Source organism: Lampris incognitus, chromosome 15 (assembly GCF_029633865.1).
Source record: "Lampris incognitus isolate fLamInc1 chromosome 15, fLamInc1.hap2, whole genome shotgun sequence".
Lineage (NCBI taxonomy): Eukaryota > Metazoa > Chordata > Actinopteri > Lampriformes > Lampridae > Lampris > Lampris incognitus.
In genome coordinates, this window is record NC_079225.1 from 10,828,359 (window position 1) to 10,898,888 (window position 70,530).

General features: G+C 49.9%; 4 protein-coding genes across 4 annotated transcripts; 3 read left to right on the forward strand and 1 right to left on the reverse strand.

Annotated features, from left to right (window-relative positions):
* Window positions 1–3,938: 3,938 nt before the first annotated feature.
* actc1a (actin alpha cardiac muscle 1a) lies at window positions 3,939–8,965 on the forward strand. Its single transcript, XM_056294342.1, has 8 exons — window positions 3,939–4,049; window positions 5,730–5,883; window positions 5,985–6,113; window positions 6,320–6,515; window positions 6,724–6,885; window positions 7,781–7,972; window positions 8,259–8,440; window positions 8,704–8,965. The coding sequence occupies exons 2-8, from the start codon at window positions 5,755–5,757 to the stop codon at window positions 8,845–8,847; spliced, it is 1,134 nt and encodes a 377-aa protein (XP_056150317.1). The 5' UTR covers window positions 3,939–4,049; window positions 5,730–5,754; the 3' UTR covers window positions 8,848–8,965.
* Window positions 8,966–19,826: 10,861 nt separating this feature from the next.
* Window positions 19,827–22,823, forward strand: LOC130125381 (neuroendocrine protein 7B2). Its single transcript, XM_056294940.1, has 5 exons — window positions 19,827–20,069; window positions 20,331–20,480; window positions 20,756–20,868; window positions 21,864–21,917; window positions 22,186–22,823. Exons 1-5 carry the CDS (start codon window positions 19,850–19,852, stop codon window positions 22,324–22,326), a joined length of 678 nt encoding a protein of 225 aa, XP_056150915.1. The 5' UTR covers window positions 19,827–19,849; the 3' UTR covers window positions 22,327–22,823.
* Window positions 22,824–22,918: 95 nt separating this feature from the next.
* On the forward strand, window positions 22,919–24,023 carry grem1a (gremlin 1a, DAN family BMP antagonist). The gene is made up of 2 exons (XM_056294975.1): window positions 22,919–23,076; window positions 23,220–24,023. Exon 2 carries the CDS (start codon window positions 23,221–23,223, stop codon window positions 23,785–23,787), a length of 567 nt encoding a protein of 188 aa, XP_056150950.1. The 5' UTR covers window positions 22,919–23,076; window position 23,220; the 3' UTR covers window positions 23,788–24,023.
* A 513-nt stretch (window positions 24,024–24,536) lies between these two features.
* On the reverse strand, window positions 24,537–51,046 carry LOC130124782 (formin-like). The gene is made up of 17 exons (XM_056294132.1): window positions 49,136–51,046; window positions 48,816–48,924; window positions 45,010–45,071; window positions 43,342–44,099; window positions 41,160–41,301; window positions 40,068–40,155; window positions 38,581–38,642; window positions 38,387–38,475; window positions 37,528–37,657; window positions 36,900–37,046; window positions 34,931–34,990; window positions 34,289–34,409; window positions 28,836–28,928; window positions 26,046–26,097; window positions 25,633–25,782; window positions 25,239–25,320; window positions 24,537–24,716 (listed from the first exon to the last, which is right to left on the reverse strand). Exons 1-17 carry the CDS (start codon window positions 51,044–51,046, stop codon window positions 24,675–24,677), a joined length of 4,098 nt encoding a protein of 1,365 aa, XP_056150107.1. The 3' UTR covers window positions 24,537–24,674.
* Window positions 51,047–70,530: the final 19,484 nt, after the last annotated feature.

Here is a 70,530-nt window from a genome sequence, read left to right on the forward strand (position 1 = left end):
GGGAGAGGCCATGCGGCTTCCTCTGCCATCGTTCTCTGGTCTGTGTCATGACTTGCTATTCCCAAAAAGGCCGTTCATGTGAAAAACGTGTATGATATTACTTTTTGATTCTGCCATCTGCCCCGCTGCCCCAACAGAGGATTTCCCAAGTTGTCTAGAAGAAACCTTTGGTGCCGAGGACAGTGTGGGTACCATGCAAGAGCACGTTTCCCTCAGGGCCCTCTTTCCTCATAATACGCACGACCGTTAAGTATGTAATACTGAGCATATATATATATATATATTTCTCTCATGACCTTGCTTATAAGTCGACAGCATCCATTGCGCGCCTTATCCGATGAGAGGGTCTAAGGACAGGATGTTGTGTTGCTGTTAAGCCCGCTGAGGCACATTTGTCATTTGGGGATATTGGGCCATACAAATAAAATTGATTTGATTTGAACTGTAAGAAAGGTTCCCACTTTGAGACGGCTGCCAGTTTTACATTACAGCGTCCCCTCACTGCGGGAGCCAGCCTGCGATTGTGTGGGCGCGTTCGTGTGTGCAAAGCTGAATCCAAATGTCTTAAAAACTCGGCCGCTGCAACGACGTAACTGGATTAAATCATTCCGTGACCTCTGGGGGGGGGGGTCAACGCATCGCGCCACCGCGTCTCGCTCTCTCTCTCTCTCTCTCTCTCTCCATCTTCATACACGTGTATATCAAACAAACAATTGTCCAAGCAGCAGCGGCTATGAAAGAGCATGTGTCGCGAACAGCTGCGGTGATGGTTACTGCTACTTCGGAGAGGGTGGAGGTGGCGTGTGTGCGCGCGCGCGCGCGCGCGCGCGCGTGTGTGTGTGTGTGATGGGGGCAGCGGTCAGAGAAAGCTCAAGCCAACCCCTATGCCGCTTCCTGCTTGGCCTTATAAGGACAAATGTCCTGTAAAGCCGTGACCCGTTGAAGAGCCGCTCCGCTTATCTTAATGGTGCCCCCGGCGATAAAACACAGGCCGCTGCCAAAAAAAAGCGGCTAATTGAACTGAAGTGTTTTGATGAAACACGGCACCTTCTATTCCCCCCCCCCTCTAACTAACTTGTGACGGGTTTTGGCCCACAGCGAAACGTTTCCTTCGGTAGCTCGCAGTGAGGTCCCTTCTTCACGCCACCTCCTTATAGAGAGAAGGGGGAGGGGGGGTCCGATGTCTCGGATCTCGTTCGCGCGGCCGTTGGGGCCATCGGTTCCGCGCTGTATTCGGTGATGCGGATAAACTTGGGATGTGAAAAATGCCAAGGAGCTCGGGAAATCCCGTATCGAGACGCCGACCGAGGCGTCGGTTCGTCACGGCGACAGGCCACAAAGCGGGGCCTCTCACGTTTGGAAGTCTTTTGTCGGCTTCATCCTCGTTTTGTGTCGTCCACGCGTTCTGCACACTGCCCTGGTCTTGAGGGTCGTGACCCGCCTTCGTTCAGCCTCTAAATCCGGCGTGTCAAACTCCGGGCCTCGAGGGCCGCAGCGCCTGCGGGTGCTCGCTGCAACCGTGCACTGCACCGCCTGATTAAACTAGTTCCTACACCTCCTTGATCCAGGAGGTGAGCTAATTAGTTAAACCGGGCGGTGTAGTGCAGACGCTGCGGCCCTCGAGGCCCGGAGTTTGACACGCCTGCTCTAAATTAAAGCAACTTGGTTTAATTTCAAGCCCCAAATCTATTTCGCACCAGGAAACAACCTGTGCTTCACCACAAACCGTGTGGCTATCTGGGGTTTCCCTCTTCACAGTGCAGAGGGACTGCGTTCGATCAGTGGACACCACTGGTTTATATAGGGTCAAACGTGACCCTAAGACAGACTTTCACTTTTTTTCTATCTAATGTTGGGGTCACTGTAGGAAAAGTCATCAAATGTCAGGGTGAAAAAAAAAATCATTTAGAGTCTTTTCTCTGCTGTTAAACACTTGTCGTGGGTCATTTTGAGCCGTGAGACAGCCCCTCTGTTGTCGTCTTCACCGTGAGCGCCGCAACGTTTCGTTTTCAAGAGGACGTTTGCGCGCTCGCCGCTTTTGCGATTGGTCAGAAATGCGGGATCCCCTATAAACCGCAGGCTGTAACGCCGGCCGCCTTGCACACTCCATCCCGGCAGTGCTACGTGCAACGAGTGTTGCCATCACAAAGCAGAGGAATCCTTAAGGATCGTCCACCTCTCCTGCTGCTGTAAAAACTATGTCTATATATAGAGGCTTTACAGCAGCCAGTAGGATGACACTGGCTTCAGATATGACCACACATAATCCGAGTGTGGTTCACTCAGATGGAACCCAGGATCATCACATGCCTGTAATGTCACTTAGCATGGAGTCACCATCCTAAACGGGACTTCGCCACATAGTTTGTAGCTTTCGCCGAAATGACCGGCGGGTCCGTTTGGGTTGACTCGCCTTACAAAGCGTCCCCCAGACTGGGGAGTCCAGTACCGAGCCGCAGGGAAACGGAAGAAACTGGCGTGTAGGTCGTGATTCACAGAGATAGTCATCGAAAGTTGCATGTTGTAACCTACACAAGCCAAGGTGCATGCGAGACCCCAGAGAACCCAGGCCCGTCAGTCACACTCTTACGTAAAGCCAGGGGTGGAAATAGACAAGTGGGTCACTGGCATTTCTCTCTGAGGTAGACTACAGCACATGGCTGCAAATGGAATGTTTTAAACTGCTGGTGGGGGGTCCTTACAAGCTCTTCAGACCCGCTGGCTTAAACTCCAGTTTGAAGAAAAAAAATAGACGAGAGACTCCCATAGCATGATAGGGCCACAGCACAGAGGTGGAGATACTGGGGGACAGTGGGCGGGGACGAGTAAAGAGCCTGGGCTACAGATTCTACACCCGCAGGCTGCAGCAACGTGTAGCCACTGGCACCTGTCACACACCATGTCCTTAAAAGGAGAGACTGCAGCCAATCGGATCTTAGCGCCGCCGCTGCCGCTGCCAGCAGTGGCCGTACCGGGGATCTGTCGAGTGGCACTGAGTCTGGACGTCGACTCCCGGCTATAGCTCCCACCCCTTCCCCGATCCCATTCCCCGCTTCCGTGCCCCACACAGCCCCACTGTATCCTCCAGCCTCTCAGCTGTTTGGCATGTTTGTGGCCCACCTCCCTCCCCTCTCCTCTCACACGTCGAGCCACGTTGCTGGCAAACTGACACTGGCACTAGGCTACAGACTACACCGAGAGCCCCTTAGACGGTTTCTTGGCCACGCCGCTCAAACAAGGTCTAGGATTACCATCACCCCTCCCCAGACCATCCCCTGTATCCCCTTTAAGCTTAGTCATATTAGCATGGCTTTCAGGGACATAGAGGGCAGCTCTGCAGAATATGAATGAAATAGAGATGCTACCAAGGAGAACTTCGGATAGAACCATACACCTTGTTGATGAGATCGCAACGGGAGGGATTTCTAGGACTTCCAGAATCCTCCATGGCTGTTCATTCTAGGCACATTGTTGAGACATCAGCCAGACTTACATTGTAACATTCCAAATCCAGTCTATGGGGAACCAAAAAATACAGCAATTTAATGACCGCACAGTTTCTCAGCATTTGCTTTAAAACGTGATGACCCATACATTAGTTTGTGGAGAGTTGGTTTTACGGCGCTCCTTTAGCCGTGGAAATAATTTTAAGAGGGTGGAATATGTTTTGCTAGCCACGAAATAGCTCCACTATCGCAACACCCCTCCCCCCTCCCCTTTGTATCACACCCACTCTCTCCTGAATGTATCAACATCCATCATGGCGATGGTCTTGAAAATGGTCCCTTCTTGCTACTCCTCAATCTTTATTTCTGTCCCATGTCATCCGTCTCCCTAGTAACATCAAGCCAGTTTAGTGGCTTCCCTGCGAACCCGACACAGGATCCACTTTGCTCAGTCATTTTACAAAGCAGCTCTTATTTGGGCTTGTGTGAACCCCTGAGCCCGCCCACCAGCCCTCAGCTTCGGGACAGTGCAGCATATTTAAGGACCACTTCTCACCCTCGCACTTCGTCCCAGTGGAAATTCCAGTCTTGCAGTACAACTTGGTGAGTCTCTTTGCAAACCTCATTGCATGTTTAGCAGTTGCTGCTGTAAAAGTGCATCCCCATGTTTTTGGACTGTACCTAATAGGGGGGAACAGAAAGGATGACAAGACATGTTGACTATATGGTCAATACACCATGGGTTCATGGCTACGTAATGACCTCTGTGTTGTCTCTGTACAATGTAGGTTAGACACAAGAAGGCCAGGCCGGAATTGCATGTTTTGTTTGGGGCGGTTGGGTTTTGCCACAAGCATATCACCAGAGAGATATATGCTCAGAGAGAACTGCTATGAATGTGAAAACGCTGGAGGACCTTAGATTCAAAAAGTAGAAATGAGAGGAGAAAATTAAAGGCGAGAGGGCTACTGGATTAGTGTAGAAAACTGCGGAGGTGGTTGGGAGTCAGTGACCGCTCCGAGGGGGGAATACGCTGTAGATTAGGATGTACGTTGAGAAGGAGCATGTTGTAAAGGGATGAGATGCTTGCTGTGACGCAAAAGGCTCGGAGTCCTGACTCGACCCGGCTCCAACATGTCTCTAAATTACATTCTGATTTCTCGTAGAATTCTCCCACATAAGCCTTAAAGACTGCTGCCTGTGCTAAATGATTTGGTCATGGAAATGCTCAGTATAGTGCTGCCTTTGTCATAGTGCTATGGTATATTGGTGTTCCCAGTTTCATGCACTATACCAATGCTTATCTCGGCTAACACAGCACAAGAGACTCGGGAGCCATTTTATTTTTACCATAAGACCACTTAGTATTATTATTATTATTATTATATTTTATTTTTTATTATTATATATTATCATAATGTATTATAATATTCTAATGCACTATTATATATTATTATTATCATTATCATAATAATTACGATAGTTATTATTATTATCAACAGACCAATCACCATAAGACCACTGAGGCAAGCTGAGTCGATCTGGCCAGCCTTTTCTCTTCCATTCCAGTTTTACAGAGGGGGATGCTGGGGCAATTAGGGATGCAGACAGGGGCTAGAGACACCGCAGGGATGGCAGCATGTTGTCGAGCACTGAACACAGGAGATCACTGTGTGGCGACAGCTGAGGAGAGGCTCCACGACTCACCGCCACTTGTCAACAGACGTGTGGCCTCAGCTGTTAACCGGCTCTGGCTTACCAGTGAAATACAAGGGGGGGGGGGTAAGCCAGGGGGGTAGGAAGGAGAGGGTTGTTTTGGAATGACAAGGGTCCAAGGCTTAAAATAGAACCGTAAGTGTGCAGGGGGGCCTCTTCCATGTCCGTTTTTGGCTTTACAAGGACCCCCAGAGATTACGGGGAAAAAAGATTGGCGCCATCACAGCTTCCATCACGGAGAACGTTCGCGCTATCGTATTGTTTCCTCAAACTGTGTTGCTTTTAGCTTGCGTATACTTGGCCCTGAGGACCTAAACAGGGCCAGTGGGACCGTGGTACTCTGTTAAACAGCAAATATTTTTTGACCATCTATCGGTTTCACGACGCACGAGATGACTACTTGGGGAAAAAAGAAGTTTATGCGAATAGCCCACTGCAAATAAATAAGGCCGTCAAACTGGGCCTACCAGTCTAGATGCAACGAACCACCCTACGAGCTTTACAGCAGCACTGAGATACGTTAACTAAGATTTTTCACCCGTGTTTTCCATCCACCGCTCTGTGCAGAAGGCCAACACAGACAAGACCAAACATGTGCGACGACGACGAGACCACCGCCCTGGTGTGCGACAATGGCTCGGGCCTGGTCAAGGCTGGGTTTGCTGGTGATGACGCTCCCCGCGCCGTCTTCCCCTCCATCGTTGGACGTCCCCGCCATCAGGTGAGCCACCTAACCGGAGAAAGGCTTAACATTGTGTGTGTGCGTGTGTGTTTTCTGTGTCAAGTTACACATTCTGACCGCTATTTGCTTTGTTCGCATAGGGTGTGATGGTGGGTATGGGTCAGAAGGACAGCTATGTGGGAGACGAGGCCCAGAGCAAGAGAGGTATCCTCACCCTGAAGTACCCCATCGAGCACGGCATCATCACCAACTGGGACGATATGGAGAAGGTGAGAATCAGGCACATCAACGTACATCGGAGCACTTAAAAGGCATATCTCAGTGGAGGTTTTCCGTGTCAAGACTCTGAGATGTGTAAATATAAAGGAGTTATGTTTATCATTAGACTATGAGATATGAATACAGCCTAGCACAGAGCGGCTGTATGCCTGCTCGGTAACCGACAGCCCTCTAACTTGTTCTCGTTGTTCTTCAGATCTGGCACCACACCTTCTACAATGAGCTGCGTGTGGCACCTGAGGAGCACCCCACCCTGCTGACGGAGGCCCCCCTCAACCCCAAGGCCAACAGGGAGAAGATGACCCAGATCATGTTTGAGACCTTCAACGTCCCCGCCATGTACGTGGCCATCCAGGCCGTGCTGTCCCTGTACGCCTCGGGTCGTACCACTGGTGAGTTTCTGCTCATTTAAAACCTAAGCTTCTTGATCTTCTGCCATGGTGAACCCGTGACAGCAGCAGCTTGACTTGTTCTGTTACAGCGCAACATGTTGGGGATCTGAGTATAAGCTTCTTCTTTTCGTAAAAAAGATCAAATAAAATGATTGCGTTGCGTATCTGTGAACCCGCTCACCCTTGTCGAACCATTTTTACCTGTCAGGTATTGTGCTGGATTCTGGTGATGGTGTGACCCACAATGTGCCCATCTATGAGGGTTATGCCCTGCCCCACGCAATCATGCGTCTGGATCTGGCCGGTCGCGACCTGACTGACTACTTGATGAAGATCCTGACCGAGCGTGGCTACTCATTCGTCACCACTGGTAATGTAGCCTTAACAAGTCTTTACAGTTGACTGAGGGGAATCGGAAAACAAACGACTGTGACTAAAGGGCACATGCAAACGTACCGAGAATATCCACCTCTTTCTCTTGGAGCCTGTCTGTTAGATGAAAACAGCTTCCTTCTTGCACTGGCAGCCTGACTGACAGGCATAAAGAAAACTGAATTATCTGCACAAACAGGCGGCACGGTGGCGCAGTGGTTAGCGCGGTCGCCTCACAGCAAGACGGTCCTGGGTTCGAGCCCCGGGGTAGTACAACCTTGGGGGTCGTCCCGGGTCATCCTCTGTGTGGAGTTTGCATGTTCTCCCCGTGTCTTTGTGGGTTTCCTCCGGGGGCTCCGGTTTCCTCCCACAGTCCAAAGACCTGTAGGTCAGGTGAATCGGCCATACTAAGTTGTCCCTAGGTGTGTGTGTGTGTCTCGGCCCTGTGATGGCCTGGCGGCCTGTCCAGGGTGTCTCCCCGCCTGCTGCCCAATGACTGCTGGGATAGGCTCCAGCATCCCGCGACCCTGAGTAGGCTAAGCAGCTTGGATGATGGATATATGATAGAACAACCCCAGAGAGGTATTAGCCTCTAGGTTAAACTCATTTCTATGCATAATTTACTATGAAGGATGGCGGTCACAAAACATTCAAGCTATGTTATTGTCAGTGATGTTGCATGTTTGTTTCTTTTTTTTTATTGCTTAGATTGAAAGAAGTGAAGCTGTTTGTATGTATTAGCTTGGAGCTTTGCGTACTATTGTGTCTTCAGGTGCTAAATTCCTTGCTCGGGAGATGTATGCAGGGAGGGTGTCCTTGTGTGTTTGAGGGTCCGAGACCTGTGATGGCATGTGAGAGCTGTGAACTCATTCGGTGAACCTGTCTCCCCTCAGCTGAGCGTGAGATCGTGCGTGACATCAAGGAGAAACTGTGCTACGTGGCCCTGGACTTCGAGAACGAGATGGCCACCGCCGCCTCCTCCTCCTCCCTGGAGAAGAGCTACGAGCTGCCCGACGGCCAGGTCATCACCATCGGCAACGAGCGTTTCCGCTGCCCCGAGACCCTGTTCCAGCCCTCCTTCATCGGTGGGTTTAACCCTGCAGGGGTTTTCTGTTAGGGGGATACTCACGTTGAACAACTGGAAGAGTATTGAAGATTCGTGGGCAAGAGAGTGAAGGAATTTAGAGGATAATAAGTATCTTTTGTAAAGATGGTAAAATTTGAACTATACAGACCTGTATATGTGCGTGTTATACTTCAGAGCATTCGGCACATTTACATTCCTGTGATGGCCCACGGCCCCATCAGACAAACGTGCTAATGGTGGGTAGTCTTGGAGCTCAACTGACGGCACTCATCTCGCCTACACAGGTATGGAGTCCGCTGGCATCCATGAGACTGCATACAACAGCATCATGAAGTGCGACATCGACATCCGTAAGGACCTGTACGCCAACAACGTGCTGTCTGGTGGCACCACCATGTACCCTGGTATCGCTGACCGCATGCAGAAGGAGATCACCGCCCTGGCCCCCAGCACCATGAAGATCAAGGTGAGCCTCCCTAACAGCATAGCACAGCAGTAGAGATTATCTCAAGGCAACGTGTTTAAGAAGGTATTTGTTAAAATATACCAGGTGCATTTCTGTCTCTTGGAGTACACTCGAAATATGATCAACCATCAAACTTGCTCATTGACATATGGAAGATTAAGGGCAGATAACACCGCTTTATAAAAAACAACAACAACAAAACGTATTTGGTTCTCTAACTGACCTATACTTATGCTTCTCTTCTCTCCCTTTCTCCTCTCTAGATCATTGCTCCCCCTGAGAGGAAATACTCAGTCTGGATCGGTGGTTCCATCCTGGCTTCTCTGTCCACCTTCCAGCAGATGTGGATCAGCAAGCAGGAGTACGACGAGGCCGGTCCCTCCATTGTCCACAGAAAGTGCTTCTAAGTCTGCCACCCAAACTCCACTTCAACTGCACCAACTTTGCTTCCATCCACATTTGTACTGTGCCTTTTCCTGTATATACATGTACTGTTGTAATAAAAATAGTTGCTTGTAACAGTAAGGAACGAGTGTTATCGCCATTGTTGAATGCTCTCTCTCGTGCACAAGGAAGGAAATTCAAACCCTGGACCATCCGAGGTATCCACAAGGTATCTGTAGGTCTTTTTAAAGGAAGACTGCACTCAAAAACAGCACTAGGCTCAGTAGCTAGAGCACAACACAATCCCAGAGACGATGGGATTTGCTTGATCAAATTGACTCCACGTACATGGACTAAATCGTTCTCTGTTAGCACCGCTTGAGGATAAGGCGTCATATGACCTGGGAAGTAAAAATCCAAGAGACTACAGCGGAGAGAGTGTGTGCAGGTGGATTAGAGGCGCTGCAGCTGGAGCGGCGGGTCAACATACTTGCATCCTTGTGCAACGCTTGCTGGTACAGTAACTGTACAAATAGTAACTGGTACAAGTAGTAACTGGTATCAGAATACTTTATTCATCCCCGAGGGGAAATTGGGTACAAGTAGTAGTTACTGTACAAATAGTAACTAGTACAAGTAGTAACTGGTACAAGTAGTAACTGGTATCAGAATACTTTATTCATCCCCGAGGGGAAATTGGGTACAAGTAGTAGTTACTGTACAAATAGTAACTAGTACAAGTAGTAACTGGTACAAGTAGTAACTGGTATCAGAATACTTTATTCATCCCCGAGGGGAAATTGGGTACAAGTAGTAGTTACTGTACAAATAGTAACTAGTACAAGTAGTAACTGTACAAGTAGTAACTGGTATCAGAATACTTTATTCATCCCCGAGGCGAAATAGGGTACAAGTAGTGACTGTGGGACTGTTTCTCTGAACAGGGGAAGACTGCTGTCTCTGTAAATAGGAGTTGTATCAGAGGGGTTCAAGTTAGGCAATATAGACCATCGGTACTCCCTGAATGTGCACATGACGAACGGTTAAATTTCCCTTTAACCCAACACTTGAAGGCGATTGTGTCATGAAGTGCAGGCCATGCCTAACGCTCTACATCACTTTTAAAAGGGATGATGCGTCAGAACCAGAAGGGGCTATGAATACGTCACCAACATCAGCAGACGGCATGTGTTCAGAACACCAACCGCTCAGAAAGATTACATCAGAAATGTGTTTTTTTTTTCCTTTATGTTTCTTTGGTGACGTGAAACCAAAATAAGAATACTGTAGCAAACTCAGGGGACAACACAACCACAGGAGCTGCCGCGGCCGGGAAGCGAACCCGTATCGCCCGCACCGCAGGAGACATCGCTAACCGCTCGACTAAAGTGTCAAACCCGCCAGCCAGCGGCCAGCGTGTCTACTTAACCACGCACGTTACACTACCCCCTTCCTTCGGGAAGCGCGTCCCCGCGCTCAAGCATATCAGCTCCTTCACGCCTCAGGGTGCCTACGCTTGCGATGGCCTTACGGTCGCCCCTTCCCACTTCTGACACCAATGTAGAGAATTCGGGGGACAACGCAACCACAGGAACTGCCGCGGCCGGGAAGCGAACCCCTATCTCCTGCACCGCAGGAGACATCGCTAACCGCTCGACTAAAGGGTCAGACCCGCCAGCCAGCGGCCAGCGTGTCTACTAATCCATGCACGTTACAATACTTTCAACCTCCATTATAGCGAAAATACACCATTCAAAAGAAGAAACACTTCACCCCCCCCCCCAAAAAATCACAAATAGTTTATCACTTTCATCAGAGTCTCCCGTAGGCTTAAATATTCTGAAGACAGGTGGAGCCCTTTTCCTCCAGCGAACGCCTCCGTTACTTTGGCCACAGGTGACATGGATGAGCATAATTAGGCCAGCCTCCATTCATCATTTACTTCGGCAAAGACACACGACAGAAGTTGCGCCATTGCTTCCCTTTTTCCAAGTTTTGTTCTCGTCTGTCAACGATCTCCACATAATGAAGCCCGCCGATAGCGAGGCGATCCAGCTTTACCTTCGAGTTATCCATGGAATAACCGTGAAGAGCTACCGGAGGAAGAAGGAGAGCATATCGACTCCCACCCCGAAGGTGTTCGGTGTGGCGCTGGAGGATTTGCCCAGGCAGTACGTCCCCGAGTGTGGGCTGGTACCCTGGTGAGTGCGCACAGTTGTACGACTCTCGAATGGCTGGTGGCGGCAGATGTCGGTGTGTTACTCATGTTGTGTATCGCAGCTTTTTGGTTGACGCTTGTTCGTCCCTTCTGGAGCGAGTCGCGACGGTCGGTCTGTTCAGAAAGCCAGGCTCTCTTCATCGCATGAAAGCCCTCAAGGTAAGATTTCGATGGTTCCTCGCGATAAAGTCCGCCGTTCGTAGTGGTGAAACTGTCGCAGCAGAAGCGTGGCGTATCGGTAAACGAGGGTTTACCGCTTTAAGAGCAAGATCTGGGGTCGGACTCTGATTGGTTGGTAGGGAGGGGGGAATGAGGAAGTTGTTGTTGTTGTGTGGCGCGAACGGTATAGACCAGCGGAACACTTCCGGGTACCTTGACAACAGGACGCCAGGAGAGGGGGATAGAAAACCCAAGCCGCACTGTATTAGATACGCAGCCTAGCCGTAGCTACGGTGCCCAAAAGTTGCTGTGTGGTGGACTGTACTGTTAACAAGAACAACAACCCAAATATCCGTTTTTTTGTATTGCCTAAAAGGCAGAAGGAGGGAGAAAAACGATTGAAATGGCTCCAGGCGATCAGAAGGGAAGACAAGGATGGACAACTTTGGGATCCTGACCAGTTTGGTCTGGCGCAGGTTGAGCCGGTGGCTATATGGAATTCCGCAGTTAGCTAAACCTGTCTGAATGGGATCACATTCTTCAAATCCATATGTATTTTTATCCATTAAAAATCATAAAACGGCCCCTCCCCCCCCTGAATATTTGGTCACGTGCTCAATTTTGTTTATCTTTCCTAGAAACAAGCGCAAACATTGTTATCACATTATTATTGTCATCCTTATTGAGTCGTATATCATGCATCATTGTATGCAGTCATGTGTAATCCAGTAAAAAGTAATAATTGAATAAAATGCAAACATTTGCTGAAAATGTAGCCTAGTTCCTATGTAATTGTAGATGTCGCCATAAGACACATCTGGCCATCGAGTGGGGTTATTAACCCATCCCCCTGTTCGATTGAAAGGACACTGGCCACCGATACTGCGAATTTTTCGCAAATATCGGTTCTTGTCCGCAGCAGCCAACGTAGAGACACAGTTAGCCATTTAAACCGTGTTCAAACTTGCCGGCTTCTATCGCCCTCTAGCGCCCCCCCCCCGCTCTAACGTTCGAACGCGGAAGTGCAGTGGTCTATTGGGAGCTCCGCGCAAGTGAAAGGAAATACTATTACTAAGAACTGTGATATATTGGACCTATGTCAACGTTTTGTGCAGCTGTGAAGAAGGATTAAATGTGTTTCCAAAGAGAGAAGACGGTGTCCTCGCCATTTTCAGACGACGTGAACTATTGAACCGTGTTGGGTTGTGCTCCGGAGTTTAGCTAGCTAGCTAGCTAGCACCAGGCGGTGACGGAGAGCGCCAGCGAACTTCGGCCCTGGGTCCGAAATAAATTCGGTTCCCCTGTAACTTCCGGCGAAGGTGGTCAGAGACCGGAAAAGTAACAGGATGCTGCAAATAACCCGACGTCTTAGTGATACAGACGCGCCTTCACGCGTCAGTGAGATCAGGAACATCGAACTACAAAAAACGCACATATCCAACATGTCGAAACGATAATAATTCACCATCCAGGAGGGCGAACGCCAGCCAGGATGACTGTCGGAACTTCCGGTCTGCGTGGGCTAGCAGTTAGCTTAGCCTGCCCCGCTTCCGCGTCCTGTCAGACCGCCCTCGGTGTTTCCTCCTCGGGCGCAGCTCCGGCAGGGGCCGTGGTCCCTGGGCCCACCGGATGCAGCAGACCAGGCTCCCCCAGCCGATCCAACGCCAGCTCTCCCAGCCAGACACCCCCGACACACCTCCCCGCACTCCACACCAAAAACACCGCAGTCAACCCCCAGGCGAGGTCGCCAGACCGCCCTCGGTGTTACCGGAACTGCCGGTCTGCATGGTACAGTGGTCACCAACCCTACTCCTGGAGCGCCACCGTCCTGCCGGTTTTCACTCCAACCCTAATTTAACACACCTGATTCAATTAATCAAGGTCTTGTTAAGTGGGTAATCTGTAGAATCAGGTGTTCAATCAGGGTTGGAGCCCCAGGCGCACAAATGTAGATGGTGCTGTACTTTTGCACCATTTTGCACTTTTGGTGCTCTTAACTATCCTTGTAGTCAAGACCGCCAAGTCCAGACCAAGTCTTTAGGATGAGTTGGAGTCAAATCCAAGACTGCCGGTGTCGCACCAAAATCTGTGACCCTTCCACTAAAAACACTTTCAGCTAGGAAACTGCAGTTTAGATTGGGTTGTGTTTGACATGAAGTTCAAGATTGTTAAATTTAGGTATTGGGTTGGAGACAGCTGATATTGGATGTGGGTTTGGTGTGGTAAAGATTAGGATTAGTATGGGGGGGGCGAAATAGAGCGTTTTAAGGCCAGGGTCACATAATTTTATGGATCACAGATTTTGGTGTAACACCGGCCTTGCACCAAACGACTTTGTCACTATCGCAGACAGATTTTCAATGTCAGAATAAACTCATGAGTTTAGCCAGATTTGGGGCGTGCTCGTTTGGTGTAAAGCGGTCAAAGCTCAGTTCGAGCTGTCTTAAATCGGTCTTATTTTCTCGTCTTGAAGTTGCGATGAACTCAATCCATGTTTATTAGTTTAAATCTTCTTCTTCTTGTATTTAATGGCGCATTACTGCCACCCACTGTGCTGGAGTGTGGGCTAGAGTACTGAAAGATGGAAGGCAAGAAAAATAATTAATTAATTAATTGATTAATAATAATAGCACTAGATGCTCTTCACTATGCCAATTTCTTTTAAGAACACGAACAATGATTTATATCTCTCCACCTCAATACTGAATAAATTCTTATACTCCCACCCCAAACGCCTTGAGTTCCTTCTCCAGCTTCTTTCTGTCTGTTGAGTATTTCTGGCAGTGACGAATAACGTGCTCAACAGTTTCTTCTGATCCACATTCACAAAGTCCTGATGGAGGCTTCCCTAACAGGTGCACTGTTCCATTTAGTCCTGTCCTAACCTCAATCTTGAAATGGCTGCTTGTTCCCTAGAAGTTTTTCCCCTACTGATACCCTCCCTCCCGCTTTTGGTCTTGGCTCACGACAATAGGGAAGTTCAATGACGTCACTTTGTCCACAGCCAATAGCTGCGCTCTTTCCAGCACCAAACAGGGAGCAGCAAACCGGGTAGATAGTGGGCACGACATCTGCTGGACGGTAGAAAAGGAGAAGCGGCAGTGCCTCTTGGACGTGTCCACCTACTTGCACCACGGCAGAGTGGAGAAGAAAAACCCTTGTTTCTGCTCCACCGTTCAAGAGTTCTTCTACCGGTAAATGTCCACCAGGAGCAGGATGGGACATGCACTCAAAAGGAATCTAGTTGTTTTAAATAGTGACCCGTCAAGATCCCCGGTCTTTGCAAAAGCTTAGCCTGTGACTAAAAACTCTGAGACTTATGACACATTGTCTTTAGATGTGAGAGGGTGTCCGATTTTAGTCTTTCTAAGTCTTTTCGACGCGTATGGTAGGCACTATCAAGTCTGAGTTAAATCCAAGCCTTTAAGGTGATGAGTTCAGCTTAAGACCAATGGGGCCAAAATCTCTATAAAGACCGACGCCAGAGCAGTGCAAATCCATTTAAAGACACGACTGTAAGTGTAGTTGTCTCCCATTGTAGTAAATCACAATTTCCCTACGGTGTATTTTACTTGTGTTTTCCTCTGCCACAGAAGACATTTCTCAGATTCTCATGTTCCAGTGTTTTAATATCACAGATGGTGACAAACAAGTTGGATCGCACTTTGTTGTGATATTTCAAATTCAAAAATTCAGTGAGACTGAATTTTTGAATTTTTTTTTTTTCCTAACCGGTCTTCGAAAAATTATCGGTCTGACATCGAGTCAAGTCCGAGTCACTGTGAAGATGAGACCTTCATAGACTTGGTACGAGACAGAGTTCGTACTCGAGCGCTATGTAACCCTAGTCTAAACTCCTTCATATTGTTTATTCAGAAGCGTTTGCTCATGCAGTGCCGTGTCTCCTGCTTCCAGGTGCAGCTGAATCTTGGTCAGGGCTGCCTGTCCACAGCCCCCCCTTGTGACGTGGCCAGTCTCCTCAAACAGTTCTGCAGGGAGCTCCCCGAGCCCCTGTTCCCCTACGAGCTCCACGCCGCCCTGCTCGAGGCCCAGACGCTGCCCAGCCTGCAGGACAGGACCTCAGCCACTCAGCTGCTGTCCTGTCTGCTGCCCGCCAATAACGCGTCCTTCCTCCTTTACCTCTTCACCTTCCTCTCCGAGGTTTCCCAGAGGTTTGACGCAATGCTAAGATCAAATGGCTGGCTTTATTCTGACATGCTGTCGCTTACTACCTTTTTCCTGTTGAACTTCTGCAATTCATTTGTTTCCCCCCCCCCCCCCCGCTATTGCCTCGCCCCCTCTTCATTGCATGCGCTCCGACAAGATGTGCTGAGAATCTGATGACCTGCAGTAACCTTGCTGTGGTCTTTGCTCCGAGTCTCTCGCCCCCTCCCGACAAAGCGGGGATGTCTGAAGAGCAGCTCGAGCTCCGGGTGGCTGTGGTGCGTACCTTCATCGAGGATCCCCGTGCGTTCGGTGAGTACTCGGTTATCGCTCCTTCGGTAGCTGACCCGGTGAACATCTATCGCGTCTTTCTTCTCCATTTGTGGCACGTAACGCTCGTCTCCAACGCAAGATGTTTTTGTTTCCCCCCCCCCCCCCCCCCCCCGCTGTATTTGTCAGGAGAGATTCCCAAGGCTGCCAAGGAGAGTTTAGAGTATCTTTTGGAATCTCGCCTCCTAGAGGAGACCCGATCCAAGAAAAGGAGCCAAAAGAGATGCAGCCTACAAGGTCAGATAAACTTTCGGCGCTGACGAGGGACACTCTCTTGGCTCTTTGTAGAAGTTGCAACATAAGGATTGTACTGTACAAAGTGATGCAAATCCAAACTTTGTCCTTTTTAAATATCAACCAAGGAAACTGTTACTCGGGGGTGGGGTTACAAATATTAAGGAGAGGGGGGATTTTTTGCAACTTGGGTGGGTGGTTGGGGAGCATCCGCCAGTGCAGTTTTAATAGTATGGTCCAAAGTCTCTCAGCTGTTATAGCCTTTATTAGGGATACGTATTAGCATGTATATTGAAATGTGCAGTGGATATTTAGGCTCAATAACACATTTGGATTTTTTTATTCTTACTGCTTGGTGATGCTGCAAGGTTGGAAAACGCAGCATTTTTTTTTGTCACATTTCCAATACTGGATTGTCCATTTACGCTATGACTTCGTTCCCTCAAACACAGTGCCTCCACCCATGGAACCGGTGGCCTGGACTCCCGGTGTCGAGTCTGCGTCAGACCCGTCCCAGAGGTCCGTGAGGAAACAGTCCCTCAGGAGGAGCCCGGGTCTGAAAACCCTCCCCGATGTTGTGTTGTTCAGGACTTTCAAGTCTCGCACAGGTAAACGACGGGCGGGATTAGCGCGTGCTCTGTTGGGGACGATGACGAGGAGCTGTACAGGATGTGACGTTTGGTGATGAATTGATGGAATGATTTTCTAGATCGGAGCAGGTCCAGCCCCGACACTGCTCTCTGTGATCCTTCCGGCGCCACCCACAGAGAGGCATGCAGGACTCCATCTGAGAGACGACAAAGGTAACTGGTTTCAGAGCGAACTTCTGGTGACGTGGCATCGATCTGCGAAAACGAGAGACGTAGCGCTTGAACCTGTGACGTCACCAGGACGTAAAATAAGGAGCTAACCAATATAGAAAACGCACGTGACGGACGTCGGAGGGCGTAACGCATGCTGTGACTCAGAAGTGACGGGCTAATTCACGTAGTAATTATGGTCACCACACTTCCACTAGCATCAGTATGTACTGTGGTACTATGTTAGTACTGTTAGAGGTACTGTTGTCTGGGTACCATGTATCAGTATGTACTGTGGTACTATGTTAGTACTGTTAGAGGTACTGTTGTCTGTGTACCGTGTATCAGTATGTACTGTGGTACTATGTTAGTACTGTTAGAGGTACTGTTGTCTGGGTACCATGTATCAGTATGTACTGTGGTACTATGTTAGTACTGTTAGAGGTACTGTTGTCTGTGTACCATGTATCAGTATGTACCGTGGTACTATGTTAGTACTGTTAGAGGTACTGTTGTCTGTGTACCATGTATCAGTATGTACTGTGGTACTATGTTAGTACTGTTAGAGGTACTGTTGTCTGTGTACCATGTATCAGTATGTACTGTGGTACTATGTTAGTACTGTTAGAGGTACTGTTGTCTGTGTACCGTGTATCAGTATGTACTGTGGTACTATATTAGTACTGTTAGAGGTACTGTTGTCTGCGTACCATGTGTGTATCAGTTATGTTGTTTTCCGGTGTCAGTAAAACTAATCCGTGTACTTGTGTAGTACTTGGTGAATACAGTAACACCTGTTTATCCTGTCAGCCATATTTTACGAATGGGACAACACTGCAGAACCAGAACAAACCCAACGGAACAACATCTTCACTGCTCCAACAGATCACAAACACACGCTGTCAGCGAGGGGGGGAATCCCCGGCTGTGACGTAGTAACAAACACTGTCAGCGACGGGGGGGATCCCTGGCTGTGACGTAGTAATAATAAACGCTGTCAGCGACGGGGGGGATCCCCGGCTGTGACGTAACAAGAGTAAAACATGCGAGAGTCGAAATCAGAAGTCCCATTCATGCCCTGTATGACGCATGTGCAGATTTTGTGCATCATTTACAGGTTTGAATCTATGATTTACAGCTTCGGGACCAAACTTTAATAGGACAAAGGACATGCATGCTAGGGGTAACACTCCTGCCTGAGACGAACCGGAGTTGGTCCCCGTGTGCTGCACTGCGGCTGCCCACTAGTGTGTGTGTGTGTGTGTGTGTGTGTGTGTGTGGAATGGGGTGGGGTGGGGTGGGGGGGGTACAAAGTATCCTCATAAGTAAACACAATGTCAGACATTGAGAATTGCTTTAATTTTGTTAATGAGGGGAGGTGGTGCAGTGGTTAGCGCGGCTGCCTCACAGCAAGAAGGTCCTGGGTTCGAGCCCCGGGGTAGTCCAACCTTGGGGGTCCTCCTGGGTCGTCCTCTGTGTGGAGTTTGCATGTTCTCCCCATGTGTGTGTGTGTGTGTGTGTGTGGGTTTCCTCCGGGGGCTCCAGTTTCTTCCCACAGGCCAAAGACATGTAGATCAGGTGGATCAGTCATACTAAATTGTCCCTAGATGTGTGTGTGTGTGTGTGTGTGTGTGTGTGTGTGTGTGTGTGTGTGTGTGTGTGTGTGTGTGTGTGTGTGTGTGTGTGTGTGTGTGTGGGCCCTGTGATGGACTGGCGGCCTGTCCAGGGTGTCTCCACTGCTGGGATAGGCTCCAGCATACCCACGACCCTGAGAGCAGGATAAGCGGTTTGGAGGATGGATGGATGGATGGCTGGATGGATGGGTGGCTGGCTGGATGGATGAATGGATGGGTGGCTGGCTGGATGGATGGATGGATGGATGGATGGTTGGCTGGATGGATGAATGGATGGGTGGCTGGATGGATGGATGGCTGGATGGATGGATGAATGGATGGGTGGCTGGATGGATGGATGGATGGATGGATGGGTGGCTGGCTGGCTGGATGGATGGATGGGCGGGCCTCATGTTGAAGCGATGTCTACTTTGTGAGTGGTCTCTGTTCTCTTTTCTTGGCAGAGAATCGTGTGGCATAAGCCAGCTTCCCGGCAAGTCCACAAGAGGACGAGACGCAGGAAGCTGTGCTGCACTCACCAGAGTGGCAAAACTGCACCTAACGCCATGGAGGAGACGGACTACCATTTAGTCTCTCAAGACGACAGGATGCATAGTCAGCCCGCGTGCCGAGCTATGACGTGTCCCGGTAGTCCTCTTCTTGGACGCCTTGGTTTCGTTTTAAATCTTTTAAGCGGGGGGGGATCAGTCGCAGACGACAATAAAATGTACAATTCGCAGTATATATATTCTTCAGTGTAAGAACTGTTTTATTGTTTGTTTTTTGTTTGTAACTTTATAACAAATAAATGTTTTATCACTGACTACACGTTGAAGCGCGAGCGTCTTGTTGTTTCCCTGAGGAACATCTCGGAACGTCCCACCTGCTGCGGCGCGAGCGCTCTCATTGAGCCCCGGGCTTCGACGTTGACGCGGCGCGGCAGCCAATCAGAGGAGAGGATGTTTAGTCTCTTAGCAACCGCATCGCCCAAGCGAGGGGGGACTCAGCATCCTCTTCCTCTGCTCCGCCACACACACACGGTAAGAGAAAACACCAGCGAAATATATATACACACATATATCTATCCGTATATATATAAATATATATTCGCTGGCAATCAGATCGTCCGCTGATATGTCGGAGCTTATCTCGTCTTCTCGTTTTATCTGCCGGATGTGGCAAACGGGGTGGTGTCGTGTTTCTGCAGAGGGCCCAACGCCGCTGTTTACCTGTGACGTAGTAGCGCCAATGGCGCACCGAGGCTTTATTTTCGAGTCTTGTTTTTTTTAATATATATTTCGCTTCCTTAACGTCATCTCGTATATCCAGCATTTCATACATACACATATATATATCATATGTGTGCGTCAGCTTAGTTTTGCTGTCATCGCAGTAAAACGCATTTAGGCTGCGCCATGGCTGCGCGCTGTGCGCACCGCGGTGTTGTTGACTCACTAAACCAGCCTCCTTTGTCGACGACAGACGACGACGACGACGACGACGGACGATGGGCTTGGCGGTCAGGTTGTCGCTGCTGGGCGTGCTGGCGTGCGCCCTGCTGGACCGCGGGGCCTGGTGCCGGAGCCCCCGCACGGCCGACCAGGTGTCCGAGGCCGACATCCAGCGCCTCTTGCACGGCGTCATGGAGCAGCTGGGCATCGCCCGGCCGAGGGTGGAGTATCCCGCGCACCAGGCCACCAACATCGTCGGCCCTCAGAGTATCCAAGGTATCGGACAGAGTCTCGCCTCAGTGCAGCCTTGCTTGATCCGCATAGGCCACGCGGGTAGTTTCTGTTCCCGCAGTCGCGCCCACGGTCATTTCCGGATTGTGCCGTGTGGGGTGAACGTGTTGCATTTGAGATCTACTGCAAATGAGTGATGAGTGTATTTCCCTATTAAGATGTGCATAAACTGGAATGTAGTGTAGTGGTTTCGGGCAGAGCCGGCTGTGTTGACCTTGAGGTGCGTTGTCGTTTTCTGTCCACAAGGTGGTGCCCATGAGGGGCTGCAGCATCTGGGCCCGTACGGGAACATCCCCAACATCGTCGCCGTGCTGACGGGTGACAACGTCCCTAAAGACTTCAGTGAGGACCACGGATACCCAGACCCTCCGAACCCGTGTCCCCTGGGAAAGATGGGTAAAGTCCAGCGCAGCGGCTCACTCGGCGAGCGGCGGAGTACACCAAACTCTTTAGTCGGGAAATGTTACATGAGTTAGACGCTTTTCAAACTGAATATATGCTGTGTGGCCCCCGGTGTACAGAGTGCATGTGTTATGGTGGAAGGACGGGTGGGGTTTAAATACTCCGCTCGGGAACCAGTTGTCGGACTGAAACGCTGTCCGTGGCGGCGGACCGCACCGCCCCATGGACCCGGCGAACCAACGTGTTGTCTTGTCATTTGTGTCATGAAGCTGCGGACGGGTGCTTGGAGAACGCTCCGGACACGGCCGAGTTCAGCAGAGAGTTCCAGAAGCATCAGCATCTGTTTGACCCCGAACATGACTACCCAGCCCTCGCTAAGTGGGTAAGTACGAGAGAAAACGTGCACAGAGCTGGGTCACACACACACACACACACACACACACACACACACACACACACTATCACCATTTGCTTTGTCAGTATGTCCCTTTGACATATCCAATAGAAAGGGGGGGGGGGGGGAGGCGTCCGAGTAGCGTGGCGGTCCATTCCGTTGCCTACCGACACGGGGATCGCTGGTTCGAATCCCCGTGTTGCCTCCGGCTTGGTCGGGCGTCCCTACAGACACAACTGGCCGTGTCTAGGGGGTGGGAAGCTGGGCGTGGGTATGTGTCCTGCTCACTGCACTAGCGCCTCCTCTGGTCAGCCTGTTCGGGGGGGGGGGGTAGCGTGATCCTCCCACGCCCTACCTCCCCCTGGTGGTGAAACTCCTCACTGTCAGGTGAAAAGAAGCGGCTGGCGACTCCACATGTATGGGAGGGGGCATGTGGTAGTCCGCAGCCCTCCCCGGATCGGCAGAGGGGGTGGAGCAGAGACCGGGGCAATTAGCCAAGTACAACTGGGGGGGGGGATCCAAAAAGAGAAAACGGTGTTGGCAGTAATTATGCGCAAAACATTGTGTTTTTGGATACGTGAAGTAGATTTATTTTACTGTTCCTGGCACCTTCCTCGTGAAGCGGAGCGCGTCTACACCCTCGTCGTCGTCGGTGTTAACCTTGGGTCGCCGTGTTCGCTGCAGCCAAGCTGAAGTGTGGAAGGGGGGGGGGGTTACTCGTGTGTCACGCTATCTGTTTTCCACACGCGTTGCATCGTTTACGCTCGCAGTAAAACCCAACACATGTACGGCCTCGGTGCCACGGTCGGGGTAACGAGTTGAAAAAAGAAATAATTTAGGAAATAAAAGCCCCCTTTAGAGCATGACTTTTTTGATTCCCCCTCAAATGTTCCCAGGCAATTTGTTGGGTAATGTGTTGAACAAAGGGATTGGCAGTAAAACAATGGCAACGTGGTTTAAGTGTCTTCAACTGTACTTTTCAGAACAAGGAGCTCTTGTACCAAAAACTGAAGGGAGGACCGAAGAGAAGAAAAAGGGTATATTGTTTTGTGGTTCTTTTGCCTTTTCCTTTTTCCTGCAAAGATGTTTGAAAAAAAAAAACAAAAAAAAAACAACCCTCCACCTTAACGACCATCAAGATTTGATCCCCGGAGCAAACGGTACACTGAGTTTTGGATTTGAAACCGGCGTGGTGACGCTAAGGGGCCTCGCCTGTTTATCTTGACTATCAGCATTTCTGGGATACGGCGACAAGTAAGTGTTTCTTGACGTCTATACACGTGTTTCTTTTCCATTTGCTTCCAGAGTGTCAACCCCTTTTTAATGGGCCAGAGACTTGACAACGTGGTTGCCAAGAAATCCGCCCCCCACTACCCCGAGGAAGAGGAGGAGGAGGAGGAAGAGAATGAAGCCCCCACCTCTGTCACGGGCAAACCCGCACTGTAAACTCTGAGCTCATCTACCCATAATGTTGTCTTTATATACATACATATATATATATATATGACAGGAGATCACATGGCCATCACACTGGGTTGTATGCTGCGTGCCAAGAACGCCAACTCAGACACCGTTTTCTGTACAGCGATGGATTTTAATCACCACATAGGGTTCCATGTTTGTATATTCAGATATCACTTCACTCGTCTCACCCTCGGCAAGGATTTGAGGGCAACGCGTTGTCATGAATCAATATAATCTGTGGTTTTTGTGTTCAGTGGTTTAGCCTACTTTACTGCAGCGGGGCAACGTAGACGTGAGCATCTAAACGACACATCTGTATGGAGGGAGCGCTGGAAAGCGGCTGCGGCGCCTCCGCCTCGCCAGAGGGATTTGTGTTCCGGCTCAAGAGTTGCTGTAAAACGAGCTCAAATAAACAGTTAACCTGCATTGAAACACGTTTTGGAGTTGGTCTTTTCCTTCTGCCATGCAGACAAGTTATGGATCTGGTGGTGGTGGGGAGGGGGTGGGGGTGGTGGTGGTGGTGGTGGTGGGGGGGCGTGTTCCACAGAGACGCTGAAACACAAGACCCGTTTAAAGAAAAACCCCTTTCAGTGTCATTCATAAAGACGCCGCCGAGGAGGTTGGGTGCCTGGGATTTTTTCCTCCGCGCTCAAGAGGAAAACTATGAACTGAGGCGTCACCCCTGAGCACACTCTCCAGCAGAATTTGGGCCAGAATTTGGACGGATAACGGGTAAGTTTTCGAGCAACCGTTTTAATCAGTTTTCACAATTACGCCAGTGTATGACGTCGGTGGCGCGTAACGAGCGCGTAAAAGTCGTGCGTAAAAGTGTCCCAACTCTCTCTTCCCTCCCCCCCCCCCCTTTCCGCTTGCAGCATGAGGACATCGTCGGCGTTCGCCTGTGCGGTGGTGCTGGGGCTGCTGCTCGCCCCGGGGGGCAGCACGGACGCCGCCGGGACGTTTCAAGGCGGCGCCTTCCCGCATCCGTACAAATACTACCACAACCCCAACGAGCCGGACAGGACGCAGCAGCACTTCCCCGCCGTGACCGGACTGGCGTCCCGCGGGGCGAGCCCCGCCGCCGCCGCCGCCGTCGCGGACGAGGTGCTGGAGTCGAGCCAGGAGGCGCTGCACGTCACGGAGCGCCGCTACCTGAAGCTGGACTGGTGCAAGACGCAGCCGCTCAAGCAGACCATATACGAGGAGGGCTGCCTGAGCCGGACCATCATCAACCGCTTCTGCTACGGCCAGTGCAACTCCTTCTACATCCCGCGGCACATTTACCAAGAGGACAGCGTCTTCCAGTCCTGCTCCACCTGCAAGCCCAAGGCGTTCACCACCGTCACCTACACCCTCATCTGCCCGGGCCGGACGCCCGCGACCAGGAAGAAACGCGTCCAGCGCGTCAAGCAGTGCCGCTGCACCACCATAGATATGGACTAGGTTATGTAATCATGTTAAAAGCCCCGTCATCAAACAGCGTGCAACAAGGGACGAGGAGAGCGAAGTGAAGGACTTCCGGGTAAACCCTTGTGTGGATTCGTCCCCGATGGCCGCTCGGGCCCTCGGCGCGGTGAGTGCGTAAAAGCGCGCAACGCATCCAGCGTATCTGGCCACGAAGCCACCCGGCTGTAAAAGCTGGCCGGTGTGTAATATCGATTCAGCCAAACTGCCCACAAGAAGAGGGGAGGGGAGGAGAGGGAGAGGGGGAGGGGGGGGGGTATGAGGGAGCGTTTTTTCAGAGGACTGGGATAAAAGGTGTATCGTTTCCACTGTGTGGAATGTAAAAGTGAACGTCCACCGATGTACAGATTTTTCTACACACCCTGCACTGTTTGATGCCACTTCATTGTTATGACATGTTTGTAATGAGCGCTGCATGGCTGCTGAATAAAAAAAAAAGCATTTATCAACCCCCCTTACTTCGTGGTCTTTTAGATGAGTCGGTTGAATTTTTTTTTTTTTTTTTAGCCAAGTAGCCTAATGGGGGGGGGAGGGAGGGAGGGAGGGAGGGGGGGGCATCGTCTGGGATTCAAATCTTTCCTGAAAGGCGAGTCTACGCAGGGTTAAACGTATCGCCGAAGTACCCCACAGCTTCGTAACGTTAAGATTAAATTCTTTTTAATAACACAAAAAACATGTCGATCGATGGCGCCGCCCCCCGTTCAGAGCTCCAGGAGACTGGACGGAAATCGTGTTTTGTGTCCAGTGAAGAACGGCTGGCGGAGCATCGTGGTCTGCTTCGCCGCAATACCAAACAGGGGTCCCAGACAAATGCAGAGACGGCTTCTCTTCTGTTCTTCATTTCTTACGCGGCCCCCGGGGGTTTCCTAATTGCCGGATATAACCTCTTTCTGGCGCAGCCTCTCTTTCTGTTGGGGGACAAAACGGACGGTTAGGAATGGACTCGTCGTCCGTGGAAGCAGGAATACGGCCTTTGTTTGGAGCGAGACATCAGATGTTGTGGGACGCTGTGGGGCCGCTGTTGCTTTCTCTCACTAGTCGCAGGGGGTGTCAAGCTCCGGGCCTCGAGGGCCGCGGCGTCTGCAGGTATTTGTTGCCACCGTGCACTACACCGCCTGATTAAACTAGTTCCTTTCCCCTCCTTGATCCAGGGGGTGAGCTAATTAGTTAAATCAGGCGGTGTAGTGCACGGTTGCAACAAATACCTGCAGACGCTGCGGCCCTCGAGGCCCGGAGCTTGACACCCCCTGCGACTAGTGACTCAAGCTGAGGTCTCGGCACTATAAATGCCCCGTCGTGTTCTTACCTCTCCTGCAGCTTCCGCTCATGCACGGTGTCCTACGGTGAAACATCTGATGTGTTGCGATGGCAACCAGAGCTGCACTAAGGCGAATCTCAATTACTGGCACCGAGTCCCTTAAGTCTCTTACCAGACTGTTCGGGTTGACCTTTCGAGTCTCCACTTTTTTCTCCGCCGTGATCCTCTTCACCGAGAGCTGGGCCTCTTTCAACCTGCAAATCAATTCCACAGACGACCCTCGAGTCAAAATGAGGCTCGTTTCATTAGCGTGCAACAACCTTGGCATTCGTCGCCTCTTTCCAAGTAAAAACGCCTTTTACATCCAAACAACCAAGCATTTGGTGATATGATTTGCGGCCTCCAACAAACAAGAAAGAACCGTGGTCAGGTCCACTTCAGCCAAATCAAACCGAAGCAGAAGGAGGACCCATTTGGTAATGACACACCACTTGTTTCCAGATATTCATTAATAAACTGAATGTGACACACACACACACACACACACACTTGTAGCTGTCAGGTACCTCTCCTTAGAGATGGTTTTGTTCTCCCTCTTCCATCTGGCCTTGAAGTCGGTGCAGAACTCGAACCAGAGCATGAAGAAGTGACCAGCGGACACCTCCTTCTCCCCCGCCTTGGGCCTCAGACCGAAGAACGACACCAGGTCCTGAAAACTGCTCAGCAGCGAGGGTCGGCAGAGAGGAGAAGGAGGAGGAGGACAAAGAAGCGAGCATGAAAACGGGACGCTATTTCTGCCTCCTCAGCCCAGGGACGGAGGCCGGCTGAGGCACAGCGCCGCACGGCGACCTCATCGGACCATCCGAGCAGTGCGCCTCCGGCTGCACCGTGACTCGTCCGTTTAAGCTAGGCTAGAGGCGAGTAAGGGCACATAACAAGGCACAGCACACAAAGGACAAAGGGGGTTTCGCTCTCAAACCTTTTTTGCGCGGTCGTCGACCGATGTGAAGTTTCGATGTGCTCCCTGCGGGCTGAAAAGACACAAAACGAGGAGGTGATTAAAAAGGCCGCCTTCCCCGAAGAAGTCAGATTACATATGGAATAGTCATAATCCTCTTTTGCCGACACAGAGTCGTGTGACATGAAGCTCCGTAGGAACAGACCGGGAAGCTCTTGTACGAGGACGGCCCCGTCAGATGGAGCCAGGCGACCGCTTGGCCTCCTCTTAACGGCAATTTCACGGTCAATTGCTTGACAATGGGGGCATTCTCGCTGCGACTCTCGAGGAGCTTTTGCCGCGATCACAGCACAAGAGGCCCACTGATACCTGCCCTTTCGGTCCAACGCTGCGGGGGTGCCGCCTCCGTCACAGCGTCAATGTGCATCATAACAACTCTCCGACGTACGACGTGAACGCGCTTGCTCGATTTCTCAAGTGTTCCAGTGCAAATCTTCTCAGCTCGAGACCCGTTTGACACCGGGGCTTGGGAAACGCCTCAGCGGCAAGCGAAAACTGCACAGAAGTCACACAGAACGATTCCGACGGCGTATTATTCAGTGCTCTCTTTGTGAGAAGCGAGGGGTTCGCAACATAACCGCGGGATTAAACGACATTTCGGGATGAACATTTTTCTCTTGACAGAGCCGAGGGTGTCTCGGTGCCCGTCTTGTCTAAGCGGGAGCGTCTCCGTCGTCGCCAAATCCCCCGATCCTTATCTGCGCGTCTAGCCTCGGCCCTGCACCGTCCCCCGGCTGTCTGCCTCAGACGATACCAGCCCTGCTGCCCCACACGGCAGACTGGCACACTGACGCCCCCCCCCCCCCCACCCCCACCCACGCCAACAGGATGCAGATCACCTTTATCTGAACACGCCACACAACGGACGAATTACGGAGGGAGTATGTAAATAACCCTGGGAATAAATGGGCCATGTCAAAGGGACGAGTGCGCTACACAGCCCTACTTACTGCATGTGTACACACTGGTGGCGCGGCAATTCACGCAACCACACAGTGGCATTGTGTAGCAATCCCGTGTAAACGAAGAGTAAACGGCTAACTCGGTGCAGGGACAAAGAGGGCCGACTCAGCTGAATCGGGCGAGGATGGGTAGATTTTACCCATACGCTGCATATCAGCACGAGCACAGGCTTGGCTAGTACAAGAAAACGCACCACTCTGTGCAACTCTGTGTGACTTGGTAAGTATCGGCTTTACTGGACTTTCCTGCCACTTCGTAAAGGCGTCAGTTACAACATGCAGCGTGTCGCGATGCGTTTTTGCAACACATACATTAAAAAGTGTGACACAAGCTTGAGCCTCTCTTAAACCATATTGTATAGGGTTAGGGTTAAAGTGGAACGGGGGGTGCGCTCCCATTATCGGGGCACCACACTGCTCAGCCTCCCTGGGAAAGTCTACTCTAGGGTGCTGGAAAGGAGGCTCCGACCGACTGTCGAATCCCGGATCCAGGAGGGAAAACGCGGATTCCGTCCTGGCCGTGGAACAACGGACCAACCCTTTGCCCTTGCGGAAGTGCTGAGGGGGGCAGGGGGGTTTGACCAGCCAGTCTACATGTGTTTTGTGGACTTGGAGAAGGCTTATGACTGTGAACCCCGGGGCACTCTGTGGGGGGGTACTGTTGGGGGTATGGGGTACCGGGCAGTTGCTACAAGCCATCTGGCCCTTGTATGACCAAAGTGAGAGCTGTGTCCGCATTCTCAGCATAAAGTCAAACACGTTTTCGCTGGGTGTCGGACTCGGCCAAGGTTGTCCCTTGTCTCCGATTCTGTTTGTGATACTCATGGACAGGATCTCAAGGCGCAGCCAAGGTGAGGAGTGTGTCCGTTTTGGGAACCTCAGAACTTCATCTCTGCTCTTTGCAGGTGATGTGGTTTTGTTGGCTTCATCAGAGCATGACCTCGTGACCTCCAGCACGCACGGGGGCGGTTTGCAGCTGAGTGTGAAATGGCCACTGGGATGAGAGTCAGCGCCTCCAAGTCTGAGGCCATGATTCTCTACCGGAAAATGGTGGATTGCTCCCTCTGGGTTGTGATGAGTTGCTGCCCCAAGTGAAGGAGTTCAAGTGTCTCGGGGTCTTGTTCACGAGTGAGGGTAGGATGGAGCGGGAGATTGACAGGCGGATTGGTGCAGCATCAGCAGTAATGCGGACGTTGTACCGGACCGTTGTGGTGAAGAGGGAGCTGAGCCGGAAGGCAAAGCTCTCAATTTACCAGTCAGTCTTCGTTCCAACCCTCACCTATGGTCATGAGCTTTGGGTAGTGACCGAATGGATGAGATCGTGGATACAAGCGGCTGAAGTGAGTTTCCTCCGTAGGGTGTCTGGGCTCAGCCTCAGAGATAGGGTGAGGAGCTCAGACATCCAGAAGGAGGCGCCTCCTGGGCGCCTTCCTTTGGAGGTTTTCTGGGCACGTCCAACTGGGGGGAGACCCCGGAGTAGACCCAGAACTCACTGGAGGGACTACATGTCCAATCTAGCCTGGAAATGTGTTGGGATCCCCCAGGAGGAGCTGGAGGGCGTTGCTGGGGAGAGGGACGTCTGGAGTGCCCTACTTAGCTTGCTGCCACCGCGACCCGACCCCGGAGAAGCGGCTGAAGATGAGATGATATGTGTGTGTGTGTGTGTATATATATATATAAACACACACACACACACACACACACACACACACAGATGTGTTGTAAGTTACTGGGTGTCAGCACTTTAATTGTTTTTCCGCCTGGCATCTCTACGTCCGTCACTACTCACCACTGAGGATGAACGCTTCCATCTTGTCTTTAAACGGCTGGAGATGCTCCGCGGGCGACTTCCTGCACACACTCTGCACACCCGTCTCACACACTGGGGAACCAGAGACAACACAAGGCTTCAGAAAACAGAGAACAACGCAGAAACGTGTTTTTGTTTTTTTTCTTATTTTTTTAGATTACATTTTTATATGATGGAAATGGGTGAGGACAGTATAGCTTACAAAACATTGCCACTGGGGGCATTAAGTTCTCAAAAAACCCCATTGTCCATCACACACATGTACACATTCACCAATTAACAAATCCCACACACATATATACTGGACCAAGACGGGGGGGGGGAGTGAGAGAGAGCGAGAGAGAGACAGACAGACAGACAGACAGACAGACAGACAGACAGACAGACAGACAGACAGACAGAAACAGCAAGACGGGGGGAGCGAGAGAGAGACAGACAGACAGACAGACAGAGAGAGTGAGAGAGAGCTAGAGCAAGAGAGAGACAGAGAGACAGAGACAAAGAGAGAGAAAGTGACAGAGGGGGGAGGAGAGAGACAGAGAGCGCGAGAGAGAGAGCAAGAGGGGGAAGAGAGACAGAGACAGACAGATAGAGAGAGCCAGACGAGGAGGGCAGAGAGAGAGGGAGGAGAGAGAGACAGACAGAGAGAGCAAGAGAGTGAGAGAGACAGAGAGAGAGAGAGTGTCGGGGGGAGAGACAGAGAGTGAGAGAGAGCTAGAGCAAGAGGGAGACAGAGAAAGAGAGTGAGACAGAGACAGAGACAGAGAGAGAGAAAGTGACAGAGAAGGGGGGAGGAGAGAGACAGAGAGAGAGCGAGTGTGAGAGAGAGCGCAAGAGAGGGGGAAGAGAGAGAGACAGACAGACAGGGAGAGAGAGAGAGAGAGACAGACAGACAGACAGACAGACAGGGAGAGACGGAGACAGACAGACAGAGAGAGAGAAAGTGACAGAGAAGGGGGAGGAGAGAGACAGAGAGAGAGAGTGTCGGGGGGAGAGACAGAGAGTGAGAGAGAGCTAGAGCAAGAGGGAGACAGAGAAAGAGAGTGAGACAGAGACAGAGACAGAGCCAGAGAGAGAGAAAGTGACAGAGAAGGGAGGAGGAGAGAGACACAGAGAGAGCGAGTGTGAGAGAGAGAGCAAGAGAGGGGGAAGAGAGAGAGACAGACAGACAGGGAGAGAGAGACAGACAGACAGACAGACAGGGAGAGACGGAGACAGACAGACAGAGAGAGAGAAAGTGACAGAGAAGGGGGAGGAGAGAGACAGAGAGAGAGCGAGTGTGAGAGAGAGAGCAAGATAGGGGGAAGAGAGAGAGACAGACAGACAGGGAGGGAGAAAGAGAGACAGACAGACAGACAGACAGGGAGAGACGGAGACAGACAGACAGGGAGAGACGGAGAGATAGACGGAGACAGGAAGAGAGGCAGACGGAGGTGGAGAGAGACAGAGTCGGAAGGCAGCAGGAGGAGTGGCGGGAGTGTACTGGGATGAGCTCCACCTGTGCCGGAGCAGGAGGTTATCACGGTGGTTTCCTCTTTTCGATATCACTTCTTTAGATTCACCTAGAGATGGCGACTGGAGACCCTGTTCTCTCTCTCTCTCCCTCGCCCCCCCCCCCCCGGTCTGCTCTTTCTGCTCGGTCCCTCCGTCCAATCAGTGCATCACAGGAGCCAGTCTCCTAAGCCAGTCATAATAGTGACTGTGGAGGGAGCCAAACCCCGCAGCCCTACCCCTACGCTCCATCAACATCTCCCAGATAAGATTACAAAAGAATACTGTTTTCCTTCAGAATTTGTGTAAACTTTGGGGGGCGGGCACCCCTTGCTCGCATTGTGTGGTGAGCCTTTCTTTCTCTTCTTTGTAGACACAAGAGTTTGCTTATTTCGGAGTGAAGAGGGTCACAGGCGCTCGCGTAAACATGCTCTTGCGAGGGAGAGGCGAGAGCTTTGAGGCCGAAACCGAAATCCAACCTGTCGCCCTGCAGCGGAGGCTTCGGCGTAGCGGCATTTTTGTAAGGCTCGCTCCTTGCAGGCGTCGAACAGCTTGGATGTTCTTCGATGTGTTGCGCTGTAAATCTCTCCCGCGCGGCCAATGAGCGCCGTGACAGGGCTGCCACCCTGAGATCCGCCGGCTGATATCGGGATCTGTTTGGAAAACTGGGAAGACCGCTCTGACCGCTGGGAAAATGGCAAAATCAAACAGGCATCCAGCACCGCTCTCTGTGTGCCGAAGAGGCTTTGTTGCATAATCAGTCCCAACATCTTTGGTTCCCACTGGTGTACTGTATTCTGCAAGGTCGTCACCCATTGAACCATGGGAGTTTTTAGACACACGGTGAAGGATCGTGAGCACACCTGGCACAACAGAAAACCAGCAGGACCCAGGGTCCTACGGACCAGCGTTGGAAGCCACTACCTTAAAATAACCTAGACCTATCTGAATGAGGGACACTTTTACTAGAACGACCATGGGCAGTCAAAATGACCGCCCACGGTCGTTCCAGTAGTTTTTAAGTCCCGGCTGTGTTTGGGACGGCTCCAATGGTTATTTTCAGATCTTTTTTTTTGTTGTATATTTCATGTTTTATAGGCCTCGTTACGTTTGTTATGCCCCTTTCCCGCTACATGGTACCGGCTCGACTCGGCCCGACTTGCAGAGTGTCGTTTTCCATTACCGTAACAGCAGTGGCGCCCCCAGAAATCTTTCATAGGGGGTGGCCAAATGGGGCCACTGAAAATCTTGGGGTGGCACACCAAAACCAAAAGCCATGACTGAATTTCAGGAATTCTATCAGTGTACTGTATAGGCTAGTTGAAAACTGTCAGTATGAGAGTTAAGGAATCGCACTGAAATACTTTGGTTTCTTAGTTTTTTGACAGTTAATGTTACTAAATATCTGATGTGCATAGACTAATACTAGTACAGTTAACATTTTGAGTTCCACAGCAATTCTGTTTCAATGTGTTATGTATCTGTATATATTGTAACGTGTTAAACAATTCATTGTCATATTGTAAATGTCCAGAAATGAAAAATGAAAATATCAGATCACAAGCATATTCTGCATATGCGACTCGTGGCTGGGGGGGGCCAGCGGGGGGGCTAGGGATAGTATCAGGGTGGCCACCCCTGGCCACCCCTTGGGGGCGCCACTGCGTAACAGCACCCCCTCAGTACCGGTACCCCCTTAGTAACAGTACCCCCTCAGTACCGGTACCCCCTTAGTAACAGTACCCCCTCAGTACCAGTGCCCCCTCAGTGTAGCTGGCCTGCATTGATTTTGGTACCCGCTCAGGTTTTTTTTTTTTAATCTCGACAGAGGTGGTACCGGAAAAGTGGTAACCGTTACCAGAATGCCGGTACTCTCCAGTAATGGGAAACAAAAAAGTCGAGTTGGGCCGAGCCGGTACCGTGTGGCAGAAAGGGGGCATTAGATTACAGTATGGGTTTTCCGTTTTGTTTCTCGGGTAATATTTTCACTTCTTCAATGTTCGGCCATGTCTCTCTGACGTTTAAATTGTTTAAAATAGCATGATACTTGTTAAAATGTTCATTCTGGGGGCGTCCGGGCAGCGTAGCGGTCTATTCTGTTGCCCACCAACACGGGGATCACTGGTTCGAATCCCCGTGTTACCTCCGGCTTGGCCGGGCGTCCCTACAGACACAATTGGCTGTGGCTGTGGCTGTGGCTGAGCTGGATGTGGGTATGTGTCCTGGTCACTGCACTAGCGCCTCCTTTGGTCAGTTGGGGCGATTGGCCGGATACAATTGGGGAGGGAAAAAAATGTTAATTTTGGTGTCAGTCGTTTCCTCACAGACACACTAACGTGTGCAACGCCTTAACATCTCAGTTGGGGGGATTTAGCTTGACAGAATGTAGAGTTGAAAAACCGGCGGCCATTTTGACCGCCCGTGGTCGTTTCAGGGAGGAGTGAAATCCCGGTCGTCTAGCAAACACTGCTGAAACCGATTCTGGACACAGACCCAAGCGTGTACTCGAGTCACTGAAGAGAAATGAGGAGCGCCCCTCCCCCCCCCAACCCCAACCCCAACCCCAACCCCAACGCCTCGGTGAACTTGAGGAGGAGGCGCTGCAAGCGAAGCTGCGGCAGAAACCCGGAGAGAGTGAAGGATGACAAAGGCAGCGCCTCCGGACCGGCATGAGGGTGGTTCAAACAGGCAGAACAAAGGAAACGTGCGACGGGCCGTTCAGATTTGCACGGTGGTTTGGGCAAGACCGGCCGATAAGACAAAGCCGCGCTGAAAGGTAAAGAAAAGACGCCTGTGGGGGCCACGCCGGGGCCCGGGCCGGTACAGCCGAGCAGGCCGGGGTATCTGCCCATCTCCGACATGGGCCCAAGCAGAGATAGGAGAGGTCTGTGTGGCGATAAGAGGAGCAGCGGCAGAGATTACGTAAGAGCGGGGCAGCGATGGTCTCCCTGCGCCGGCGACAGGAGCACAAAGGCACAATGAGGAGAGATCTGATGGGCAGGATTAGAGGTCGGATCTGAAAGGCGCCAGGCCAGTATCAGCACAGAGACTCCTACTAGTCTCTGTGTGCACACACGCATACGAACGCTGGGGGCCGGCGGTGGGAAAGCGGGGTGCCGAGCGGGGGGGGGGGGGGGGGGGCCGAGGGAAAACGATGCCAGACTGAGCCGGGACTGCTTCTGTGGGAACTCTCGAGAGCAACACAAAATCACAGTGATAGAGTTTCATGGGCCGGCTGAGGTTTTCAAACAAAAACACACAACAAAATGACCACAAGGCGGGCCGACTCCGGTCACCCAGTCACATGGGCGCTACAGCACGCTGTCTGACTCGCTCAAAGGGGGGGGGGGGTGTCGGATCGTCTCGTGTCCTCCACGAAGTCAGGGGCAGGGCGTGTGTGTGCAAACAACTGACGCTAGACTGGTGAAGGGGGCCATTGTTCAAGGCTTTATCGTCAAACGAAGACGATAGATGACCCCACGCGAAGCCTAGAAAGGAGTCTAGGCCGCTGCCTACCAACACGGGCATCGTCGGTTCGAATCCCCGTCCGGCGTCCCCTACGGACACAATCGGCCGTGTCTGCGGGTGGGAGGCTGGATGCGGGTTGTGTGTCCTGGTCGCCGCACTAGCGCCTCCTCTGGTCGGTTGGGGGGGGGGCGCCTGCTCGGGGAGGAGGGGGAATAGCGTGATCCTCCCCCGCGCTACGTCCCCCCTGGCGAAACTCCTCGCTGTCAGGTGAAAAGAAGCGGCTGGTGACTCCACATGTACGGGAGGAGGCGTGCGGTAGTCTGCAGCACCTCCCCGGACCGGCAGAGGGGGTGGAGCAGAGACCGGGACGGCACGGAAGGGTTGGGGTAATCGGCCGGATACAATTGGGGGAAAATTGGGGTGGGGGTGGGGGGGTCCAAAAAAAAATGAGATGTGACCGTAAATGCCTGTACCTGTCAGATCTCGTCCGAGCCGTCGCAGGTCTCTGCCGACGTCCTCAAACTTGACTTGCGCTGCCAGGAAGACGTCTTGCGGTTCGGGGAGAGGAAACACACTCTTGTCCGTGCCGCCATTCTGGTGGGAGCCAAGGAAAAACAGCGGCAAAATATCAACCCTTTAAAGAGGGGATTCTCTCATTTCATCCGGCCTGGGACCCAAACGAGTCCTCGCCCTGGAGCCCTTTTACCGTGGGAGTGCTTTTACCACGTAGGGGCCATTAAAGACCGGCTGAAGACATGCAGCTTTAAACCAGCAGGTGGCCTATTTAACAGCCTCTCAATCACACTTATCTCATTTCATCTCCTCCCACCTAATGTGGGGATATCTGTCTCAGTATGTGCAGGAATGTGGATAAAACTGAAGTGTCTCGTTGGACAGCAACCAGCTTCAGCTCCGAACGGCCTTCAGCCAGAATCCGCCCTCGGAGGCCCTTGTGTCGCCGTAGACCCGCTATTCATTTCGCTGGGGCGTCACAGAGAAAATCCCCTTTAATTTAATGGATTCTGAAGTACCACAACGTGGAAAGATAAGGCAGCGAGGGGAGCACAAGCAACACCAAGGTCTTTATGTGAGGAGGCACGCATGATCGTCATTACCTCATCCAAGTTGCGCAAGTAGTATGAAACCACATAGTCCACCAGACTGATACGACTGTCCTGGGGGGGAGAGAGGGGAGAGTGAATACAAAACTGTCCTTGTAAAAAAATGAAATAAAAAAACTGGCAATTGTCCACCTAGAGTTATTCGGTGTGAGGACGTTACCACGGTACACAGCAAAATGGTACATTACTTGCCTTAATTCCAGCTTTTTTTGTGGCAAAATACGGGAACAAAAAGCACAACCAATCTTGCTTTCCCTATCAGTGCTCTAGTCATGCTGTCAGCAGCCTGCACACACACAGACTGTGTGAAGTTTCAACCTCTTTCAGTTCAGCGGGGCAGGTCAGTTGACTTGCAGATGCTCTTTTTCACCGGCGGCCTCCTTCGGTCACCGAGCGTCACATGGTCACGCCGACACCGGCTGACAAGGGGACTCATGACCAGGGACTCGTGCGGAGCGACGAGGGAAGCCGGTACCTTTCTTAAGAGGAATGTGACGGGACTTGTTGAGGGGAGGGAACTGAGCGCTTCTCAGTTTTCCTGAGCTGCTCTAGGGATTCAAACCAAAAAGCTTGCATTTCGTACATGCCGAGCCTTCTCGTTTATGACGTCACATGACCTGGGCATGAAGTCAGACTCGCGTCACAGGACCTGGACACGAGTCAGACCCGAGTCACATGACCTGGACATGAGTCAGACTCGAGTCACATGACCTGGACATGAGTCAGACCCGAGTCACATGACCTGGACATGACGGCAGACCCGAGTCACATGACCCTGACATGAAGTCAGACCCAAGTCACATGACCTGGACATGAGTCAGACCTAAGTCACATGCCCTGGACATTCAGATCCAAGTCACATGACCTGGGCATGAGTCAGACCCAAGTCACATGACCTGGACATGACGGCAGACTCAAGTCACATGACCTGGACATTCGTCAGACCCGAGTCACGTGACCTGGACATGAGTCAGACTCGAGTCACATGACCTGGACATACATGAGTCAGACTCGGGTCACATGACCTGGACATTCATCAGACCCACATCACATGACCTGGACATGAGTCAGACTCGAGTCACATGACCTGGACATGAGTCAGATCCAAGTCATATGACCTGGACATGACGGCAGACCCAAGTCACATGACCCTGACATGAAGTCAGACCCAAGTCACATGACCTGGACATGAGTCAGACCTAAGTCACATGCCCTGGACATTCAGATCCAAGTCACATGACCTGGGCATCCATCAGACTCAAGTCACATGACCTGGACATTCGTCAGACCCGAGTCACGTGACCTGGACATGAGTCAGACTCGAGTCACGTGACCTGGACATAAATGAGTCAGACTCAGGTCACATGACCTGGACATTCATCAGACCCACGTCACATGACCTGGACATGAGTCAGACTCGAGTCACATGACCTGGACATGAGTCAGATCCAAGTCACATGACCTGGACATGAGTCAGACCCACGTCACATGACATGGACATGAAGTCAGACTCAAGTCACACATTTGATGCCTTGACTTTGAGTTTAACACCACTGACTCATGACTTGGCTTTGACTTGAGCCTTTTGACCTGAAAGACTTGATACCTTCTCCAAGCCAAAAGCTAAAATGCTTCTAAAAAGTGTTCTGCCGATCAACTCTTAATTTCCATCTTTACAGATTCACTTTGAATCAATCCGTAATAAATATAATTTTTAATAAGCATTCACAATTAGTATTAATTTAGCAAATCAACTTTAACTCGACTGTTAAAATTTTGAAATGGCATTCACTTCAATGACGAGGGTTATAATGGCTTGTTTAGGACTTGAAACTCCAAGTTTAGGACTTTGGACTTGATTTGGGACTCGAGTGCCAAGACTTGAGACCTACTTGTGACTTGGAAAACAATGAACTTCTGATGGCTTCCATAATATTACATCTGAAGGTGACAAAGCTCGTACCCTGCTCTTCACGTCCTTCAGTTTAGGCAGGATGTCGAGGCCGAAGCCGTCAGCCTGGCCCCTGATCCTGTTGCCTCCGTTCATGTGGTTGCCGAGGGCCAGGACCAGCCCCATCACCTCCCGCACGCTGGCCTGCTCCAGCAGAGCCTTGACAGGAAATAGTACTTTAAGTCAACCTGTTTACAAGGCTCGGTACGGATTTCTGGTCTTTCCTGTGAAAAATCGTAGACGCTACTTCGAGCTGTTGTACTATTTACAGTGATATGAGGAATAATTAGTAAATACCGTCAAATAAAACACCCAGATACTGACAACAAAAAGTATCAGCACTGGAAAGACATGAGCACAGCGAGGTTAGATACACAGTTTTATATGCGACTCAAAACGTTTTGTCTGACATGACACCGAACTTACAATATCCTAATCTCGCCCCTGCTAAAGTCTGCAGGCAGTAGGCACATTTCTATCGCAACGCTTCTTGTCGCCATAGAGACTCGTTACACTAAATCTGTGAAAACAATGGACAGGCATCAAGAGCATCTTCCTGCTGCCGCTCCTCGTTGCAGTGCCTGAGGAGACCAACGTGGGGCACACAGCGGGTACAACATGGGGCTCAGGGAGATCTCACCTTGCAAACCGAGGAGATGACGTGGACTTTGCGTTTCAGGGAGGCGATTCCATCGGCGAAGGCTGACTGAAAGATGATGCAGTGAGCTCGGCCTGCGAAGTCTGGGATCTGAGAGAGCTCGTACAGGAACCTGGAACACCAGAGCACATGTGCAAGTGCACCGAATGTTAGAGCCACCCGCGTTATATTGGATGGATGATATGCTTCTTCTGGGCAATCTTAACGTCTCAGTTGTTTACAGGTATGCAATACTTCTTTCTTGTACCTGCCTGCAGTGACCATCTTCTTTTATTTCCCCACCCCTTTTCCTCCCCAATTGTACTTGGCCAATTACCCCACTCTTCCCGAGCCGTCCCGGTCGCTGCTCCGCCCCCTCTGCCGATCCGTGGAGGGCTGCAGACTACCACGTGTCTCCTCCATGTGGAGTCACCAGCCGCTTCTTTTCACCTGACAGTGAGGAGTTTGGCCAGGGGGACGTAGCGCACAAGAGGATCACGCTATTCCCCCCCGGTTCCCCCTCCCCCTGAACAGGCGCTCCGACCGACCAGAGGAGGCGCTACTGCAGCGACCAGGACACATATCCACATCCGGCTTCCCACCTGCAGACACGGCCAATTGTGTCTGTAGGGACGCCTGACCAAGCCGGAGGTAACACAGGGATTCGAACTAGCGATCCCCGTGTTGGTAGGCAACGGAATAGACCGCCACGCCACCCTGACGCCCTGGATTGACCATCTTAATATTGTGCACATCCACAACACGCACACTAGCCTTTGGTAGAGTTTTGACAGTACAGATTCATGTCAGTGAACACATCCGTCTCCTGCGTTAGTAGGTCAGATGTCTGGTAAATACTGACTGTTCGGGTTTGTCCAGCAGTTTGACTTGGTCCTCGTCCGATGTCTCGTAGCATTTCCGTATCCTCTCCAGCTCGTCCGGCTGAGCTCTCTGAGACAGCGGCAGTGAGCAGAAGAATCTGTTAGCAACGCCAGTTTATACATCGCGGCGGTAAATCTGCTGAGCACGCCGCGGAGGTCAAACTAGGAGACGTACGTTTTCATAAAGAGCTCCAATGGTCTCCAGGTCCATCAACGCATCGTCCACAGTCAGAACAGCTAAGGGGAGAGAGGACAACGCACAGGTCAGACCCTCTGGTCCAAGATCATGTAGGATTTGGCTCTTGGCAACCAGCAAACAAGCAACAAAGCAAGTCGAGCCAAAAAAGGCCCCATCTGATGTGAACTGCAGAATCTTTTGTCAAACAGGAACGCGAGTCCTTTCCGTGACCGCAGATAATCCTTTGTTTGATTTATTGGACGAAACAGATAAGGGAAACCGAAGAGCTTAAAGTGAAAACCGAAGAGCCCCGAAGGGCTCACACGGGCCCGCTGACATCGACAGAACGAGCCAGCAGATTCTGGTCGGGGTCGAACGCGGCCCGCGCGGCGCTCCGGGGAGACTAGAGCTGCAGATTAGCATTGCAGATTGTCCCTCAGAAGCCTCGCGCTGGAGCTCCGGTATGCTTTTAACTCCTCGCTCCTCTGCCCAAATCCACCGGCGGCGCACATTTCCCGGTTAGTTTGAAGTGAAAAATCAGGGTAAAAAGGGTAAATGCTGGGGGGGGGGGGTGGCTTAATGTTAAATAAGAGTGATACACAGAGAAGAGCGGTAGCCTGAATGTTTTGGCTTGGGAAGCCGCTGGTTTGAATTCCAGGATCAGTGGGGAAAACCTGGCGCGAGGAGTGGAATGAGTGACAACTTAATAACTATTATCAATGTGTTTTTCAGCGAGGAGCCCCCAACTGCTCCAGTGGATCTGGTAAACCATATAAGAATGTTATTGCGCCGGGACGTTCCAAGTTATAAATTTAGATTTAAGTGATTTGCAGGGTCGACAAAGCGAGAGCTAATTCTACTTTAATGAAGGAAAGTGCCAGCAGATCACCAGCTGGTTCTTCAGCCACGCTTATTACAGGCCCGGCTCATAATGACATTGTGCGAGTCCCCGATGAGGCATTGCCTTCGCATCGTTTTATGATTATGCTGAATTGAGGATACGTTTTCCAAAATACACTGTACAGCCCGAGATTTTGATACAATGACTGGCAGTCACCATCTTGCCACTCATTTTGATACAATGATTGGCAATATGTTGGTGTCCAGTAGAATGTAGAAATGAATGTGTTGTATGGTTTTTATTCTTTTTATATTGATCTTGGCACTGATAAGAACTGTACTTTCACATTTTGTTGTACTTGTACAATGACAAATACAGTTCTGTTCTATTCTATTCTATTCTATTCTATTCTATTCTATTCTATTCTATTCTATTCTATTCAGTATAACATCGCCAAAAGTGAATTTTGTGCAGGTTTTGGGGCTGGAAAACATTACAAAGGCATTTTATTCCAAGATGCTGTAAAAACTGGAAATGATAAAAAAAAACTTCTTTTTAAAAAAAAATAAATGTCGAGCTCTTCGAGGGCATAATGTGAATACAGCAGAACTCCAGATGACGGCATCACAGCCGTGTGACTGACCTTGCTTTATGTCCCTCATCTCCAGGTGGAGGCTTGACATGAGGATGCCCACGGCCTGGGAGCGCTTACTGTCCAGCACCTTCACGATGACACACACGCACACACACACACACACACACACACACACACACACACACACACACACACACACAGTGTTACCATGACTACTTCACAGCAGCTGGCCTTTAGTGAGGGTCATTAGTGGAAAGTCTATTGATGGTACCAAGAGGATGGTACCAAGGCGATGGTACCAAGAGGAAGGTACCAAGGCGATGATACCAAGGTGATGGTACCAAGGCGATGGTACCAAGAGGATGGTACCAAGCCGATGGTACCAAGGCGATGGTACCAAGAGGATGGTACCAAGATGATGGTACCAAGGTGATGGTAACAAGGCGATGGTACCAAGGCGATGGTACCAAGAGGATGGTACCAAGAGGATGGTACCAAGGCGATGGTACCAAGAGGATGGTACCAAGGTGATGGTACCAAGGTGATGGTACCAACGCGATGGTACCAAGAGGATGGTACCAAGATGATGGTACCAAGGTGATGGTACCAAGGCGATGGTACCAAGAGGATGATACCAAGGTGATGGTACCAAGAGGATGGTACCAAGCAAACGTCATTTTTGTCTGTCCAGTTACACATTTGTAACCTGCCCTTTGTCAGTGAACCAGGACGGGAGTCCTTGGATGGAAGGCTCTACGTATCTCAGCGTGGGACCAGACCATTCAAGTGACCGGGACAGTAAAGTCCAGCTCACGCTGAGGCAGATGCTGGACTAACGTGTCGATGTCCCATTTTAAATCGGGGACCCATTTCCTCGAGGGAAACACAAAGCCAAGTTGTTTGTTTTGTTCGACACGGCCCTCGGGAGCTGGTATCAGCGAGTAGAAAGGCAGCAGCCCCCTCTAGTGGTGAAAATGGAAAGTACACTCAGTGCGCACTGATGACGGTGTCTGCTCTTCAGCAAGTACACGCACACACACACACACACACAGAGGCAAATTTCCACACATATCACCCCTAGGCTGACACGTGCTGGGCAACAACACTCTTATTTCGTGTCTGGGTTCATTGTCCAGTCACCTTCTTGGGTTTGGCCTTCTTCTCGTAGGCCTCCGACAGAGGCCTCCTCTTGGTCTGTGCGGCGGGCTTCTCGAAGAGGTCCTCAAACTCCCGGGCGTCGACGATGTGTGGCTCCTCTAAAGCGGTCCACAGCGTGTCTCCGCTGAGGACGAGAGAGAGGCGGGGTATCAAATGAGGCGATTAAAGGAACATATCGATTTAAATGTCGCCAGTTGGACATGGCTGCATCGAGGCTTTCTTTTCATCGGATGAACCGGAGCAAGGCCGGATAGGAGTCCCTGAAGCGGCTCGGCACGGCTTCGCTGTATTCTACCGTGCCAGCAGTTTTTTTTATTGTTTTAAAAACTGTACAAAATGTTACTATTCCCCTCCGTCCAAAACTCACAAGAGTTGAAATTCTTGTTTGGGTTTATGTTCGACTCGCCGAGGGCCACATACACGCCGTAGACGACAGCGGTTAGCATAAGTGGACGCTTGGCCGCGGAACAAAAACACGAGATGGATGTTTGAGTGCGGCTTTTGGGGCGGATGGAGGCATTTCAAGACGTATCGGCTTTCGTCTGGACAGCTGAGGGAGCTTTTGAAAGCGACACCACATAAATCACCGGCTCTTCTGGAAGGGGGGGGGAGGGGGGCTGATCTCGGGCTTTTTTTGTCTTGTTTGTTCCTTTTTTTTTTTGCACCGACGCGCGACGCGAAACCACTTCGACTGTCAATCGACGCACCAGATTCGCCAAGAAATGTGCTTATTTCTGTTACCGTCCCCGGGCGACTAAACCGGAAATGGACAACAACACGGCCCCGAGACCGACACCGGCCGTGATGTCGAACAGGTGAAGCTGTAAGGCGACAGCACAAATGTCTTTGCCTGAATATAAAGGGATTTTAAATTATCAGCACTTAAGTAGTCGATGCAAAAAAAAAAAAAAAAGGTAAACATGCCGAAGCACCGGAAACCAGCAAAGGAATTCACCGGGAGGAAGTGATGACGTAAAGGACGAGCTGAACTCTACACTACACGCAACACAAAGCACTGCAGATGTGACTGTCATGGAGGCCGTGGTGCACGACAGACGAAGACGTGGGGATGCTGTTGGGGGGGGGTGCTGTTGAAGAGGGGGGGATGGTGCTGAAGGGGGGATGGGGATGCTGTTGAAGGGGGGGTGCTGTTGAAGGGGGGGATGGGGATGCTGTTGAAGGGGGGAGTTGGGATGCTGTTGAAGGGGGGGGGGTGCTGTTGCTCTGCATTCTAATACAAACCGGTAGGTAATAGGGATTTTAGGTGCATAAAATCTTCACTTCTGAAAGTAAAGTTTACCCTAAGTTTTGGTCAGGATGTGTGAAATATTTAATCAGGTTGGTTGGAATTCATGTGCCTGCAATATAATATAATCCATCCATCCATCCATCTGAACCGCTTACCCTTCTCTCAGGGGCGTGGGGATGCTGGAGCCTATCCCAGCAGTCATTGGGCAGCAGGCATATAATAATATAATATCATATATACGTATATATATATATATATATATATATATATATGGGCGGCACAGTGGTTAGCACAGCAAGAGGTCCTGGGTTCGAGCCCTGGGGTATCGTGTCTGCATGGGTTTCCTCCCACAGTCCAAAGACATGTAGGTCAGGTGAATCAGCCGTACTAAATGTCCCTAGGTGTGAATGTGTGTATGTGTGTGTGTGTGTGTGTGTGTGTGTGTGTGTGTGTGTGTATGGGCCCTGTGATGGACTGGCGGCCTGTCCAGCGTGTCTCCCTGCCTGCCGCCCAGTGACTGCTGGGATAGGGTCCAGCATCCCCGCGACCCTGGGAGCCGGGTAAGCGGTTTGGATAATGGATGGATGGATAGATGTATGATATAATAAAATAGAATATAATATGACAATAATTGGTACACGCTGCGATGGACTGATGTCCTATCCAGGATGTTGATCCTGCCTTGTACCCAGTGCATGCTGGGATAGGCTCCAGTATCGCCCGTTGCCCTTAATGGGAAAAGCAGGTATACAAAATGGATGGATGGATGACAATTTGTATTAACAACATATGTTTGAAAAAACAAATACCACCCCAAAATCTTTCCAGTACTCCTTGGTCATACCCTCAACCACAGTGGGTAAATTTGAATGCCAGAAGAGACGGACAGGCCTCCACCCACAGCTGTCAACTTACTTATTGTCCTCTATCTGTATGCGGGTCCAGTAAAGAGGCTTCATGGGGCGGGACGGCTCCACAGCTGGCTTCCTCGGAGCTTTATTCACCAGCAGAGACCGCACTGGAAGAGGAGGAGGTGGTGGCAGGGGAGCTGCGCCTGGCATGGGTGGTGGTGGTGGTGGCGGCGGCGGGGGTGGAGGTGGGGGCGGTGGAGAGCCATCTGACGACCGTGTTTGGTTTAAGAGCGTTGGAAGACATGGCAGCGGGGTTGCCGGAGGAGGCGGAGGTGGAGGAGGAGGAGGAGGAGGGGCAGTTGTGTTGATGGGTGGAATGATCGGGAAGGAGGCTGAGGGTGTAGCCGTCGGCTGCTCTGACGAAGGCGGAGGATGAGGAGGAAGGGATGAGGGGACAGACGATGAGCGGGACAGGTGTCTACCCTCCCGCTGTCCAGATAAGTTGAGGCTGATGGAGGCCATGTCCAGCTTTTTTGGGGGGGAGGCGTTGGGGTGCTGGGGGCTTACGCGGCCCCTCCCTCCCCCGTCCCCGTCCTCGTGGGCCTTGATGAACGTCTCTCGGTCCGTCTGCACGCAGACGGTGCGGAAGGCTTTGTGTAAAAGGTCGTCGCCAGTGGATACAGCGGCGTCTCGGAGGTTATCGCCCCGCCGGGTGCTGCCCAGGGAGAGTTCGGCCTGCAGCTGGGCCAAGCCGAACTGCAGCTGTGAGACGCTCTCCTCATTTTCCACCCTCAGCCTGGACAGCTCCTGACTATAGTCCTCCTAGAATACAAAATATAGACAGAGTCGGTTAACATTCAATAGTCTGAATCTTTTGCAGCTCACCACTGCAACATCCACCGCCATTAAGATGGGAGACAGTGGCTCACAGGTACAGCAGCTGGTCTGGTAACTGGACGGTTGCCGGTTCGATTCTCAGCTCCTTGCAAAAATGTCGAGGAGTCGTCGAGCAAGACACCTAACCCCTAACCGCTCCTGATGAGCTGGTTGTTACCTTGCATGCTTGACACCGCCGTCGGTGTATGAGTGGGTGGGGGTTTTTTTTGGGGCGGGGGAGGATTTCCCCCCTTTTTTTCTCCCCGACTGCATCCGGCCAATTACCCAACTCTTCCGAGCCGTCCCGGTCGCTGCTCCACCCCCTCTGCCGATCCGGGGAGGGCTGCAGACTACCACATGCCTCTTCTCATACATGTGGAGTCACCGGCCGCCTCATTACACCTGACAGTGAGGAGTTTCACCGGGGGGACGTAGCGCATGGGAGGATCACGCTATTCCCCCCGGTTCCCCTCTGAACAGGCGCCCCGACCGACCAGAGGAGGCGCTAGTGCAGCGACCAGGACACATACCCACATCCGGCTTCCCGCCCGCAGACACGGCCAATTGTGCCTGACCAAGGTGGAGGCAACACTGGGATTCGAACCGGCGATCTCCGTGCTGGTAGGCAATGGAATAGACCGCTACGCTACCCGGACACCCCCATTCATTGACTGTAACGTGCTTTGAGTGGCTGTTGTTGCTAGAAAATATAATTCATATATAATTCAAACATTTACTTACCATTAAAATTCTCTGTTTTCTTCTATACATATCTACATGTTCAGACGCGCGTCTTAAGGACGACGGCGTCTGGTGCGACGGCAAAGCGCCACACCTCAGGCCACACCTCACATACCTGTAGCTTCTCCACCTCGTCTTTGAACTCTCTCTTCAGCTGGAGAAGGGCCGCCTGGTGCTCTGGGCGGGCGGTGGGGTCAAGGTTGGAGACAAGGGAGGAGAGAGGAAGAAAGAAGGGGAATGAGGCGTACGAGAGAGGAATGAGGACAGGGTGGCTTTTTGAGCTTTTTCCTTTCATAGCAGATGTGACGAAGGAGCTGATTGTGGACTTCAGGAGGTCTAGAAGCTGCAGCCACTCCCCCGTACACATCAGTGGGGTGGAAGTGGAAGCGTGTCTCCAGCTTTAAATTCTTCTGAGTCCACATCAGCGAGGACCTCTCCTGGACACCAAACACCCAGGCCCTTTTGAAAAAGGCCCAACAACGCCTGCATTTCCTGAGGAGGCTGAGGGGTACCCGTCTAGCCCCCAAAATTCTCCCCAACTTCTACCACTGCACCATAGAGAGCATCCTGACCAGCTGCATCTCAGTGTGGTACGGCAACTGCACCTCAGTATACCAGAAAGCTCTGCAGCAGGTCGTCAAGGCGGCCCGGCATATCACCAGTACCCAGCTCCCAGCCATACAAGACATTTATCACAAACGCTGCCTTCCAAGGGGTCTGAGCATCAGCAGAGATCCCACCCACCCCAACCATGGACTGTTCTCCCCCCTGCCCTCTGGGAGGCGCTACAGGAGCCCCAGAGCCCGCACTACCAGGCTCAAAAACAGCTTCTTTCCCCAAGCTGTTGCCCACCTGAACCTGGCCACCCACTGAATGTCTATGGATATGTTTATACTCCTGCTCTTTTTTTTACTTATCTTTAACTTTTGGTCTTCATCTTATATCGTGTTTGCTGTTTGTCTGCGTTTGTCTCGCACTGTTTGGCGAAGCCGCAGGACTCATTTCGTTTCACGCATGCGCCTGCACATTGTTTTTAATGACAATAAATTGAATTGAATTGATTTGTTATTAGGTGGCGCAGTGGTTAGCGGTGTTGCCTCACAGCAAGAAGGTCCTGGGTTCGAGCCCCGGGGTAGTCCAACCTCGGGGATCGTCCCGGGTCGTCCTCTGTGTGGAGTTTGCATGTTCTCCCCGTGTCTGCGTGGGTTTCCTCCGGGGGCTCCGGTTTCCTCCCACAGTCCAAAGACATGTAGGTCAGGTAACTCAGCCATACTAAACTGCCCCTAGGTATGAATGTGTGTGTGATGCTCGATGGTGTTTTAAGCCCCCAACGTACTCTTCAAGGCAGCGCTGCATGGAAGGCACTCCCCGCCCCCTACAGTTTCAGCCAATCACAGCACTGGCGCTAGATTTAAACTTTTTTTTTAAAATATCCTTTTAAGAGAAAGTTTGACTCGTGTACATTCACAAAAAGACCCTAGACTGCATTTTGGCGACAGTTTTGCTTTAACTTACTTAGCTGCTATGTCTAGATGTCTTACAACTTATCTAGCAACAACTGGGTGCCTAAAGGAGTTTTGGAAAGACACCCACTCAACCATGCCTTTGTGCAGCTCACTTAAAACTAGGTTGTCTCGTAGTTGTTTAAATAAGCAGACTGGGAGACATCGGCTAATGCCTACCTACATAGCAATAGCACTACTCGGTAGCTCTCATAACCACCCCAAAACATGAATTGGCTGCCTGGAACTTAGCTAGCGCTAACTGCTAGCCCATTACTAAGTAAACTCTGTCCTGCACGGATAAGTTTAACAGCATAAACTGAACGCTCACCACTGCCAGCTATTTGAACAGATTGACTGCATTTGAGCTAACCTTGGCTTAAAGTAGTTAGCTAAAATCTACCATTGCGATCTGTTTACAGTTAGCTAGCTAGCTGAGGTGCCCGTTCAGCAAAGAAAATCCCTAGCAGCTAGCGCTTGGAGGGAAAAAGTTGAATTCGAGCACCAGTGCTGTGATTGGATGAAACTGTTGGGGGCGGGGACTGCCTTCCATGCAGTGCTGCCTGGAAGAGTACGTTGGGGGCTTAAAACACCATCGAGCGGGTGTGATGGCCTGGCGGCCTGTCCAGGGTGTCTCCCCGCCTGCCGCCCAATGACTGCTGGGATAGGCTCCAGCATCCCCGCGACCCTGAGAGCAGGATAAGCGGTTCGGATAATGGATGGATGGATGGGTGGATGGATGTATGGATGGATGGATGGATGGGTGGATTATTATTGACACGTCAACTGAAAAAAAAAAGCTTTCTTAATGTGATAATGAGAATAACGGCGAGAAGTTACAAAAGGCATGATGAGAATTTAAAACTTGGACTAGCTTTACTACCTTCAATACACTACATCCTCGTGTTACTGACAGTAGGCGGCTTGGAGGTGTCTGTGGAACACCACCGACACATCCCAGTTAAAACACTACAGTATACTACTGTACCAGAGGATGGCAGTGGATCCTGAAAACTTATTCACATATGTGAGCCACATGGCTGACAAATGAAAGGAAACCTGAATGCTTTACCCCTACAGTGAGGGGGGTCCGGGGGCTCTGTTATGCTGTGGGGCATTTTCCTGGCATGGTCTGGGTCCACTTGTCCCCTTAAAGGGAAGGGTCACTAGTTATTCTGAGTGATCATCTTTTTTTTTTCTTTGGATTCCCTCCCCCTCTTTTCTCCCCAATTGTATCCGGCCAATTACCCCACTCTTACAAGCCGTCCCGGTTGCTTCTCCACCCCCTCTGCCGACCCGGGGAGGGCTGCAGACTACCACATGCCTCCTCCCATACATGTGGAGTCACCAGCCGCTTCTTTTCACCTGACAGTGAGGAGTTTCACCAGGGGGACGTAGCGCGTAGGAGGATCACGCTATTCCCCCAAGTTCCCCCTCCCCACCGAACAGGTGCCCCGGACTGACCAGAGGAGGCGGTAGTGCAGAGACCAGGACACATACCCACATCTGGCTTCCCACCCGCAGACACGGCCAGTTGTGTCTGTAGGGAAGCCCGACCAAGCCGGAGGTAACACGGGGATTCAACCCGGCGATCCCCATGTTGGCAGGCAATAGAATAGACTGCTATGCTACCCAGACGCCAATCAACTATCAATTAAAATAAAATCAATCAATAAATCAATTATCAATAAATCAATTATCCTATGATGAAACATCTCTATCATGACTCGAGGGGTCTCTTCCTGGATGACAATGCCCCCACCCACAGGACACGAGGGGTCACTGGATGGTTTGATGAGGATGAAGAAGATGTAAATCATATGCGATGGCCTTCACCGTCACCAGATCTTGACCCAGCTGAACGCCTATGGGGGGTTTTGCACTGAAGCATTTCTGGCAGCTCGTGGTGGCCTAACACCTTACTAGGACACTTTATGTTGGTTCTTCCTTTACTTTGTCACCCGTCTGTCCTGGCTGTAGCCCGCACCTTGGTAAGACCCCGAGCACAGATTAAAGCGAAAATGGACGATTAAAAGTATGAATTCAGAAGGTCATCCAGGTGTATTTGCTGTCAGCATAGAAAGCTGGGCTGTCAAATCCAGCTCCAGGCAGAAGCTAGTTCCTGGCTGTAGACATACACAGGGTGGAGGTTTATTTACCCGAGCACAGCATTACACCGTTCATCCTCCACGTGACATCACAGACCAAACGACACCGCCCTTACACTGCTCCGTCTCAAACAAACCTCCGTCTGGAGGTAGTTACTGCTAGTCTAAATAGCGAATCAGCTGTATAGGCTCTCACGTTTTTTGAGAAGTGACAAACTCATCTACTTTGTGAGCATTTCAGCATTTTCCTCTCTCCTCTGTGCCTTCATGGACACGACGCTTCTGTGGTCTTTCCCATTCTGTGTCCATACCTGCTTCTGTATATTTCAGTCCCACTCGCTCCTCCTTGAGAGGGGGCCACACAGCCTGCAACCGGCCAGGAGTCCGTTCCTCCCCTTCCCCCGACATGGCAGCATCCGACTATGAGGACACAGAATAAAACACGATTTAAGCCCAGGTCATTCATATGACAACTTTTACAGCTTGAGAGACACAACTGTGTAAACAGAGCTAATGCCATCGTTACTTCTCAAGAGGGCTGTCGAAAGCATACTTGGAAAACTAAAGCCTCTTGAGTTTTGGGATTATCTCAGTAATGTTGTTTTTTTATGTGACATAACAGCAAACGTACTCTCCCCTCAGAGAAGGTTTTCCTCTTATTTGAAGCTTTATCGTCCTTTTCGCCTTTAATCCTCCTCCTCCTCACTGCGTCTAGGTCCACCTTCTCTGCCGGGTCCTTCTTTAAAGGCTTGGGTGTGAAGAAGGCCTTGAAAGCATCAAAGGCCGCCTCTGCACTGGAGACAGTCGGTTTTGTCGGCTCTTCTGGGGATTCTGAAGTCCCAGTTGGCTCCTCCGGCTCATGTTCAGCTTTATCCTTCTCTCTCTCTTGGTATTCCTTACTCTCGTTCTTTTCCGTCACCTGGTCAGCCTCTGCCGCATCCTCCCGAGTGACACCTGCTGACTCTTCCTCCTCCTCCTCCTCCTCTGACTCCCTCCGCCCCTCCTGCCTTTTCTCCTCTCTCTCCTCACCTTTAATTTCACGCTTTAGCAATTTGGACATTTGGTCCAGAAAGCTACCCCGGGACTCAGTCTGAACTCTGGTGTCCCCCTGCTGCTTCTCAGACATGGGGGAGGTCGTTCTCCTCATTCCCTGGGGTGGGGATCTGATCTGGGACACTGTATCATGCTCAGGCCCTGTGACCCCTTTCCTCAAGACCCGCAGACCACTGAGCAAGGCAGGGAGCTGGACGGGTTTATCAGTAGGGGAACATGGGAAGAAAGTGGACCTGGTAGAGATCGATCCTGCCGGAGGACCACTGGCTGGAAAAGTGGGCGACGTGGCGGACTGTGTCAGATTATCCTGGAACTCAGTGATCTGGGAGGGAGGGTCCTCTTCACGGCGAGCGTCCGGACAGAAATCGCTCTTCTCCTCTTCCTCGCCACTGAAGTCCGCTAAACCCTCATCCTCCTGCATGCAATGAGGAGACACTTCATCACGTTTCCATACTGGTGTCTCTGTGTCTGCTGATGTAACTGGCTCCTCAAAAGCAGGTTCTATCCCGGCCGGGGTAATCACCACATTTCTAGTACTGGGAATCCCACTGGGAGCAGATTTCTCAGCCTCTACCCCAGAGAAGAGCTCAGGTTCAAAGGGCATGTGCTCCGTACATACATCTGATGGTGTGACGAAACTGGGAGCACTGGTGGGGAAATTTTCATTGCTGCCGGATTCCTCTCCACGGTTATGAGTGAGCATGCCCTCGCTGCAGCGGTCTATAATTTGTACATCGTCGTCTACTGTCACCTCCACATTGTCCTCAGCATCATCATGCTTTTTGGTGATCGAAAGGGCATCCGCATGTGCGCTGGCAGGTAAAATGTGTTGTCCTTCTGAATCCAAGTCACTGCCACCCACTGGTTCCTCTGCCTCACACGTGTCTTTGCTGCGACTGTCTATGCCGTCGTTACTTTCAGTTGTGACCAAACACTGATGAAGGTCAGATGTGGGCCTGCTCTGTTCGTTCTTGCTCATATCAGGGGTCTGTTCCTCTACCTTGAGCTCTCCTGAGAAGCAACTCAGATTATACGCGGGTATGTTCTGGTCATTGCATTTTTCTCCAACAGCCTTGCTTGACAGGTCAAATTGATTCCGGTTGCTCTCTGTTAGGTGTGTATCATTTCCTGGTTTCCACGCAGTCACGTGGACTCCGTTTGCGCTCACTGAGTCACATGTCGTTTGGTCTCCATCACCAGGCAATATGAGGCGAGCTGAGGATTCTTCGTCACAGTTTGAAACAGCTTCCAAACCTGAATCCCTCTTTACCTTTACACTGAACTCTGTACCTCTCTGTACCACATCCTGATCTTCTTCAGCTGCGTCCCCCCCTGAAAGCACCCTGAAGGATGTAAGGACGGCAAGCCTTTGCTCCGGGTCATCAGAGCCAGAAACGCCAGAGTGGGTGAAGATAGTGGTGAACCTTTCCAGGATGGAGTTACTGGGAGTGGGAGGTTCTGAGAAAGCCGTTCCCAAAACCTCATCCATGTGGCTGCTGGCAACTACACTCCTATTCATAACTTGATGCTTTGATTCAATTTCGTGTCATCTCGTAACAAAAATACGGTCTCGAAATGTGCAGTGTCTTTGTTACTAAGGCATCTTATCCCAAAACACATTCTACGATCATGCAAACTGCTCTTTCATCCAACATCCACCCAAAACAGTGGTATCTAGTAAACTTCATTCACATATAACCTTGCAAAGCTACACAACAGTACCAACTATGAACATCCGACCTGCTTTTCCTCCAGTTTGTTGACAAGAAATGGGTATATCCTTAACTGTAACGGACGTTATATCAAGTACTACCAGAGAGTTAAAGTTTCCAAACATAAAAAAAGCAGCAGCTGTTCGTCACTTAGGGTAACCAGTGACAGCAGAGAAATCCATACAGTAATGGAAAGTTGAGGCGTCCAAGCCCGGCTCCACGGAGTGACTCATAACCACAGCTGACTGCAGAACTGCAATTATCCTCACATCCAAGTTCCATTATTTTCGTCCAAGTTCATCCTCTGACTCTGTAGCTCCTCCAGTTTCTCTGTACCTGCTACAACCATTTACCGACAAGCCTCCCCGGACGGTCATCCCCCCCCCGTACTGAAAGCGAAACGGCGTCCTCAGCTTTGGTTGTCCTCTGTTGGGCCTATCCGTCCCTGCATGGGGCAGCCACTGTTTCAGACTACACCCTGGAAGATCCGTGAGTTTCCACCACATGAGCAAGCCACCCAAAGCACACAGCAGGGCACCACACCCACAGCGATAGAATGTGTAAACAAGGCTGCAGCGGAGCGCGCCGCTTTCTTAATGAGGTGCATGCAAATCTATAGGTGCTGAGCAAAAAAAAAAGAAAAAAAAGCCTAATCTGTGCTACTTAGCGTGTCTTACTCTACCCCGACTACAACGCAGAGCCCGCCCGGCACTGAAATTAACGCATAGTGAAAACGAGGGTTTTCCACTTTGTGCAATGTCAGAATAATTTTATTGGATTTGTGTCAACTTCAGGATAATTTTGCGGGCTAATGTGAGTCTTAGGGTTTGTTCGCATGCACGAGGATTAAAAAGCACAGAAAGAGCGGAACTATTTCAAAGGCGAGATACTAACGAATTAGTGCAATTAATCGAGGTTAGATATAAGCCTGCAAAAACAGTTTGCTTCGAGACAAAAATGAAATAGAAAATATACAAAAGTGAAACAAAGGTTGCACGCGAATATGTTGTCGTATTCTAAAATCAACTTCAGTGACTCAGCGGCTAATCTCCGTAAAGGTGGCGCCCTTGTTTGCCCGTAACAGATATTACTGCCCAGCAGCCAGCAGCTAAATGAAAGACTAACATGAGCGATATTATATAACTTCCTGTACTTCATGTATGACACAACATGGATTTCAGAGATGGATTTACCATGTTGCGGACTGCAACACTTTATCTTAGTAATACTTATAAGGTACTTTTCCGTTCCCGCTGCCCTATGATCGTGACAAGGCTGAGCTGCAGTGGCAATTCTGCAAGCGGTGTTTATGTAACAGCAATGACTACAGATAATCCTATGAAATGGTATTAGTATGTGAGTGCACGTACCACTAATTATGTACTTAGCAAACTCACTGCACTGAAGCTTGCATCTTATGGTGGGATTCCAGTGTGTGCACAGTGTACATACTGCTACATCACAATACAGTTGTTTTATTGTATTTACACTGGCTTGTCAATGCTTTATAGCAAACTCATGGCATCCAATATGTAATGTATGAGTCGCAAGTCACAACAAATAAGTACAATACGACCACAAGGTACTGGGTTCTGCTGCCCCAAGGACCCAATTTCCCCACTTAAATGAACATATTTGAAGCCGGAGTCGGTAGTGAGGAGGGCTCAGTTAAACCAACAAACCATCTGAACGCAGCTACGGGGCTGATAAATGAATTGTGGGCTTGGATGTGTGTTTGTGGGGAATCCACACACATTTATGACTTGACTAGTATTTGAATAACATGCCGATGCTGATGCAGGGATGTTGCTCAGATTTGCCCAATATAGGGTTTGCTTTATTTCTTATTATGTCTATCCTCTTCTAAATCTGTTTGCATGAGTGAACATTCACTACCATCGCACTGCGACAGAAATACAAACAAAGCGAACTCACGTTTGCAGCGGCCTCACCCGGTACCGGTGTGGGAAGATGGCGATGCGAATGCAAGTTTGCGGTGGCCTCCCCCGGTACCGATGTGGGAAGATGGTGGTGTGAATTCACGTTTGCGGTGGCCTCACCCAGTACCGGTGTAGGAAGATGGCGGTGCAAATTCATGTTTGCAGCGGCCTCACCCAGTACCGTCCATGCAGTGTCTTTGTCCACATCTGTGTCTAAGTTTTGTGTCTTTGTCTGATGGCTGGGAGAGCTGGAGCTGGATCGGCTGGGAGGGATTGGTCGGCTGCGTCCTGTGGGCCCAGGGACCACGGCCCTGCCTGGAGCTGTGCCCGAGGACATAACACCGAGGGCGGTCTGACAGGATGCGGAAGCGGAGAAGGCTAAGCTAACTGCTAGCCCATGCAGACCAGCAGCTCCGATAACACTGAGGGCGGTCTGGCGGCGAAATTGCCTGGCGTTGACGGTGGTGTTTTTGGCGTCGTCGTGTGGAGTGCGGGGAGGTGTGTCGAGGGTGTCCGGCTGGGACAGCTAGTGTTGGACCGGCTGAGGGTGCTTAATCTGCTGCGTCCTGTGGGCCCGAGGACCACGGCCCCTACCCGGGCCCCTACCCGGGCCCCTACCCCTATCCTGGCTGGCGTTCGTTCCCTTGGACAGTGATTTTGTGTTTGGTTTGGATATATGTGTTAGTTTGGATATGTGTGTTCTTGTAGTTTTTGGATATGTGTTGTTGTCTTTGTGTTGCGCTGCTGTGGGCTGGGCCCTAGCCCTGAAATGACAAATAAAGTGTTCCTGGTTCCTGAAAACATTAAACCCACTGTACTACCATAACCTATGACCTACTATTGTGAACAAAAGGTGGGTGCTATTTCCTGTACACAGAACCTTTACAGTTGCGTTAAATCCATTACCCAACGTCCTTACATAATCGTTGAGAAGAATACGTTCTTTCAGCAACAATGTGTCACATATATAGCACATTAGCACATTAAGGACCTTAGTGCGGTGACTGTGTCAACCTGTATGAAGGTCAGCTAGGAAGAAGTGGCATCCATGGAGCAGTTAGTGATTTGGTGTCTTAAAAACAGCTTGAAAAGCTGGGCTTTGGGTTTTCTACTTGAAGGAAGCTGTCGCTACTACATCCTGCTGACCTTGACACTTCCATGTAATATCGTCACAACGTTTAGTCATAGAACGTTAACATCAATGAGAATCCTGAGAACACAAAGGTAGTCTGGGACCATCACTTCCGCTAGAGCCGTGTGCGCTACTCACCCCGAATTCAGGCGAGAGGGGCGTGGGCGTGCGAGTGGTGAAGTCATCTTCGTGGGCCGTAATGCGAAGGAAGTCGATATGTCTCGGTCTGGAGGGGTTGGACAGAGAGCTGCAGTACGCAAGGGACTCCTCCACCTCCCTCTGCCAGATCTCCTCCTGTCTCTGGAGAGCTTCATCTTGAGAAGGACAAAGCAGAATCATACTGAGGACAGAACCACCATCACCAGGACACCTGGGCTGATCAGGGTGCTAAGTTGGTTCATAGCTATCTGGCAACGTAGAACTAAAGATAACTTGCAGGCAAGCTGTGTCCCAAATGCCATAGTAATTCTGCCCTGAGTATGTAGTGTGTTCACACAGGAAAACTGATAAAATTAAGTATACTTCAAAATGTCGACACGCACCCTTGAATGTGCTCCATTTTTGAGTGTGGACGCCATTGTCCCATAATGCAATGCGTTTCGAAAAACAGAGGAGCTGGTAAACATTTTTAAAATGGCGGACAGCGACGTGACCTATGACCAAGCCAATGGTGTATGAGTATGAGCGTAACCTTTCTATAGTGATGTAACGTTGAAGTAAGTCAACAAATCAGCTGTCATCTGCAAGAGCATCTCTGCTGCCGCGTCAAAGGTCAAGGGTAAAAAGAATAATTACTGAAAACAAAAAAGAAAACTAATAAAGCCAACATTTTGATAACTGTTTTGTTTGTAACTGGATCATTCTCCTTTGCAGCAGTTCTGTCATCACACATGTACCAACAGGAAATGTGTGCACAGTGCGTGCCATTTCCTGCATTTCCAAATCGTTAATACTAGGGGGGGGGGGGCGGCACAGTGGCGCGGTGGCTAGCACGGTCGCCTCACAGCAAGAGGGTCCTGGGTTCGAGCCCCGGGGTAGTCCAACCTTGGGGGTCGTCCCGGGTCGTCCTCTGTGTGGAGTTCGCATGTTCTCCCCGTGTCTGTGCGGGTTTCCTCCGGGGACTCCGGTTTCCCCCCACAGTCCAAAGACCTGTAGGTCAGGTGGATCGGCCGTACTAAAATTGTCCCTAGGTATGAATGTTTGTGTATGTGTGTGGTGTGGTGTGGTGTGGTGGTGGTGGGCCTTGTGATGGTCTGGCAGCCTGTCCAGGGTGTCTCCCCGCCTGCCGCCCAAGGACTGCTGGGATAGGCTCCAGCCTACCCGTGACCCTGAGAGCAGGATAAGCGGTTCAGATAATGGATGGATGGATAATACTGGGGGTGAGATGACATGAAAAGTTCATGTCACAATTACGCTGGCCAAAATAATTGTGATTCATGATATCATGCGATATTATGTGGCTGACGGTGGGGAAGGGGGCCGCTGGCGGCGGACGCCGCCCGAGGCTGCTCCCCCTGTACGGAGTGAGACTGGTTAGCCGCCGATGCGTGTGGCTGTGTGTCTAAGGATAATTTAGCAGGGGAGGTGGAGGCTGAACCTGTGGTCAGGGCGGTGCAGAGCTGGAGGTCGACATGGGGAGGTTGGGGCGTTCTGCAGTACAAGAGGCAGAGACGCTGCGGGTCAGACGGGACAGTAAGGCAGAGGAGCAGGTGAGGAAGTCTGCTGGTTGCCATGGTAACGTGACTGACATGGAGTGTGAATCTGATAGTGTTTTTTGTAGCGGAAAGTGTTTCTCAGAATTGTAAACTTGTAATCATTAAGGGAGATTAAAGGTTTTCTGGATGAGACATCTGGTAAATCAGCTAATGTCAAAGATTACTTCCCTGATGTTGAGAAATGTATTCGGTCAGTTACTACACTTCAAAAAGTTGTTGGGTTGGATTTACTGGATAGCAGAAAACATGATCATCTCAAGAAGCATGTCACTGGAGAGGTTTCAAAGTGCCCAAGGCTAAAATTGTAAACAAAATGAAACCCTCATTTTAAAAGTACCACGATCATACAACACTGGGTGTTTCATCTCTGCTGTCTTCTGTCTGGCGTCTGACTGGTCCGTCTCTCTTCCCCTCATATGCAGGGTTTATGGGTGGCTTCATTAAATATGAATGGGGGTAGAGATGCACAGAAAAGAGCCTTAATAACAGAAGTAATTAAGCAGAAAAGACTGGATGTAGTTTTTGTACCAGAACCACACAGTGACAGCACAAATGAACTAGACGGGTGCTTATGGTGGGCAGGGCAGCACGTCCTTAGCCATGGGACACATTTTATTGCAGGAGATGTATTTTATCTTCTCCTACTTTAAAAACAAACATTATACCCACCACTGAGATTGTGAAGGGCAGAGTCCTTATAGTGACAGCTGAAACAGAGGAGTTTAGCTTTAGTTTATTAATGTTTATGCACCAAACCAAGGCTCTGAGTGTGAAGGGCTTTTTAAAATACTGAGAGAAAAATTAAGTGCCATCGATCCAGGAGAGTGTATTGTATTGGGTGGAGACTGGAATTGCTGCACTGACTACTTTAGATAGGCCTGGAGAGGAGCTGCACCTTCAGTCATCCTGTTTTGCCCCACGTCTTAAAGTGATACTGCTTTGGTTGATGTGTGGAGGATGAAACACCCTTCAGTTAGACAGAACACAGGGGTCAAAATATCAGATGGCAGAGTTTCTGCAGCAAGATTAGACAGGTTTTACATATCTAGGTTTTTACTGCTCAAGTTGTTAATTGTCAGATCTGCTCTGTCACTTTTACGTGTCATCATTTAATTTTAAAGGAGCCGATTTTATATACAGCTGGATTTTTTTGTTTTTTGTATTTTAATGTTAAATTATTACATGATCTTGATTTTTGTGAACATTTTCAAGTGTTTTGGGAGTATTGGAGATCTAGGAAAGACATCTATAATGCCCTATAAGCATCTATAACGCCCTATAAGTATCTATTGCATCTATAATGCCCATACTTTCCTATAATGTGTATTACAATGACTAACGGCTATGGCTGAAGATTGTGAAATAGTACTGAAGTCTCATTATGCATCTCTACAAAACTTCAGCAAAACAAGTCGGCTATGATGCATTATGACATTTGACAGATAAACAGGCTACTGATGAAATATTTATAACGCATAAATCAGTTTTAAATTGACATAATGGATCATAAAGGTGGTTATGAGGTGTTGTGAGGGCATGTACATGGTTATAATGATTCTTATATTGACTTATAGCTACACTTACAGGGTGTTATAGATGCTTATAGGGCATTATAGATGCAAGCTTCATAGAAAGTGTTACCTAAATGTATTTCTCTTACCTAGTGGTGGGAGGTAGGAAAGGCCCAAATTAGGGTGTTTAGCCAGTAATACATATACAATTCCTTAACTAACATTAAGAGAGCCATTACTAACATTAAGAGAGCTGCTGCGGAGTCTCTTTAGGGCCTTCCTCAGCTGAGTCCAGAAGAAGAAGATATATTGACCATGGACAAAACTCTGGGTGAACTGACTGCTGCTGTGTCTCAGATGGCCTCAGGCAAGGCTCCAGGAATAGACGGTTTACCATCTGATTTTTTAAACACTTCTGGAGTGTTTTGGGACAGGATCTTCTGGACATTTTTAAAGAGTGTTTTAAAAAAGGGACACTTCCAGCCTTCTGTAGGTGTGCAGCTCTCTCTGCTGCATAAGAAGGGGGATTTAGCCCTTTTAAAAAACCGGAGACCAGTAGCTCTTTTAAGCACTGACCATAAAATTCTCCCTAAAGTTTTATCAAACAGACCGAAAATATTTACTGAACTGTTGATTGGTGCAGGTCAATCTTATTGGGTTCTAGACAGGTGTATGCTGGATAATTTATTGTTAATGACAGATGTGTTTGATATCTGTAAATTATATAATATAGTTGGTATAATAGTATATCTATTGACCAAGTGAAGGCTTTTGACCATGTAGATCATGATTTTCTTTTCTCCACCTTGCAGGCTTTTGGTGTTGAGGAGGGGGTTCCTGTCCTGGGTAAAGCTGTTGTATACTGGAGCTTGTTGTGTGGTGAAGGTGGAGGAGGGTTAAGCTGTCCACTGCCAGTTAGGAGAGGGATCAAGCAGGGCTGCCCCATCTCAGGCCAGCTTTACAGCATCTCAATTGAGCCTCTCCTGTGCAGGTTGAGGGGTCTATCTCTGCCATAGCCAGCACAAATCCCTCCTGTTGTTGGATCAGCATACACTGATGATGTTAATGTGTTTGCCCAGGGAGTGGGAGATGTCCAGGAATTAAAAGAAAGCCTGGTCTTATATGAAAAGGCTTCTTCAGCCAAGGTTAACTGAGGAAAAAAGTGTGGCTTGTTTGGTGGGTCAGTGGAGCTTGGGGAACACTCTTGGTTTTCCTGGGAACCTTAGGTAAGGAGAAAGAGGTATTAAAATACAAGGAGTATACTTAGGAAGTGGGGACTTTCAGAGGCAGGATAGGGGGGAGTGCTGGAGAGGGTGAAAACCAAGTTGTCTAAATGGAAATGGTTGCCACCCCAGCTGTCCTACAGGGGAAGAGCTCTGATAGTTTGTAACCTGGTAGCCTCATCCTTATGGCACAGACTTGTTGTTTTAGTGCCCCCGCCAGGTGTTGCAGAAGATATGCAGAAGCTCCTGGTAAAAACATTTTTTTTGGTCTGGTCAGCACCGACTGAGGGCGTCGGCCCTGTATCTCCCTGTGGCAGAGGGAGAAGAAGGACTTTTAGACATTCTATCCAGAACTGCAGGCTTCAGACTACAGATGGCACAGAAGCTGCTGTACGACTGCAGTCACTGCTGGTTGGCGCTTAGTCAGCTGCTTCTTAGGAAAGCTGGCCAGCGTGGGTTGGATAAATAGCATTTTCTGCTGAGATCATCTAAAGCTGACCTGACTGGACTTACACCCTTTTACAGCTCGGTGGTTGACGCCTGACAGATGGTGAAGGTCACATGGACTCTTGACCCTAGACTGGGAGTGTGGCTTTTTGAGGAGCTGCTGTTTTATAATGAATTCCTTACAAATACCACCTTTTCCTATGCTACAGTAAAGACTCAGTTTGTTGAGGCTGGCATCGCTAAACTGGGCCATCTTACAAAAACATCAGTGGAAACACTTAGTAGCATCACTAACATCAGGTCCTCCAGAGTGCTGAGGAGGGGTTAAGGAAGAAGTCTGGCAGTCCCTGTCTGGGCCACTGAGAGCATCTGCCAAAAATCATGCTCTAGCTGACTAATGGAATGACGACAATGAGTATGTTTTTCCCTCCCTGATTATCAGTCCTGCTGTTGAGGAGTGACAAGGGGGGAGCAGACTGCTTCTTTCCCTGAAAAGACCAGTGGTGGGTAGTTTCAGCTCTTGTGGGAAGAAGCAGCTTTATCACAGCTGTGTGAAGGTGCTCAACCTTTGCTCTCTGGCTGAAGCAGGGAGTCGAGGTGGACTGAGGTTTTTGCTTCAGACTGTACCCTCAAAGGCAGGTGGAGGCTCCTGTTTCAGCCTCCTGTTAAGAAACAGATGGCTGACCTCTAGTGGAGGATTATACATGGGGCAATAGCCACGAACAGACACAGAGCTCACCTGGATCCAACCACTGCAGAGGAATGTCCTTTCTGTGCACAAAGGGAAACATTAGAGCGTTTAGTGGTTTCTTGTCCTCAATTAGTGGGCTTATTTAGAGTACTGCAGGAATGGGTGGAAGCTTTGAGAGAGAAATTATCTGTCCCCTTGTTTGTTTGTTGTTTTTTTTTGGCCTAAATATGCAGTAAGAAAAATACTTCTTCCGGTCCTACTCAATTTTTTGTTTGGAACTGCTAAGCTAACAATCTGGAAAACCAGGAAGAATAAGATTTTTGGTCAGGGCTGGACTGATGTGGTGCAGAGTATGAAGGGTTTGGTGGCGGCTTGTCTGAGGATACAGCACGCTTTCTACACCCTGACCAGTAATCTGGATTCTTTCAGGGCTCTGTGGGGGATCAGACAGGTTTTATGTTCACTAAGAGAAGATGGTTCACTTGTTCTTAATTTTTAATCTATTATGGTCGTATGTGTGTGTGTGTGTGTGTGTGTGTGTGTGTGTGTGTGTGTGTGTGTGAGCGAGAGAGAGAGAGAGAGAGAGCGAGAGAGAGAAGTTTTTTGTGTAAATGATTTGATGAAGACACGGTAATGATGCCTGAGAATTTATTTTTTTAGCTTACCAGTTTATATTGAAATGATGGGAATAGAAAATCTTTATAACGTGGTGTAAATAAAAATAAACGTTTTTTTAAACGTCAAAAAGTCTCCTCTCTGTCTGTCTGTCTATACATCCATAGCCCCTCTCTTAATATGTCCCTCTAAACGTGATCAGAATAATCCTTTCCAAAACCATCACTTCTATGTACATGTGTACAGTGGTTTGTTTGGTGTAAAGACACCATCCACAGATCAGTAATCTAGTATTTTCAATCACTTGGTAAATAAACGAAACAAATAAATGAATTGAATGAACTAAACAGAAATGTGCTACACATGAGGCAGATGTATACACACATGTAGCTGTTTGATATCTAAACAACAGGTACGGTAACAGTTTCAGCATGTCACCAGAACAGAGATTTGGATTCAAAATTTGGATCTTTGGTTCCTGGGGTAAACTGATCAAGATGTGCTCCTCACATGACTTAACGTGACTCAAGCTTACATCCTCCAGTGCTAACCTAGCCTTTATCTAAAGATTTTAAGGGTTATTTAGAAACGAGATGTTTCTTTTCCAATTTCTAGTTTGCTTGAGGTGACCCTGTTTCTTCCCCTAAACCCCCAACAGTAATGGAGCAAACTTGGGAGCCAAATACAAAATTGCAGAGGGGTTTGACAAGGCCAACAGATGTTCTAGTATCATGCTAAATCCTCATTATGTTCTACTGTCACCATGAGGGTAGAAGTATGAACTTCAACCAGTAAAGAGCCATATTCTTAAAGTACAAATATTCTGGACCGTGTGTTAATAGATAGACTGAGTGTGTGTCCAGATGAGTGATGATCCAGACCAATTTCATTTATCGCATCCACTGCACTTATTAGCAGGAAGAGGACAGGGTGATGTATTAGAGATCTATTTTTGTAAATTGAGAAAAATAAGACACTGATTCTTTTAAAGGGGTTGGATTAAAACATGAAGGATGTGTTTTTATGGTTACCTGAGATTAATTAAATGCACCAAAATCAAACATAGCCTCTGTTCCATTGGATTTAACTTTGCTCAAACTGTCACTTTCTAGATTTTCACCAGGTTTTTCTTTTCATATTCTTTGCACCAAGCTTTATTAAAGGATTGCCTTTTGATGACTGTGGTGCACTATCATATATCATTCAGAGAGAGCGAGGGAGAGAGAGAGAGAGAGAGAGAGCTGTGCCAGGTGGTTGGATGAAGACGTGATGAGGAGGTGTGTGTTGGGTGATGAGTGTCTGGTGTTGGCAGGTTGACGGATAATGATTCCTTGCCAACAGCCCTGATCAAACAATTGTGTGAGCAGAGTGCTGCCACAGGGCAAGATTGAAGCGGTGTTTCCATCTATCATCACTATGATTATCACACAATATACAATCAACATGTATGCTTAAACACTGTGAGCAGCCAGACTGGCTCCGGGATGCTCATCTCATCCTGCAGAGCAGTGACCTGTTGGAGGACTAGGAGATGGTGAGAAGGTTACAGGTACTCACAGCCCAGTGCTGTCTTCATGCAGTGTTGGCCAGTGAGCAGTGAGAGGGAACAGATGGGATTTAAATTCCTTTCTTGAGCACAAGGTAACTTTGAAAGAGACAAGCTAACGTCTTGTTTACTTTCTACATCAAGATATTCCTCGGCACTTCTCCAAACTGGTGATCCTGTGGCTGCAAAAGCTTGCTTATTTCTTTCGCGTCTCGGGGGTCGATCATTTTGCATGGTTGAGACAGACTGTCATCACTGCAGATAGAGCGGAAAGAGGGATGCAAGCTGTGTAACCTCCACTGGACAGATAACCACACTAAAACCCAGATTCTACAGATAAAGTTGTTCCAGTTTCAGTTTACAGAATTATTGAATATAGAATATTGGATTTTGATAAAACTCTAGGCAAGCACGCACTGTAGACACGCCATCTGTCTTTATCTGCTCTCTCATTCTAATTATTCCTATCTGCACATTTTCCCCCCTTCATTTGCAATGCATAACCATCAATCCTATTTGGACAGGCAGCCACCCTGCTGCCCTGCTTGGATAGACTTTAATTTCCTGACATGCTAAGAATCATTAGCTTCCGTACTGATCTAATTTCTTGAGCAAATGGAGGAGCACAAAAACGTACAACTCATTACTAACATAAGTTGTACTGAGAAGGTTTTAAATCTGAAAGGGGGAAAATATAATACATTTTTTAAAAAGTGTTAAAGGTTTACAGAATGGTTTGGAAAAATGTTAACTGGCTAACCAAGGCTAACAGCAATATCAGAGCTGTTAGCATTTTGTGACCCCTGGTCAAATCAGCGTCTCGTAGTTGTGCAGTCTTCTGACAACATAAAGCGGGGGTCCCCAATAGGCGGCCCGCGGGCCACGTCCGGCCCGTGACGGGTTGATTTATGGTCCGCGAGAATTTTTGGAGAAATGCCAGAGGGAAGATTTTTTTTAATTTCCCTACCAAAAAAATTTTTTTTTTAATTATTTCTTAGTAAAAGTAAGACTAGTAATATATCGAAAAATAGATGAAAAATCTCTGTTTAAATTATAATACCTGCAACGTATCGACACCGAAACAAACTAACGAACAACATGCTGCTGGAGGTTGAGTGGCCCGTGGTTTTAAAAGTGGCCCTAAAAGTGGCCCCGCTATGAAAAGTAATTGGGGACCCCTGCCTTAATGAGACTGTCACACCATGAAAAAGGCGCATAATGGCACCGCAGCGCATCAACATACCGGATATGACGCCACAGGATGTAACGCGAACGTAAAAACCAACACGAAGACGGGTGTCACGTTGTCACGGCACGATCCTCTTGCGTTATTATGAGACCCACTGCTTCTCTGGGCGCTCTGTCTCTGATTGGCCAGTACTCGTCGCCTCCGTTGGTTAGGTTGGTTAAGGTTAGGGTTAGGGTGGGGTTAGGGATAGGGTTAGCCAATCAGAGATAGAGTAGGGGCGGGTCTTCCTAGTCTTGCCTAGAAAAGCGGTGGGATCCATAATAACGCCGATCTTCTCGGGGTAATTTCCCGGCTAAGGCCCCCTTGCCGCCTGGTCGCGATCTTTTTAAACGGGCGGAGCGTTGGCTACCTAAAAATGCGCTAAACGTGCGTCAAGGGATCGTGCCGTGACGCCGGCTTTGCTGAGCACATCAAACGGTGCCGAAAATACGGACATTAGCAAGGTTTGGCACTATCAAGTTACGTCTTTGCACCTGTTTGCTGGTCTGTCCACACTTCTGTGCAGGTCGCTGACGTTTATCCGTGGTAAATCTCGCAGGCATCGCGAAAAATATGCCGTCGTCAAGAGCGCGCGCCACCAAACAGGAAACTGGTATGACCGCTGCAGTAGAAACCGGAAGTCGGTGGACAACAGTAGAGGCTAGTTTTTTTTTTCAATTTTCTCCCCAATTTGTATCCGGCCAATTACCCAGCTCCTCTTGAGCCGTCCCGTTCGCTGCTCCACCTCCTCTCCGCCGATCCGGGGGCGCCCCGACCGACCAGAGGAGGCGCCAGTGCAGCGACCAGGACACATACCCACATCAGACTTCCCACCCGCAGACACGGCCAACTGTGTCTGTAGGGACGCCCGACCAAGCCGGAGGCAACACGGGGATTCGACCCGGCGATCCCGCGTTGGTAGGCAACGGAATAGCCCCAGTAGAGGCTAGTTCCCGTCGACGCAGAGCACGGAAATGGAGTAGAGAACGGTCAACTGAGCATGCGCGAAATGCCTCTACCACGCCTCCACACATCCCGCGTAGCGTCCAGGCGCTAGGATTCCAGGAAGACCCGCCCCTACTCTGCGTCTGATTAGCTAACGTTAACCCTAACCCCGCCCTAACCCTAACCTCAACCTACCCAAACGACGGAGGCGACGAGTACTTGCGCATGCTCAGTTGACCGTTCTCTGCATCGACGGGAACCAACCTCTGCCGTTATGCAATTCAGTGCAGGGCTGCTCCGACGGCGGTGCTGCCACCGTGACCTGACCCCTGACCCGGGCAACCAGTCATGTAAACGGATGGGTGGATGTTAGTCGAGAGTGGGATGTCGGCTCCAAAAGCTGAGTCGCTATTCTCTCAGAGGTGATTAAAATGACGTCTATATACTTTAGAAGCGTGCCGTGACAGCAGATACGCCAACATTATGCTACAGCACCTGTTGCTGGCAACCTCTTGCCTTCTTTTGGATAATCCTTCAGCATTATATTCAGATATATGCCTTAGAACGGTGTTTCTCAACCGGGGCTCCGCGGACCCCTAGTGGTCCGTGGTGTAATTGCAAGGGGTCCGTGAAAAATAAAATATCTTTTAAAAAAAAAGATCCTATGACATTTATAGAAATAGGATTATTTTACTCGACTGAGACCTTTATCTACCTAAACTATAAAGGGTAACAGGACTTTTTTTCTCTAATTACATCTGTTTCACAAGTGCAATTTATTGTATTTTAATAAGAGATCTCGCTCCCGTTTGCATTGTTAAAAGTTACTGCATAAAAATTCTGTTGTTACATATATCTGAAAGTTACTGAATACATATTCTGTTTTGTTACATATATCTGAAAGTTACTGAATACATATTCTGTTTTGTTACATATATCTGAAAGTTACTGCATAAGAATTCTGTTTTGTTAACTATATCTAAGTTACAACTGAAAGCTCTTATTTTTGCCCCAAAGAGTGAATAAATGCTATAATGCCATTTAAAATGCAGCTTCTACTGTTTCTACAAATTGCAAGCCCCCTCCCCCAAGATCAGGTGGAGGGGTCCTCAGGGTAGATCAAAAATACGCAGGGGGTCCAGGACCCCAAAAAGGTTGAGAACCATTGCCTTAGAATATGTTAAATCCCTTTGTGTGCTTTGAGGATTTCAAAAAAAAAATCAGAGATAAGAAAAAGATATTGGCCTAATTTTGTTTTTTTCAAACAAATATTTCTTTTTATCACAAGCTGGGCATTAAAGTGTTTAGTCAGAATGAATTCTGGTCCCTCGTAGCTATTTGGCGAGGATAGGGCGGCATGTCCGCAGCCAGGATAGCAGCAGGGAACCGCATGTACTGTGGAGATGAAGTCGACGTTATGATACCCTCCTGACCAGCAAGACATGTCCTGTTTCTCAGGTGCACAAACATGCACGGATGCACACCAGGCACGCACACACACACACACACACACACACACACACACACACACACACACACACACACACACACACACACATCCTGTTCTGTGGCTGTCTCAGGTCAATACACATTCCACATCCACCACCAAACTCCGTCCACATCAGGTGCTCATGGTGTACTTCATGCCCGAGTGGGTACACACACACACACACACACACACACACACACACACACACACACACACAGATTTAGAAGTATTTCAATCCAGCATGGGGTCGTTATTTACAGACTAAGACACATCCTTCAAATATGCTTTACGAAGCAGAGAGCGAGGACGGAGGGAAGAGATATCAGAGGAAGGCAGGATGTCTCATGACCTAGTTCAGGGGTCCCCAATAGGCGGCCCGCGGGCCACGTCCGGCCCGTGACGGGTTGATTTATGGTCCGCGAGAATTTTTGGAGAAATGCCAGAAGGAAGAATTTTTTTTAATTTCCCTACCAAAAAAACATAAATTTGAATTTCTTAGTAAAAGTAAGACTAGTAATATATCGAAAAATAGATGAAAAATCTCTGTTTAAATTATAATACCTGCAACGTATCCACACCGAAACAAGCTAACGAACAACATGCTGCTGGAGGTTGAGTGGCCCGTGGTTTTAAAAGTGGCCCTAAAAGTGGCCCCGCTATGAAAAGTAATTGGGGACCCCTGACCTAGTTGAAAATGAGGACGAGGAGACGAGACAACACTCAGCTTCAATATTAAGAGCAGGGGGAAACATCTCAAGCTGACATGAAGCACCCAGCACCAACTATGAAACCCCACCACTTCCCCCTTCTCTCTGTACCAGACCAACCACCCACTAAGTACTAATGTAAGGGCATTAAGTTCAACGCTCACACATTTTCCCTCATCCAAACACCGAGGCAGACTTTGTTCTGAAAAGTTCACGTCGGCTTGTTGGAGGTCGGCGATGCTGCCGCGGCGACAAACCTGAAATTCAGCGACCTCAGAGTTCAATAAAAATCAATACCGTCCATTTAATCGATCTGTTTTGCGGCATGCTGCCGGCTCGTAGGACACATGAATAACTAAATGCCATGGCATTTGTGTTTAACCTCCTCACACCCTTATTTTAAACGTGCGCTAACGGAATTTCAAAATGATCTGGGGTTTTTGGAAAGTCGAACGCGTTTCTCTGTCGACACACTCGTACTCCGTGTCTTAAAACGGCATTACGCTCTTTAGCCTGGCCTCACCTTGACGCAGGTTTATTGTGTTTGTATTTTTCTTTTTCCCATTTTTACCTGAGGAGAGAAGAGAAGCAAGATTAGCTTCGGGCTCTTTGGTGTGCCTATACATTTCTGTCTGGTTTTGCTCACTGGACTGCGGGTAAAGCCAGGCCGCCGGGTTCTCGGTACTCCTTGGACTCGTTTCTGTTCCGCTGTTGACAGTGACATCACCGCCATAGCCTCCAGCCCCCCGAGGGTTTAGACGGCCTTCCGCTAAGCCTGTCCTCTGCATCTGACACTCGCCAGCCTCGGCCAAACTCGGAGACAGAGAGGGACAGCTGGGCACAGGGCTGGACAAAGAGGTGGGGGGCGTCGGGGACGAGGCAAAAAGGTCACCGTCAAAGCTGCTAGATGTCCTCGGAGAAGCTTCCAGGACTGCAGAGAGAGACGGAGAGGGCAGAGAGGAGGTGTCCATGAGAGCTGACGGAGAGGATGGAGAGGAACTGTTCAGTGGCGGTGAAGATTCAGGGGTGAGGTCATAGCCAGCGCGGCCAAACAAACGATCTGACGGTGGGCTCGGAGGCCTCGCCGGGGATTCGAAGGGGTCGTTGTCATCACCCAGGCCATCCATTCTCAGAGCCTCACCCTGGCATTGGAGATCCATAACTGGGTGACGTGTGTCTCGGATGTCCTTAGTCTGCTGACAGGATGACAGGGTCTGAAGTCGAGACCAAGCGCAGGTCTTAGGCTGCAGTGTTGCTTGATGTTGGATCCGATGCTGCTGTGGTGGAGCCTCTGATGTGACCTCCCCAAACGTGCATCCGCCTGGTGCAGGGGTAAACCAGAGTGCTTCTCCCTGTTCTTCATGTCCTCTCGTCCGGTCTGAACTTGTGAGACCGACCCCGCGTAGGATCCTCTCCATCTCCTCGATTTTCACCAGTACCCTGCACGCCGCATCGCTCTCGCCCGCGACGTAATTGCACAGCCACTCAGAAAATTTCTCCTCCACACCGTCTGCCTTTCGTTCCCCCTCAGCTGTGCTCGGGTCTTGTGGGGTCCCCCTCCCCGAAGGATCCTGGCTGCTCCCTTCTTGCTCACCGGTGCTCTGAAGGCTAGCAGAGGAGGTGCAAGCCATGTACAACTCATTGTCGTACTCGGAGAGGCCCTCATCAGACTCAGTGGAGGCGAGTTCATCTTCGACCGCCGAGACCTCTCCAGGGCAAGGAGGGTTCCCTAATGACGGCACCTCCCTATAGGAAGTAGGAACCACTGCCGAGGAGAGGCACGACACTTTCACTGGCTCCCTCAAGGTTAGTCCCGAGGGGCCCCTCTCCTTCTCTCCAAACACAGAAGTGACTCTCTTACCCCTGGCTGTAGATGTAGACTTGGCCAACTTCTGTTCGCTCACATACCACCCCTGAGTCTGCTCGGTAGGAGGAGGGCTCATCGTCCAAAGCTTCTTTACTCTTCTTTGCCCCGGCACCGCACTTGGGGTGCTGGGTAACGCCCGCGGAGGGTGCCGGAGGGCGGTGGTGCAGTCGGGGCCCTCCACACTCCTCCTCCTCCTCCTCCTCCTCCTCTTCCTTGCAGTCAGGATTTGCGGTGAACCTGCTGAGACGCCCTGGTTTTCCAGGTAACTCTGGAGGTTCTGCCTAGCCTTGGCGGCCTGGTTGTTGCCCATGCCCATACAAGCCTGGCAGTCCGAGCAGAGCGGTAGCAAGTCTGTCAGCCAGCAGGGCTCTGAAGAGCCATCCGCCGTCCGAAGGTTTTCTTGGAAATCCCCATTTGCTCGACCTCCCCGCGTGGTTTCAGCCGGACCCTCCTCTTTCGGGCCGGGGGAAGGCCTCGTCTCGTAGCGGAGAGGGGCCTCGGAGGGGAGAGCCGTGTCGACGGAGAAGGGTGGACTCACGGCGCTCCTCTCTCCGGCGGGGCTGTAGAGGCGCGAGGTACTGTGTGTGGCCCGCATGGTTCTGCTCCGATTGTCACGAGGATTAAAACGCGTGGTTGAACGGCTCCCTCGTTCTTGTTCAGACCAACGCAGTCTCGCCACCCACGTTCACGATTCCTGGTAGAAATAAGGATGTTTGAGGGGGGGGGGGGAAATTGATACGCATCTATAGATTCAGATAACTTTTATGTGTACACTGTATCTGCTGAAGGCAGAGACACAGATATACTATATACACGCCAATGCATAAAACCACAATACCAGATCTTCGCTGAGATAATACGCATGGGTAACTCCTTCCACTGTGGCTTGTCAGCGTCTCATCAATCTCTGATGCGAGTGACATTTTTAAGGCTTATTTCATGAAATGACCAGCAACAATACATAGAAATAAAATACAAAAACTTTCTAAACATCAGTTTTTAAGAGTTTTTACTTGCTTTTTTACATTTTTGTGGCGTTTAGTTTTTCAATTTGTCCTCAAAAATAATTTTAAAAAAAGGCTCAAAAGTTGTTTTTTGTGGCAGCATGAAAAGATGAACGGGTGTCTTACCTTAGAGTTCACTTGAACAAAGACGCGAACATGGAAAAGGAAGGGGAGACGGGAATGAAAGCCTTGCCAGCTCTCTCCTGAGACGTTCCTCTGCCTTCCTCGCCGCAGTACCGCGGTGGCACTGGTCTTCAGGTGCCGGTGTGACAGCTGTCCACCCGCCGCATGAGACGAGGCCCGGGCCAGCGATCGCTGCAGATGGCACCTCGGATGACACCTATTGGCTTATCTGTCGACAACCTGTGCTGTAATCCCGGACACGTCGGGTATTAGAGGGAGGCCAGACTGAAGAGATTTGCAAAAACCCAGTTGTGAGTGCTGATCGATATGCCGTAAGAGGGCTGCTTCGAGGTGTTCTCAGCCAGTCACGCAGCAGATACGAGACAGGCAGCCTGCAACGACTCACTCAGAGTAAAATCCCTCCGAAGTCACCAAAATGGGCTGTGCAAGAACAGTCTGACAAGCACCGTTTCAGAGTATGCAGAATTGCATTACTCGTTAGGGGTCGAACCGGGATTGATCCGCAAGGTCAGATTTTTTTTTTTTTATTGATTTGGGTTCATATCTAACAATAGCAGCACATCAATAACCCACATAAGGAGTTTATGCGAGTACAATTAAGATTTCTTAGGCGGTTGTGATAAATGACCGGGAATCCTGCACATCGGCGTCTCTGCAACTTGAATCAGGGGAAAACCACATCCTGTCCTTGCTGCCCACAAGGTCTCTATGGTCTCAGCAGGGACTGTATGTAGGTCAGCTGATCTGCAGCAGCATGCACCACGCTGAGCTGCACAGTGCACGCACACGCACACACACCCACACACACACACACACGGTGGTCAGTGAGTGCACTGTGCTAATCTGGAATGCCTGCCACCTGTCAGGCACACAGCAAAGAAACCGATTAGTGTGGATTACACGTGAAGAAAAATTATAACACTAGATTATATTTATCATGACGACAGAAATAAAGCACTGGAAACTTAAATAGGCAACAGGGCTGCCACTCCGAAACACGTGAAAGGAAAAAAATACAATGCTGTTAGACAGACAGACAGACAGACAGACAGACAGA

Bases quoted from the DNA above. Each gene is read 5' to 3' on its own strand.
- LOC130124782 (XM_056294132.1), bottom strand. From the start codon at position 51,046: ATGGATGAGGTTTTGGGAACGGCTTTCTCAGAACCTCCCACTCCCAGT. The intron at 34,991-36,899 runs GTACGAGCTTTG...TCTCCCCCCCAG, and splicing joins TGAAGGACGTGAAGAGCAGG to GACAGTCGTATCAGTCTGGT. The intron at 25,321-25,632 runs GTACCTGACAGC...ATTGATTTGCAG, and splicing joins AAAACCATCTCTAAGGAGAG to GTTGAAAGAGGCCCAGCTCT.
- LOC130125381 (XM_056294940.1), top strand. From the start codon at position 19,850: ATGGGCTTGGCGGTCAGGTTGTCGCTGCTGGGCGTGCTGGCGTGCGCC. The intron at 20,481-20,755 runs GTAAAGTCCAGC...TGTGTCATGAAG, and splicing joins GTGTCCCCTGGGAAAGATGG to CTGCGGACGGGTGCTTGGAG. The intron at 20,869-21,863 runs GTAAGTACGAGA...TGTACTTTTCAG, and splicing joins ACCCAGCCCTCGCTAAGTGG to AACAAGGAGCTCTTGTACCA.
- actc1a (XM_056294342.1), top strand. From the start codon at position 5,755: ATGTGCGACGACGACGAGACCACCGCCCTGGTGTGCGACAATGGCTCG. The intron at 5,884-5,984 runs GTGAGCCACCTA...TTGTTCGCATAG, and splicing joins TTGGACGTCCCCGCCATCAG to GGTGTGATGGTGGGTATGGG. The intron at 6,516-6,723 runs GTGAGTTTCTGC...TTTACCTGTCAG, and splicing joins CGCCTCGGGTCGTACCACTG to GTATTGTGCTGGATTCTGGT.
- grem1a (XM_056294975.1), top strand. From the start codon at position 23,221: ATGAGGACATCGTCGGCGTTCGCCTGTGCGGTGGTGCTGGGGCTGCTG.